The following is a 71,392-nucleotide window of genomic DNA, read 5'->3' as shown; positions in this document are numbered from 1 at the left end:
CAGATTCCATATAAGTCAGATGCACAAGGTGGTGCATGCCTCTGGAGTTCAAGTGCGGTAGCTGGAGGCCCTGGAGTGCCAATTCTCTCTCTCTCTCTTTCTCATAAAAAAAAAAAGTTAAAAAGGCATCTGCTGAAATTGAGATTTTGTTTTGTTTTGTTTTGTTTTGTTTTGTATTTTTCCAGATAGGGTCTCACTCTATCCCAGGCTGACCTAGGTATTCTCAGGGTGGCCTTGAACTCATGGCGATCCTCCAACCACTGACTGCCTCCCAATTGCTGGGATTAAAGGCTTGTGCCACCATGCCCATCTTGAAATTGAGATTTTTAAATCAGGTGTGTTAGCTTTTTGTTACTGTGACAAAATATCTGAGAAAATCAAGTTGAAAGGAGAAGAGACTTATTTTAGATCACGGTTTGGGAGGCTGCAGGTTGTGGATACATGATCCTGGTGTTCTGAGCCTGTAATGAAGCAGTGCCTCGTGGTGGGGACCCGTTCCCTTCACGGCAATGAAGCAGTGCCTCGTGGTGGGGACCCGTTCCCTTCACGGTAGCCAGGAAGCAGGACAGAGCTTGCTTTTGTAATAAATCCCTCCCATAGAACCCATTAAGTTATGAATCAATACATGGACTAATCCATTCATAAGGGCAGACACTGCATGATCCGATCACCTCCCAGAGGCCCTACCACTGGACACTGTTGCTTTGGATCTTGGGGCGCTATTTAAGACCCGACCCACGCCATCAGGTTTACACCTTGTGGAATAGGGTTGAGGTGAAAACATCACACGATCGTGACATAAATGAGTCTGGAAAGGTGTGTTATCAAGGCTTTGATGGAAACTGCCAGTGAAATTGAGCAGTGTAAACCATGAATTCCAATAATTGGATGCCATTGGCTTGCTGAAGTAAAGTTGCTCCTTTTGAAGTCCCAGTGGCTCTCTCTGGCTCTGCACATGCCTCATGAGTGGAGCTCGGTAGTTTTGTCTTCCAAGTATAGGGACATGGGAAGGACAGTAGATTATTTTACCTATTTCAGGTTCTGAGCAACTTTGTCTCCCAGTAGAAACTCAGTTTTCTCCAGATTTTGTATTTCTATGTCAAATCTTGAGAAAACAAATGAAGCAACACTACACACACACACACGCACGCACGCACGCACACACACACACACGTGCACCCCCACCCCCACACACATATACATGCATGTGCACATGCGCATACACACCAGGGACTTTCTGAGTACTGAGGCCAGAAGAGTTCCTCTTAACAGACAAACACTCCCCCCCCCACACACACAGGACACCCGAAGACTAGAAAAGAGAGTCACCTGTCAGAAGCTCTGAAAACTCACAGGTGACATTGATAAGCGGTTCAATTCATGGAATCCAAATACCTAGTTCATCAGTCATGGCCAGTGGAGGTGGAAACAATACTTTGAATTAATGGTGGCTTTTTTTTTTTTTTTTTCTTGTCTGAGAACTTGGAAACGTTTTGGTCGAGCAGCCTCATTTTTTTTTTTCCTTGTCCACTGTGAGCTATTGTTTCTTATTTGATAGAAAAAGAAAAGACTGAACTCCATTAACTACAGGTGAATTCATCTGTGGAAGAGAAAGGACAAATTCTGGGGAGGCTGATTGTTTTTCTCTGGGAGTTGTTGTTGACAGGGTCCCGTGTTCTCCAGGCTGGCCTTGAACTCTCAGATCGCTGAGGATCAGCCTGCTCCTTCTGCCCCTCCTCCCGAGTGCTGGGATGACAGTTTGGTGCCACAATACCCAGCTTAGAAAGGACCCATTTCTAATTGTCTTGCCTGTCTTTTTTTGAAAAGTCTCTCTCATCACGACTTCCATTTCCCCACACCGTTGGCAGCTCTGCCTAGTTCTCCCGACGTCAGAATGCCTCATTTTCTGCTGTGCTCTTTGCTGGCGGTGGGGTGGATGGTATTTATCCAGCTCCCACCCTGTAGCCAAGTGCGCGTGAAGCTCCGTCAAGGTGGGGGAACCAGACCAGAGTGCTTGCAGCTGCCGCTAAGCACCAAAGCTGGGGAGACGAGTGTGCACACCCAGGGCGGAGAGGATGCCCTGGAGGTATGAAGTGGGAAGGGCCCCTAAAAGACAATGACATTTGTGTGGAGACCCGAGACAAGTCAAAGATGTTACTGCCCACGGAGCTGGAGCTGAGGAGAAGTGGGTTTGGGGTTCTGCGGATGATGTAGAACCCAGTGTTCGGTTTGGGGTTCTGGCAATTGGAAGGTACGTGGAAATACTGGATGTGCGTTGAATAAACACCCCATTGGGGAGGTTATGCTCTAAAGTGCAGCTGAAAATATAAGCGGGAAGTGGAAGAAGCTGGGGACTAGTCAGGTTTCTAAACAAGAGTGTACTATTCCTTTAGGACGGATTTAGATGCCCGCAAACTTGAGCAAAGTGTGAAGGTTTCGCATATATCTCCTGGCGATATCGCTCCTCCGTGAGTGGCACATTTATTGCCACCGAGTAGCCTACATTGCCATGTCATTGTGTTTCTGTTTGATTTTCTTACTGCAGAACTCATTGGGAGGTAAAGTTTATGGTGACAGTGAACTTTGCCACATACTGGAGGAGTGTTATAGCCACATGCCAGTGTTTTGTAGTCTTGGGTGACTGTTAGAAATCCCTGGGGAATCTCAGCATCTTTTTACATAAATTCTAGACCTGTAATTTCACACTCAATCTATATGGATTGGGGCTAGGGCATCAACAAGTTCTTCATTTTAAAGTGTATTATCTGTTAAAAAGCATGGCTTAGGGCTTGAGAGATGGCTTAGTGGTTAAGCGCTTGCCTGTGAAGCCTAAGAGTCCCAGTTTGAGGCTCAATTCCCCAGGACCCACGTTAGCCAGATGCACAAGGGGCGCATGCATCTGGACATGGTTTGCAGGGGCTGGAGGCCCTGGTGTGCCCATTCTCTGCTCTCGCTCTCTCTCTCTCTCTCTCTCTCTCTCTCTCTCTCTCTGCCTCTTTCTCTGTCTATTGGTCTCAAATAAATAAATAAATAAATAAATAAATAAAAAATAGCATGACAGAGGCTGGAGAGATAGCTGTATTTAACCACTTGCCTGCAAAACCTAACAGCCCTAGTTTAATTCCCAGTACCCATGTCAGGCAGATGCGCAAAGTGGCACATGCATCGGGAGTCCATTTGCAGTGGCTGAAGGCCCTGGAGTGCCCATTGTCTCTGTAGCTGGGTGTGGTGGCACATGCTGTAACAGCATGCAGGACGCAGAGGTAGGAGGATTACTGTGAGTTCGAGGCCGCCTAAGACTGCATAATGTATTGGGTCAGCTGGGGCTAGAGTGAGACCCTACCTTTAAAAACCAAAATAAATAAATATATAAACAAGCAAATAAATAAGTAAATAAAAGAAAGAGAAAGAAAAGCATGGCTTAAATAAATTTTCTACTCTATTAAAACTGAGACTTGAGATCAGAGGTATGACAGTCATACATCTTCATTTTCCAGAGGGTAGTGGCTACTGGATAAACCCTCTCAAAGATAGTGTTTTTCACAATCCCCATGGGGTTGACCTGCATCCCCAATGAGGAGGGCCTCTCCAGAAAAGGGGCAGGGAGGAGGGAGAGGATGGTACCAACATGTGCTGTTTACAAACTAAGTATGTCCATATCTAATAAAAGTAAATTTAAAAGAAAAGATTGTGTTTTTTAAAAACTTTATTGATAACGTCCATAAATACAGACAATATGCCAAGATCATAATTCCCTTGCAACACCCCCCTTTCCCCTCCCAAACCCTCCACCGAATCCTTCTTCTTTCCAACTAGTCTTTCTTCTATTTTGATGCCATCATTTCCCTCCTATTATGCAGGTGTAGGTGGTATTGGCCACCGTGAGGTCATGAATATCACAGCCAGTTTGCTCTGGATAACAGTATTGCAAGCACTCCTCTTCTTCTTATCTCCTCTTCTGCAAAACAAAATTTTGGGCTGGAGAGATGGCTTAGCGGTTAAGCACTTGCCTGTGAAGCCTAAGGACCCCAGTTCGAGGCTCGATTCCCCAGGACCCACGTTAGCCAGATGAACAACGGGGCGCACACGTCTGGAGTTCGTTTGCAGTGGCTGGAGGCCTTGGTGTGCCCATTCTCCTCTCTCTCTCTCTCTCCCTCTTTCTCTCTGTATCTGTCACTCTCAAATAAATAAATAAAAATAAAACAAAAAAGATTGACAGTCTGGCTTAGGCATTAGTCACCTAACCACGTTTTAAAGGTCCCACTTCCAGCTCCACTACCACAAGGCAACCACATTCTAACACGAGTTTTGGAAGGAGCAAACCAAGTTAAACCACAGCAAGGCCTGAAATCCCAGCACTGCGGGATACAAGCGAAGATCCAAGCATGACGACGGCAGGGTCTATGGGTCCTCGTGCCGCGGGGTTATCTGACCGGGTCTGCTTCGCTCCCCACCCCCCTTCATTTCAGGAGCACAGCAGCATGGAGGCAAGTCACGTCATGGGTTCTTTTTGTTTACTTACCTCCTCACTGGCTGAAAGGGAGATAGAGACAGAGAAAGCGTAGGCACACAGGGCCTCTTGCCATTGCACATGGACACTACACACACACCATTTGGCGCATCTGGCTTTACTTGGGTACTGGAGAATTGAACCTGGGCCAGCAGGCTTTGCAAGCAAGTGCCTTTCAGTGCTGAGCCATCTCCCTAGCCACCCCCCCATGCTATGGTTTCTGAATGCCCTAATCAGGGGCTTAAAAAGGTATTTTAGCCGGGTGTGGTGGCGCATAGCTTTAATCCCAGCACTCGGGAGGCAGAAGTAAAAGGATCACTGTGAGTTTGAGGCTACCCTAAGACTACATAGTAAATTCCAGGTCAGCCTGAGTTAGAGTGAGACCTTACCTCGACCAAAAACAAACAAACAAAAAAGGTATTTTTATTATGTATTAATTTATTTGTTTTTTCGAGGCAGGGTCTTGCTCTAGCTCAGGCTGATCTGGAATTCACTATGGAGTCTCAGGGTGACCTCAAACTCATGGCAATCATCCTACCTCTGCCTACCAAGTGCTGCGATTAAAGGCGTGCGCCACCATGCCCAGCTTTTTTTTTTTTTTTTTCTGGAATGATGTTCAGGTTGAGATAAAATTAATTTCTTGCCAAGTGGTGGTGGCAAGACCTTGCCTTGAAACACCAAATAATAATAATTAATTAATTAATGTCTTGGAATCAGGGAAAACCAACAACCCCCAAAGAGGCAAACACCTTAAATTCTGATTTTCAACTTTGTACTACAAAGCAATGATGCTTATCTTTGCTTAAAACAGAGATCTTAGATAAAAATGAAACCAGAGAAAAGATGAAGGAAGGGGAAAGAAATGAACTGTCATGGGGAAATGTCCCAAAGCTCACCAGCATTTGCTGTGCTTCACTGAAGGTCACCATGGCAGATGTCTTGATAAGGTCATCGTCTCTGGGGCATGAGGTCTTTTTACAAAACAGTAGGGAGCTGCTGTCAGTCACTGCCTTTTTACCCCATTTGAACACAGCCCTGCGAGGTGGGGGCAGAAGAAAACAAAGACAAGACTTTTGATTTTTCCATGAGGTCAACATCATCACTTTCCTAATCACGCATGTATCTGTGCCTCACACTCTTCATCTTGAGCCTCGTGCTCTGTTTTGAAACAATCCTCTGGGTTAAGACAGTGTTCTGAAATGAGGGTGGGCTGTAAGGAATGGTTATTTGGAATTGCTAGACTAGAAAACAGCTAAGATTGCATCCTGCATTCTAGTGGGATTGTAAAAATATCATTCAATAACCATTAATCCACAATTTAATTTATATTGAATAAAAGAAATAGAAAATTTTATGAACTCTTTTGTGCATGTTTATATGAGATTCTAAATGTTGTGCATGTGTCTAGCACACAAAATGATAAACCTTGGAAATAAACTACTTCTGCAATAAAAATTAACAGTGGATGTGAGCACCCAAAAAAACCAAGTTAGACATTATTGGCATCAGTGTCTAGGGAAACTTGAGAGCACATGTCCAGTGAAGATAGCATGTGCAGAAGACCACAGAGATCTGTTGGTGGTTAACGGTGCTTGCTTACAAAGCCTGCCTGCCCAGATCTGATGCCCTGGCACCCATATAAAGCCAAGTACAAAAAGTGGTGCAGCCACCTGGAGTTCATTTACAGCCAGACAGCCCAGCTCTCTCATGCACATGCATACACACACACACACAAATAAATAAGTCAGTCAGTAATAAGAATGGGGAGAGCTGTAATATGTACATGTGTGTGCGGTGTGCATGCGTGAGCACATGTTTGTGGGTGGACATGCATGTGGAGGCCAGAAGTTGATTTTGAGCATCTTCCTCAATAACTTTCCACCTTATTTACTGAAGCAAGATCTTATATTTAAGTCCAGACCCTACAGATTCAGCTTCTCTAGCTAACCAGCCTGCCCCAGAGCCCCTGTTTCTGCCTCCTGAGTGCTGGGATTATAGGGTGCTGCCATGCACGCTGGGCATTTACATGGGTGCTGGAGAGCCAAATTGTAGTTCTCATGCTTGCTTGCCAAGTTTTATCCACTGAGCCATTTCCTCACCCCTCATCTCCTTTTTTGTTTGTTTGTTTGGTTGGTTGGTTGGTTGTTTGTTTTTCGAGGTAAGGTCTCACTCTAGCCCAGGCTGACCTGGAATTCACTATGAATCTCAGGATGGCCTCAAACCCACGGCGATCCTCTTACCTCTGCCTCCCGAGTGCTGGGATTAAAGGCGTGTGCCACCATGCCCAGCTTCATCTCCTTTTTTACTGGTGTCTGGACACAGAGGCCCAGTGCTTGTTATACAATAGAAAATTGGGATCAAGACCTCCAGATTGGCAGAACCTAGGCAACAGCAATAGAGAGCACAAAGTTCCCCTTCAATATTTGGGAGACTTGATAGGTTCATTTCTTGTGGTTCTCAGACCCATGTGTTCTTCCCATGGGAGCTAGTCTGGCATAAAGGTTTTTGATTTAAAGTATATCCTGGGGGCTGGAGAGATGCTCAGTAAGTAGTTAGTGGCACTTGCTTGCAAAGCCTGATGACCCAGGTTAAATCCCCAGCACCCAGCTAAAGCCAGGTTCATGAAGTCCATTTGGAGTGGCAGGAGGCCTGGATGTGCCCGAGTTTCTCTCTCCAGTGAATGACATAATTGAAAATAAGTAAACTGGGTGTGGTGGCTCATGTCTTTAATCCCAGCCCTTAGGAGGAAGAGGTAGAAGGATCACCATGAGTTCAAGGCCACCCTGAGACTGCAGAGTGAATTCCAGGTCAGCCTGGGCTAGAGTAAAACCCTACCTTGACAAACAAAAATAAATAAATAAATAAATAAATAAATAAATAAATAAATAAATATAAATAAAATATGCAGGTGGGTGAGCACTTTATAAAAATAGACGTATTGCATCTGGTTGGACTACTCATCAAAATATTATTAAAAAATAAAGTACATCCTGCATCCTGGAAAATGGTGCCAATACTACAGAGAATCAGCTCTGAGCTGGCATAACATCTTTGGCAAACTATTGCAATGCTCTTGGGCCAGCAGCTGCTGGGTGGATTAAACAAAAAAAAAGGAGAAATAACCAACCTAGGTCAGTGGGAGTCCATGTGCTGGACAGCCTCCATCTCTCTGACTCTCTCTGGCCATCTCATTTGCATACTATTGGCACAGTAGCACTTGGGAGATCCTTGACCATGGCTAACTGATGCCAACTGGTTATGTCATTTCCATCCCACTGGTTTAATTTTTTGAGGCAAGCCTAATAGGCTGCCTTTATTTTATGCAAGAGTGTGGGAGTGAGAAAGAGAGAGAGAGGGAGAGAGAATTGGTGTACCAGGGCCTTCAGCCACTGCAATCAAATTCCAGACGTGTGCGCCCCCTTGTGCACATACATGACCTTGTGCGCTTGCGGCATGTGCATCTGGTTTATCTGGAGTCCTCGGGCTGTGCAGGAAGTGCCGTCACTGACACGACAGTCATCTCTCCAGCCCTGTCTCATTGCTTCAGTGCCTCTTTCATGCTGGAAGCTTTCTTGAGGCAAAGACATGAGATACAAAGTTTTCCACGTTTCATATCCACTTTCATCTGTCCACCCTACTGCTTATACACAGATCTCCCCATCTATAGTCCTTCAATCTTTTTAACCAATCAGCCATGTCTTCCACTTCCAAGTAGGCAGAGGAGCCAATTCTAACCTCAGGCCATGTCTCCTTTCCACACAAAGTAGCTCCTGTTTCTTTAAAAAAAAATATATATATATATATATATATTTTTTTTTTTTGAGAGAAAAAAAGAGGGAGGGAGAGAGAGAGAGAGGGGCGGGGGGAGAAAGAGCGGGCACACCGGGGCATCCAGCCACTGCAAATGAACTTCAGATGCATGTGCCACCTTCTGCATCTGGCTTACGTGGGTCCTGGGGAATTGAACCTGGGTCCTTTGGCTTTGCAGGCAATTGTCTTAACTACTAAGCCATCACTCCAGCCCAAGGTGCCTCTTTCATAATCTGCCCATTGTCCTTCAAGCTTACTCCTGAGTGAACTTATATCTGCGTCTACTTTCAGCTTGCATAATAAACTTTATCTGAAGCAAGCTCAGGCCCTTTCCTCCTTTGAGCTAGATATTGGGGAAGCACTTATTTGGCCTGAAGGGATGGCGATGGTTGTGGTAGTTTGAATGGGTGTCCCGCAGTAGATTGAAGCTTGTAACTTGGCTCTCCAGCTACCTGGCAGGAGGAGGTGCCACTGTGGGAAGACCCCAAGGTCCAGCCCCAAGGTGTGGTTGGGGCCGATCTGTTTCTAGACAAAGACATGCAGCGTGCTGGGGTTCTGCCATGAGGGGCTTTGTGTGGCGAGCCGGCTCATGGTGTTGGGGAGTGGCTTTGCTCTCTCTGCATGGACCTGTGAAAGGGGACCCACTTCTTCCACCATTGTGGAACTTTCCCCAGATCTGTGAGCTCCAGTAAATCCCTTCCTCCCATGATATGTGCCTGGTTTGGAGGTTCATCCCAGCTACATGAGGCTGACTGCAACAATGGCTTTTGTTACTTTTCTCATTGTTCTGACAAAACACCTGACTTTGCAGAGCTGCTCCTTGGATGCCCGGTGTTCCATGCTAGGAGCTCACCTGGCCTCTTTCCCTTGCCGCCTTCCCATGTCTGCAATCGCAGATCTACTCTGGCCACAGCTAGCATTTACACGCTTTTTGTTTTGTTTTTTGAGGTAGGGTTTCACTCTAGCTCAGGCTGACCTGCAATTCACTTTTTTTTTCTTGAGGTAGTGTCTCACTCTAGCTCAGGATGACCTGGAATTCACTATGTAGTTTCAGGCTGGCTGCGAACTTATGGATCCTCCTTACCTTGGCCTCCCTCCCCTCCCAAGTGCTGGGATCAAAGGTGTGTGCCACCACACCCAGCTAGAATTTGCACTTCTGCCCTGTCTGTGGCTTCTAATGACATTTCAGAGATTCAGAGCAGTACCAACTCCACCTTTTCCTCTTATGATAGTTCTAAGCCAAATAATGTTCTTAACTTCTGAACTACAATACTGATCTGTGTTAGTTTCCAAGAAATTGGACTTGCAATTCTAAGAAATTCAGTAAAAATCTAAGGAATCTTCATCCTCAATTAAAAAACAATTTTTTTTTTATTTAAGAGAGAGAAAGAGGCAGACAGAGGGAGAGAGAGAATGGGCATGCCAGGGCATATAGCCACTGCAAACGAATTCCAGATGCATGGGCTACCTTGTGCATCTGGTTTACATGAGTCCTGGAGAATTGAACCTGGGTCCTTAGGCTTTGTAGGCAAGTGCCTTAACCGCTAAACTATCTCTCCAGCACCCCCAATTTTTAAGTCATGCTGAAATGTTGTCAGAAATAAAGAAATAGACGGGCACGTTGGCACACACCTTTAACCTCAGCAGTTGGGAGGCAGAGGTGGGAGAATTTCGGAGAGTTCGAGGCCACCCTGAGACCACATAGTAAATTCCAGGTCAGCCTGAGCAGGGGAATTCCCCAGGACCCACGTAAGCCAGATGCACAAGGTGGGGCATGCATCTGGAGTTTGCCGTGGCTGGAGACCCTGGTGCTCCCGTTGTCCCCTCACCTCTCTCTCTCTGGCCTCCTCTCTCTCAAATAAATAAATTTAAAAACAATAAAATATTTAAGAATAGTAAGAAAGAAAAGAAGAAACAGCTAATATCCTTCAAAGGCCCCTGTGTTAAAGGCATGATCCTCAATGTGGCACTTGGAAAATGGTGGAGTGTTTATGGATTGATGTTTAGTGGAGGATCATAGGTTCCTGGGGACCGGCTCTCTTTTCCTCGTGTAACCAGCAGAGGAACAGACCTCAGCCAGGTGCCGCCGCCATGATGCAGGTGCATCTCGTCCCCAGCCCCAGAGCTCAGGGCCAGCCAACCAGCCACTGATGCCTTCAGAACTGTGATCCGAAACAAGTGTTTTCTCTTTACAAGCTGAGTGTCTTTGGTATTTGTTACACTAACAGAAATCTGATGAACACTGCTATGTTTCTTTGGTGAAGAAGTGAGCAGAAACCAGGAACTCTGGTTTTGGAAATTTATGGCCTTTGTTGAAACCTTCTCTAAGTTGGGCTGGAGAGATGGTTTAGCAGTTAAGGCACTTACTTGCAAAGCCTGGTGGCCTGGGTTCAATTCCCCAGTACCCACATAAAGCTAGATGCACAAAGTAGCAAACACATCTGGAGTTCATTTGCAGTGGCAGGAAGTGCTGGTGTGCTCTTTCTCTCTCTCTCCTTGCAGATAAATAAATAAATAAAAATATTTAAAAAATATTTCTCTATGTTGCTAATTTTTCATTTGCAAATGAGAATGTAAAAGGTAGTGTGCAGCCCTAAAGAGGAATAAATGAGGTGAAATCTGTAACCCTTATTCCAGGATGTGAAGCATACAAAAGACTTGACTAGTGGCATTTTTTGTCAGAATTGGAGTAATGGGAGTGGTCCAGAGATACTCTGAAGTGGACCTTAAACTGCTTAGCATCAGAAATATGCCAAGCAGACATCTCTGTAGTACTCCTTTCTAAACATGAAACAGCTTAATATACTAAAAAAGAAAAAAAAAAAAAAAAGCACACCAACTTCCACCAAACAGACCTTGGTCATTTGCTAGTTAAGTAACTTCAGGAATTCTCTAAACTCTCTGAGCCTCATTTTCTGTTCTGAAAAATGGGTTATCAGACCTGATTACTGAGTAACTGAGCATAACTGAGATGATCTGCTAAGATCCCTAGCACGGTTGGCTGTAGTTCTCTCTCGCCCTCCTAACAAGGTTTTAGCGCCTGGGAGGAGGGAGCTGTGTCACTTTACACCATTTTTGCCCCACAGAGGGAGAGAACAGAACTTGAAAAGGTTACTAATCCCTCGAAACCCTCACAGATCACAGATAAACTCATTTCCCGATCCCACCACATCATTGGCTTACGTGGCTTTGATGACCTGATCACACGTTGGGGACCACATGAAGGTTACCACTCAGAGCTCTACCTCTGATCAAAGTACTGGAACAAGACTTGCTTCTGCTCACGTACTCTGGGGATGCACGAAAGGAAACCATAGAAGGATGACAGTCCCCAGAGAAGACAGCCACCCCTCGTAGAGCAAGTGTTTGCTCTCACTGCTTGTAGGCTGGGAGCCTCCCAGCTGAAAAGGATGAGGACACTTTATCCTTCTATTCATTGTTTCAGGTGCGTGCACACATAAACTTGAGATTTAAAATGTAGCCTCATAAAAGCCATCAAGCAGGCACAGGAATGACATTTTACAAGCAAGCACCTTGACCTCCAAGCCATCTCCCCAGTCCTCAGAAATGGCATTTTGTTTTGTAGAGTTGGCAATGGGGTCCAAGACCTGATGCAGGCTGGGAAAGTGCTCCACCACTGAGCACTCTATCCATTACACGATTCCTGGGCATCCTCCAGGCCCTGGTTGGTCCCAGCCCCAAACCCACAAGAGAAAAATGCACTTGGAAGAGAAATAAAAATCTTATTGAAAAGATAAGTTTTCAACCAACCAGTATATTGAAACATTTATGAAAATCTTACTAAGCCAGCAAAATAGACAGACATTAGGGCTAAGGAGATAGCTCAGTGGCTAAAGACGCTTGTTTGGAATGCCGCTGGCCTGTTTTTGATTCTCCAGTATTCAGGTAAGGCCAGACTCAAATGCAGTGCAACCAACCATCTGGAGTTTATTTTCAGTGGCAAGAGGCCCTGACACATCCATAGTCTTTCCCTCCCTCTCTTCCTCCCTCCCTATGTCTATTTCTGTTTTTAATTTTTAAAAATTTATTTTGAGAGAGGCAAAGACAGTGAATGGGGGCAGACAAAGAAAGAATGGGCACATCAAGACCTCTAGCTGCTGCAAACAAACTCCAGACACATGTGCCACCTTGTGCAGCTGGCTCTGTTGCTATTTAGTTTGTTTCTGAAAATTTGCTATTATAAACTCACGGAGTAGTAGTAGATGTAGGGAATCACTTGGAAATAATATGCTTTAAGACACTTGAAAATTTCTGAAAATTAGCAAGGCCTCATTTTGTTTGTCTGTTTCTTCCTTACAGGATGGTTCAGCCCTGTAATCCCAAGTATGCACGAGGCTGAGGCAGGAAGATTGCAAGTTCAAATCTTGTGTGGACTATGGAATGCATTCAAAGCTGACCTGGGGAACTCAGTGAGAGCTTTCTCAAAATAAAAAGAGGGGGCTGGAAGAATGGCTTAGCAGTTAAGGTGCTTGCCTGCAAAGCCAAAGGACCCTAGTTCGATTTCCCAGGACCCACATAAACCAGATGCACAAAGGGATGCATGTGTCTGGAGTTTGTTTGCAGGGGCTGGAGGCCCTGGCATGCCCATTTTTTCTCTCGTTCACTCCCCCCTTCACACTCTCTCAAATAAATAAAATAAATAAAATAAATCTTAAAAACATTTTCTCACGAATATGAAACTAGAAAGCTTGACCCCCCCCCAAAAGGGTGCAATTTTGTCTATATAGTGTCTAAACCAAATATATTTGACTGATTTGGGATTAAATGCATAAAAGTCCAACCAAAAAGGGAGTAAGGAAAAAAAATTAAGGGAAAGCCGGCTGTGGTGACGTGGGCCTTTAATCCCACCACTCGGGTGGCAGAGGTAGGAGGATCACTGTGAGTTCAAGGCCACTCTGAGACTACATAGTGAATTCCAGGTCTGGGCTAGAGTGAGACCCTACCTTGGGGGGGGGGGGATGAGTAAGGTTGTGGTAAGCAAACCATAGAATGGATATGTCCAGGAGTAAGGAGGGTTAGCACATGGCTTAGAGGGCGTGCCTAAGGCCTTTGTTCTGCTCAGGGTGTGGGGACAGACCCAAACCAGACACCTTTTGCCTCTGGTCCTTATCTTTATTCTCTTAAATTATTATTTTCTCCTTTTTTTCTTTACTAGTGACTTCCTTCTGTTTTTCATATTTTTTTAAAATTTTGGTCCTATTTCTGGCTTCTAGCACAAGGTGGCAAATGCATCTGGAGTTTGCAATGGTGTACACATTCTCTCTGCCTCTTTTTTTTTTTTAAAACTTTTATTTTATAGTGATAGAATGGATGCCCCACGGCCTCCAGCCATTGCACAGGAACTCCAAACACCTGTGGTACCTTATGGTTTATGTGGGTCAAGCATGGGGAATTGAACCTCGGTTCTCTGGCTTTGCAGGTAGGCGCCTTAACCGCTAAGCCGTCTCTTCGGCCCCTCTGGCTCTTCGTCTCTGGCGCTCGCTGTCGCCTTGAACCTGGCGCGATGGCGACACCTCTAGGTGAGGCAGTGGCAGGCCAGGGGCGTGTGTGCGGCGGTCCTCCCACCAGCAGGCGGCACTGCGGCCCCGGGCGTGAGGCTCGGTGTCCGCGCTCCACGCGCAGGCGCAGGCGCGGGTGCAGGCGCGCGCAGGCGTAGGCGCAGGCGCAGACGCGCGCTCCCTCCCGGCAGCCTCCGCTCCCCGTCGGCGGAGCGCCGTGTGGACTCGGCGGAGGGTCGGCGCCGCCGCGGCGGGTTCCGGCAGGCAGTGGGCGGGCTTCCGCGCGGTGCGGCCGGGCTCCGCGCTGCCGCCGCCGCCGTGGCCCATGGGCAGAGTGGGCTCGGGAGGCCCGGTGAGTCGCTCTCCGTTGGCCCTGGGTGGGAGGCCCGACCGCGAGCGGGGACCCGGGAGAGCGCGCCTCCTCCCGGGACGCGCTGCCCGCGAGGCGGCGGTGTTAGGCCGCGAGGGCGTCCCGGCCCAGGACCGAGCACGCAGTAGGCCGCGGTGCAGGGGCCGGCCGGGCCCCACGGTGGCTTCTCTCAACAGCCAGGCTCAGCTGCGCGGCTCGAGGCGGCCGTGACCTCGGTGGTGCCCATCGCCTCCTCCACTTCGCGAGTCTAGAGCGGAAACGGCGGCGTGTGCTCTCCTAGAGAGCGGGCCTGGGTTCATGCGCGGGGCGTCCGGCTGGGTCTCGGTCCTCGGGGCGGTTGTGCTGGAAGCGCAGCCCGGCAGAAAGCGCCCCACGAGCAAGGGGGTGGCTGCGGCCTGCGGGGGAGGCGCGGGGGACGGGCCTGCGGAGGGTGGCGGGGCCGAAAGGGCTGAATTCCCACTGCTGAGCCTGGCGTATGCACGGGAAAAGGCTGCGGGGAGAGAGCAAGCACCGTTTCCCTGGCACAAGTGGCGTATTTTTTCTTTTTAAAGCTAACTCTGTGCTTACATTTTTATTGGCTAAGAGCTGTAGGCGTTTTGAAACGAGCCTTAGGGGTTGTGAAACAACGAATTAGTATCGTAGCTAAGCGTGCGAGCCTGTGACCCCAATATTTGGGAAGTGGAGGCGGGAGGGTCGGCTTTATTTTTAGAACTTGTTCTTCGGTGTACAGCACGCTTTAGATAGAGAATGTTTGTGAGATGAACAGAAGGTACAAAGTGTGAGAGCAGAGTGAAGCGGAGAGCCCAAAAATGGGCTGGTGGAGTGTGGCTTCATGTCTGGAGCCTTTGGTACGGTTTGGCTGGTGCAGTCACAGATGTAATAGAAACTAGGCCGCACATGCGCACATGACAGGTGTGCGCTTACTAGTGTGATCAGTCCCGCCCCGAACTTCGTTGCAGTGAAAACGAGAAAGTGAAACGACAAAATTGCAGCATCTGAGATCTTTTCTGTTGTCCTTTTTGCTATAGGTATGTTTAATTTTTTTTTTTTTTTGAGGTAGGGTCTTGTGTAGGCAAAGACTACCTTGAATTTTTTGTTTGTTTGTTTGGTTTTTCTAGGTATGGTCTCACTCTAGCTCAGGCTGACCTGGAATTCATCTGTAGTCTCAGGGTGGCCTTGAACTCACGGTGATCCTCCTCCTACCTCTGCCTCCCGAGTGGATTAAAGGTGTGCGCCACCACGCCCTGCGACCTTGGATTTTTAATCTTTTTGCCTCCACCCCGTAATTGTCATTGCGATTGCGATTGCAGGGATACACCACTATGCTCTTCTTATGCCACTGCTTTTTGTCATTGAGATGAGTGAAATTTTTAAGTTGAAAAAATGTAATTCGGAATGCCTCAAATCTAGAACTTTTGCCTTTATTATATGCTTTAGAACAGAGAGATTTAACTCATGAATCACATGGACACATGCTCTTATAGCTAAGCTGAGCATAATCGCATTTGGGAGGTGGAGGCAGGAGAATAAAGAGTTCAAGGCCAGCTTGGGCTACATAAGACCCTGTCACTTAAAAATAGAAAAGGAAAATTCATAGAGGATTACTTTAAACAATAATGCATGGGTATAGTTTTGTGTATTAGAAAGAACCCTGCATTAGTGCCATCAGGGGTCCTGGCCCCTGTTATGAAAAGTCTTGGATCTCTTACCTTTAAAGTTCTATGATGATGTTTTAACATGTAGAGGTTACAAACTTAACTGTTTGGCAGTCTTTATTATTTTTATTATTGTTTGTTAGAATAGGCATGACAGGGCCTATAGGCGCTGCAGGCAAACTCCAGACACATGTAACACCTTGTGCATCTGGCTTACGTGGGTTCTGGGGAGTTAAACTTGGGTCCTTAGGCTTCTTAAGCAAGTGCCTTAACTGCTAAGCCATCTCCAGCCCCTCCTGTGCATCCTTTAACCTTTGCCCTGCTTCCTTTCAGAATTAAGCGGAAGAGGAACATGTCCCTGTACGATGACCTGGGCGTGGAGACCAGCGACTCCAAGACGGAAGGCTGGTCGAAGAACTTCAAGCTCCTGCAGTCCCAGCTGCAGGTGAAGAAGGCAGCTCTCACCCAGGCCAAGGTAAAGCCAGGCGCAGCTCGCAGAGGTCTGGGCCTGTCTTCCCGGGCTACACACAGCTGTTTAGTGTGCGTCTTTGCCTCTTGTTCTGTCTCATAGTTGGGACCAAATCCCCAACCAGAAGCAAACTATGGAAGGAAAGGGTTGATTTCACCTTACAGAGCCAAGGGGATGTCAGTCATGTAGGGAAGGGTGGCAGGGGAAGTGGAGAAGGAGAACCAAAAGCGAGTCCTGGTTGTGACATCTCAAGGCCTGCCCCTGTTAACACTTTCCAGCAGGGTACCACCTCCTTCCAAAACAGTGCTATCATGAAACATTTATGGAGCCGGGCGTGGCCTTTAATCCCAGCACTTGGGAGCAGAGGTGGGAGGATTGCAATGTGTTCAAGGCCACCCTGAGACTATGTAGTGAATTCCAGGTCAGCCTGGGCTAGAGCGAGACCCTACCTCGCAAAACCAAAAAGAAAAGTGAGTTTCAGGAACTTTGACAGGACCCTTGTTCCAAAAAAATCAGCCATTAGACTACAGAGGGCAGCTCGGAAATCTGAGTATTAGCTGGGTAGGAAATGCTACAGTGCGATTGATGGTGGTAATTGTATGGTGTGTCAGGTAGAATGGCTACTGTTTAGGGCTCATGGACAAGAGTGTCATGATGTCTCTAACTTTACTTTCAAATGGTACAGCCAAAAAATACAGGTGTGAGAGAGAGAAAATGCTGCAAAATGTGAACTGAGGTTGGATGCTTATGAGTGGAGGTTGTTTTCTTTACTAAATTGTTTCGTGTAAGTTCCTAGTGAAAGGCAGGGAAGAATTTTAGATCAGTGGGAAGGGTAAAAGCCCTAGTTCATTCTCCAGGTATCTCTCTCCTTAGGACACCAAAGTGTGCCAGTTCTCTGAAGGAGCCACACGAGTATGGCTGCAGGGAAACCCTGCCGCCTGTGGGTACGGGATTGCTAAAGCAGAGCTTTCCTGTAGATACTGTCCACGTGTAAGTTCAGATAGCAGTTGACCGCGTTTACTATAAGCTTTTCAGAAAAGTGGAGGAATGGGTTTTGAAGACTGAAGAAAATAGGATTGATTGTAGCAGTGTTGTAATAAAAAGGCTGTTGTTTTAAGGTGTAGTATAATCTCAAAGGTTGGTTATAGAGACAGAAAAAACCCTCTGGTGTGCTTTCTTGTTTCTGATACTAGAGCCAAAGGACAAAACAAAGTACAGTCCTTGCCCCAGTCATTGACCTAAAGCGAGGTGGCTCCTCAGATGACCGGCAGATTGTGGACACCCCCCCACACGTAGCAGCCGGGCTGAAGGTAAGCCTGCGCGTACTCATGACCTGGATACGTTTGCCTGCGTTCTTGACAGTTCATTTTGTGGGCATGTTACTCTTAACAGATTGTGCAGTAGGCCTCTGAAAGCTAGTTTATTATAGGCACACCAGAGAAGAAAAATGTGCAGAAAAGGAAACAACTTTAATCTTACCCTCCAACAATTAAAACCTGTATATTTTGGAATATTCTTGTTGTATACCTTCTGTTTTCCAACCTTTTTTTTAATACCTCACCAAGTGTCCATCTTGGTCAAAAAATGCGGAATGAGCCAGGCGTGGTGGTGCACACCTTTAATCCCAGCACTCGGGAAGCAGAGGTAGGATCAATGTGAGTTCGAGGCCAGCCTGCAACTATATAGCGAATTCCAGGTCAGCCTGGGCTAGAGTGAGACCCTCCCTAGGAAAACCACACCCAAAAAAATGCAGAATGGTGTGGTCATTTTAATGAGTTAAGTGTATTGTCTTGTATGACCCTACCATGTATTTAATTCCTTTAAATATAGGCTATAGAAGTTAGCTTTAGTCTTGCTGTCTATAAAACGGTATTGGTGCTTGCTTATTTTATAGTAGGTTAAAATAGAGAAAGACATTTTAAAAACCAGAGAGTGAGCTAGGCATGGTGAGTGCACCTGTCACACTAGTGCTGATGAGACTCAAGTGGGAGAAGCAAGGACCAAGGCCTTCCTCGACTAAATACTGAGTGTGGGGCTCTGCGAGACCCTCTCCTGAAAAGCCACAAGGAGCTGGGCATGGTGGCATGCTCCTTTAATCCCAGAACATGGGAGGCAGTGGTAGGAGGATTGCTGTGAGTTCAAAGCCACCCTGAGACTATGCAGTGAATTCCAGGTCAGCCTAGACCGGAATGACTCTCTACCTTGGGAAAAAAAAAACCAGAAGGGAGTAGGGTGGAAGGTAAAAGCAAACAAATAGAAATGGTTAGCTTTCTGTAACCTCTGAGTTCTTGAGAATGAAGAAAATCTGAAAAATGACACTTCAAACTCATAGCTGAAACTTGACAATAAGAGACAAATAATATGTAATGTAAGCTGTAGTTAAAATTATGTGTACTTGGGGCTGGGGCTTTAGCTCAGAAGGTAAAGTGCTTGCTTTGCAGGCATGAGGACCTGAGTTCAATCCCCAGAACTCACATTAAAAAGAAAACTGAACACACAGAGACAGGTATGAGGGTGGCTGCTGTAATTCCATTCCCGTGCACCCGGAGTTGGAGTTGTCTCCGGGGCTCACTGACCAACCAGTCTAGCATCTATACTTTAAGTAATAACCTAGTGAGTATCCCTACAGAGAGCTCTTTGTGCATTTGGTTATTTTCTTGGATGGATTTCCTGAGGGGGTATAAAGCAACCAGTCATTTTTATGGCCAGTGCTTTTTAGTGTCAACTTGTTTTGAACTGTCAACAGTACCACCTGTAATATATATCAGCTTTTAGTTTTATCCCACTCTTCCCTCCCCAGTGTTAAGGATATTAGCATTTTATTTTAATGTTCTAAATTTATTCTCTATAGTCTTACAAATGGGAGGATTCCTTGTTAAGCTTAGCAGGGTTTGCACAGTGTAAGTTGTTTCCTTTTGAATTTTTTACTTTTTTTATTTTTTCCCCCTTTTTGGTGCTGAGGACTGAACCCGGGCCTTGGTACAACACTAGTATCATCAAAATTATATAGCTCACTACTGATTTCTCTCCAGTCTTAGTAATTGACAAGAAATCTCTTTCGTGTGCTGCTGTGTTTTAAAACTGTCTTCTATTTGAACACATGCATAGTTACCGTTTGTGAGCCACACTTCAAGTAAATTTTCCAGTGATTGGGCATAGAAAATGACTGTAACTTACTCTGCTTTCGTAGATCAAAGCAGTTCCTGATTTTTTTTTTGTCGTCATAAAGAAACAATGAAGCATTTGTTTTATACTATAAATGTCAAATTGAGCAAGGCTATAGGAATAGTTGCATTTCAGTCCATTGATAGTAACATAGCTTTCTTTTGCCTGTGGTATAGTACTGTAGGGCACTTACTGAAGGAGCTCTACAGACTAATCACTCAAGGACACGAGGCCTGACCTTCCTTACAGGTGTCTGAAAGCATCTTAGGTTGGTAGATAAAAAGGAAGACATGCTAAGAAAAGTAACAGAAGGACGTTTGGAGGCTTAAGTAAAGTTGGAGTAAAAGTAGTTTCAAATCACCATTTTTTATTTGGTTGTGCTCTGCCTCCCTTTTGTTTTTCCAATTTTGTTTTAAAACTGCCTCATTTTCTCACCAAGAAAAATAGGAGCTTTCAGAGAAAATGTAAAATGTTATCACCTTGAAGGATTGTGCTGGAGCTGGGCTTGGTGGTGCATGCGTGGGAGGAGGTAGGGTTACGGGCTCAAGGCCGGACTGGGGCTAGAGTTCCAGGTCCGTCTGGGTGAGAGTGAGACCCTGCCTTAGAGCAATCAAACAAACATTTATGCTACCTTTTTTTTTTCCTTCCCGAGGTAGGGTCTCATTCTGGCCCAGGCTGACCTGGAATTAACTATGTAGTCTCAGGGTGGCCTTGAACTCACGGTGATTCTCCTGCCTCTGTCTCCCAAATGCTGGGATTAAAGGCGTGCACCACCACGCCTGGCTATGCTACCTTTTTAATCCCAACACTTGGGAGGCACAGGTAGGAGGATCACTGAGTTTGAGGCCACCCTGAGACTACATGGTGAATTCCAGGTCAGCCTGGGCTACTACCTCAAACCAAAAAACAAACAAAATTATGCTGGGAAGGAAATTATGTTCTCCTGTGATGTACTCTGAAATGCATGCAGCCTGCCTGGAGAGAATGTGTGTTCTAGAGGATTTAAAGAGACAAGGGGTTGTTTTCATAACATTTCATGTGATCAGAATTTATTTTGAATGGTGATTGTGCTCATGGATTGTGTGTCTTTTTAAGTTGTTCAGTGCTATTCTATAAATAATGAACTTTTTTGCTTTGCCAGGGTTCTGCTATCCGGGGAGGTGTGGCCTTCTTTCCTCATCTAGAAAACAGAAGGATTGGATGGTTTTGAAGGCATCTTTTCATCTCATTTCTTGACCTTATTCTCGAGTAAACTTATAAGCTAGAAAGTTGATATTTACTGGCTGTTTTCACTTCCTCAGGACCCCGTTCCCAGCGGGTTTTCTGCAGGGGAAGTTCTGATTCCCTTAGCTGATGAGTATGATCCTATGTTTCCTAATGATTATGAGAAAGTAGTGAAGCGCCAACGAGAAGAGCGACAGAGGCAGCGGGAGCTGGAAAGGCAGAAGGAAATAGAAGAAAGGGAAAAGTAAGGCTTCGTTTGGATTTGGGGATACTTTCCAGTTGATGAGAATATTAATGAGTGGATTTTAGTGCAGTCTGTAAGGCTGAAGTTAGTTACCTTGGCCAATCTGAGCAGTCAGTGGAAAGAATCAAATTGCTCTTAAGAATTTGTAATTGTTCCATCCTTCCATGACAGCAAGCTTGAGCAAATTTCCTTGTAGATTAAAATTTTGGGTAAGTTAAATTAAACCCAGTGTTGAGTCAGGTGTGGTGGCACACATCTGCTCCCAGCACCTGGGAGGTGACACCTAGAGGGTCAGGAGTTTGAGCTCAGCTTGAGCTGCACGAGATTAAAAAAGAAATGTCAAGTGTGGTAGCTCATGCCTGTAATCCTAGCATTTAGATACTGAGATAGTAGGATCACTGTGAGTTCAAGAGCAGCTTGTGCTACAGAGTGAGTTCCAGGTCAGTCTTGGCTAGAGGGAGACCCTACCTCAAAATCCAAAACAAAACAAAAATCAGATGAAGGTTTTTTTCAAGGTAGGGTCTCGCTCTAGCCCACGCTGTCCTGGAATTCATGATGTAGTCTCAGGGCGCCTCGAAACCCTCCTGCCTGTGCTCCCAAGTGCTGGGATTAAAGGTGTGCACCACCCCGACTCTTTGCTATTCTTGATCCAGATGGAATTTTTATGACTTACCTGTATCTTTTAAAGTGTAGGTAATAGGGTTTTTTTTGTATTCTTAAATTTTTTAAAAAATGTATTTAAGAGAGAATGGGGGGCTGGAGAGATGGCTTAGCGGTTAAGGGCTTGCCTGTGAAGCCTAAGGATCCCAGTTCGAGGCTCGGTTCCCCAGGTCCCACGTTAGCCAGATGCACAGGGGGCACACGCGTCTGGAGTTCGTTTACAGAGGCTGGAAGCCCTGGCGCTCCCGTTCTCTCTCTCTCCCTCTATCTGTCTTTCTCTCTGTGTCTGTCGCTCTCAAATAAATAAATAAAAAAATTTAAAAAAAAAGAGAGAGAATGGGCGTGCTAAGGCTGCTAGCCACTGTAAATGAACACCAGACACATGTGCCACCGTGTGCATCTGGCTTTACATGGGCACTGAGAATTGAACCCAGGTCCTTAGGCTTTGCAGGCAAGCTCCTTAACTGCTGAGCCATCTCTCCATCCCTCCATCTGCTGCGAATGAACTCCAGGTACATGCGCTAGTTGGTGAACCTGGCTTTATGTGGGCACTGGGGATTCAAACTCAGGTCTTTGCTAGCCTTAGCCACTCAACCATCTTTCTACACCTGCCCTCTTAAATTTTTTAATTCTTAAATTAAAGTTTAAGCTGGGTATGGTGGCACATGTCTTTAATCCCAGCACTTGGGAGGCAAAGGTAGGATCGCTATGAGTTTGAGGCCACCCTGAGACTACATCATGAGTTCCAGGTCAGCCTTGGCTACAGTGAAACCCTACCTCAAAAAAAAAAAATCTGTTAAATAGTTAATAAGTATTAGATATTAATGTACTGTTTTCTATTTGTTGTATCTTTTCAAGTGAGCAAGTTGCCTAGCAAATTGAAATCATTAAACTGCAACTACATGACTGTTTTGAAATCAAATTAAAAAGTCAAAAAACTTTCTGTGTGTTATAATCCATTAAGTTTGTTTGTTGTATCTTTTGAATTTTTCTTTTCAAACTTTGCATCCTAAAACTGATTCTTCTATGATGAACTTCCATTTCTTTGTTGTACAGGAGGCGTAAAGACAGGCATGAAGCTAGCGGATTTTCAAGGCGACCAGACCCAGATTCTGATGAAGATGAAGATTATGAGAGAGAGAGAAGGAAAAGAAGTAAGACATGAGTGGGAACAATCATGCTTTTGACATTTGACATGGCACTGCCTCAGTGTTTGCTCTTCATAGGCATTTTGATACATAGCTCATTTACTGTTGATGTGGGTCATCGGGAACCCCACCTGTCCATATTTGCACACAAAGCTTCAGTTTGTATTATATTTTCACATACATTTACCTTTAGCTTCCTAAACACTGCTAAACATGTAACATGTGCTTTGAAAGAAGCATAAAATCTATTCCTGTGTGGGTTTTTTTGTTGTTTATTTGTATTTTATTAGAGAGAGAGAATGGGCATGCCAGGGCCTCCAGTCACTGTAAACAAACTCTAGGTGCGTGTGCCCCCTTGTGCATCTGGCTTATGTTGGTCCTGGGGAATGGATCATCAAACCGGGGTCCTTGGGCTTCACGGGCAAGCACTTAACCTCTAAGCCATCTCTCCAGCCCCTTCCTGTGTGGTCGTATTTGCATCTTCCCTACGTGCAGCTGCATTTCTGGTCCATACTGGTTAGAGTCACACCTCCAGAGCATGTTTGTGTCTTTGCTTCTCTGCATGTTGGACCTGCTGCATAGGCGAGCAGGGAGACAGGACTTTGCACAAGGAGTGTCATGAGAAATCTGAATCTTTTAGCATCTTTAACCTTTACAACAGAGGGCCCAAGTATTTTGTGTATAATACAGGTCATTTTTTTTTCTTTTATCCATGATCTTTATTTGCTTAAAACCCTCATTATTTTAAAAAAAAAAAAAAAAAAGCAACTCATTATAATATGTGTCCTTAACACAAGACCCAAGAGCAATGTCGTAAGACTTGCCATGTTTCAGTGTTTGTAATTCTGACCTACAAACATGACCTACCCAGGTGTACATTAAAGACCACTGCAGAAGACTATTGCACGAAATGCTAAAAATACATATGGAGTAGGAAAGAACAAGTTTATATTTATAATTCTTTTTTGTTTTTTTGAGGTAGGGTTTCACTCTAGCTCAGGTTGACCTGGAATTCACCTGAAAAAAACAAGGAAGGGGGGAGGGGCGCTTAAGAGATGTCTCAGCAGTTAAGGTGCCTGCTTGCCTGCAAAGATTTAATGACCCAGGTTCCATTATCCAGCACCCACCTAAAGCCAGATGCACAAAGTAACCCATGTATTTGGAGTTTGTTTGCAGTGGGTGAAGGCCTTTGCACACCCATTCTCTCTGTATGTTTCCTCTCTTCTCTCCTTGCAAATAAGTAAATTCAAACAGACAAACACAAAAATCCGTGGAAGAGGTGGCAGAAAGAATGTAAGAACCAAAGGGAGGTAGGACTCCTTACAACGTGCTCCTCCAGATACAAAGTGGCCTGGACATCCATGACCTCACAGTGCCTGACACCACCTACACAAGACCCTCATAAGAGGAGGAAAAGATCATGACACCAAAATAAAAGAGAGGGCTGGAGAGATGGTCCAGCTTTTAAGGCACTTGCCTGCAAAGCCAAAGGACCGAGGTTCAATTCCCCAGGACCCACATAAGCCACATGCACAAGGGGGCACATGCATCTGTAGTTTGTTTGCAGTGGCTGGATTCATTGGCATACCCATTCTCTCTCTCTCCCTTTCTCTGTCAAATAAATTAAGACTGACTGAGAGGGGGAGGGGATATGGAGACTAGAGTTTCAAAGGGAAAGCGGGGGCGGTGGGGGTAAATTACCATGGGTTGTTATCTACAATTATGGAAATTGTCAATAAAAATAAATTTTAAAAAAGAAAATCTTAAAAACAAACAAAAAGACAGGTGTAGGTCTGGAGAGATGGCTTAGTGGTTAAGATGCTTGCCTGCAAAGCCTAATGACCCATGTTCAATTTCCCAGAACCCATGTAAGCCAGATGCACATGTGGTGCATGCATCTGGAGTTTGTTTGCAGTGGTCAGACACCCTAGTACCTATTCTCATTCTCATTCTCTCTCTCGAGTAAAAATAAAATACTTTTTTTTTTTTTTAAGCCAGGGATAGTATCACACTCCTGTAATCCAGAGCTGGGGTAGTGGGCAGAGACAAGCTGATCCCTGGGCTCACTGGCCAGCCAGTGTGTCCTCATTGGAGAGCTCCAGGCCAGTGAGAGATGTGTCTCATAAAAGGTGGTTTGTTGGGAGAAAGCGAGCTCAGTTGCCCAAGTGCTTTCCGTGTAACCATGAAGACCAAAGCCTGGACCCTCTGCACTCATTGAATACAGTGGTGTCCCTTCTCTTTCCCTTCGTGTTACTTTGGCAAATTACTGAAAGATAGTGGTTCTGGCCAAAGACCTTAATTTGGTTTTGTAATCAGTTTTAATTTATATTTCATTTTTTTAATTTTGTGGTCTGACTATGTTGGCATGGGACTCAAAATCTACCTTCCTCCACATCCCACAATGCTAGGATTACAGGAACGTGCCACCGCACCAGGCACACTATGTATTTTAAGACTCATACCTCGTGAAAATTTCCTTACAGTCTACTCATGTTCTCCTTCTGGTTGACAGATTACAAGTGGGAAGAGACCTCTTTTCTTTGGGTCTGTTATGTCCATGTTCTCTGTTGAGCAGGCATGAACAGGGAGATTGACACCTCTTAATAGGTTCTTCAGAAGCCAGGACTCTCACGTCCATGTTGGGGCTCAGTTTCATTGGTTTGCAACCTGGCAAAGGAGCTTGCTGGGTGGTAGAGTGGCTTTGGCATCACAGGGAGCTGGACTTATTCCCTTTCTGCTGATTCATTCACTGATTATTTTCTCAATTGGAAATGGGAAGTGAATAGCTTTCAAAAGTAGATGAAGCCTAGATGAGTACATGACTGTGCATGCAAAGTGCTAAGTAGATACACTTGTGTTCTGGATTTCGTACTTTTGCCTTAAAAATTCACTTGATAACTGCATTATGGGGCTCTTGAATTCCTTTTATGAATAAACTTTGTTTGGGTTCCACTTTTCTACAATAAAAAATATTTGTTTAGTTATTAATTAGACAGAATATGGGCATGCCAGGGCCTCTAGCCACTGCAAACAAACTCCATGTGCATGTGCCACCACATGCATTTGGCTTACGTGGGTTCTAGGGACTCTAACCAGGGTCCTTAGGTTTCACAGGCAAGCGCCTTAACTGCTGAGCCATCTCTCCAGCCTAATACATATATTTTTGTTTGTTTGCTTGCTTTCCTTTTTGTTTTTCAAGGTAGAGTCTCACTCTAGCCAAGGCTAACCTGGAATAAATTATGTAGTCTCAGGGTGATTTAGAATTTACAGCGATCCACCTACCTCTGCCTCCCAAGTGCTGGGATTAAAGGTGTGTGTTACCACACCTGGATGGCCTAATGTATTTTTATTTATCGATTAGAGAGAGAAAGAGAATGGGCACATCAGGGCCTCTAGCCGCTGCAAATGAACTCCAGACACATGTGCCATCATTTGCATCTGGCTTACTTGGGTTCTGGGGAGTCAAACCTGGGTCTTCAGGCTTTGCAGGCAAGTACTTTAAGCACTAAGCCATCTCTCCGGCTCCTTTTTTACTTTTTGGTTTTTTGATGTAGGGTTTCACTGCAGTTCAGGCTGACCTGGAATTCACTGTATGGTTTCAGGGTGGCCTGGAACTCAGGGTGATTCTCCTACCTCTGCCTCCCAAGTGTTGGGATTAAAGGTGCGTACCACTACACCCGGCCTTTCATTTTTAATCCTAACTTTAGATTCTTGATATGTTGAGATAGTGACAGGAGAATTGAAGTAAATCTGATTTTCCTTTTTTCTTGGAGAGGGAGGGCAATGGGTGACACCACAAATGGACAAGTCTGTGTGCCCTAGTCTGGCATGTATAAGATTTTCCTCCTGTAATCATGGTGTTTGTTTTTGCAGGTATGGGAGGAGCTGCCATTGCCCCACCTACGTCTCTTGTAGAGAAAGACAAGGAGCGTATGTATATCTCTTTCTTCACTCCCTTATTCTGTACACAGTTTTAGCCCTATTGTGTGGGAATGTAAGCTTGGATCCCTAGGGTTCCTGAGTTGAGAGCAAAACAGCTTGGAACCGGGTCTCCTGGCTCTTGTCCCCCAAGGTCATACTGGCTGCTGCTCTTTGCTACCCTACTGTTCTCAGTCCTCCTGAGGCATAGAGTTTTAAAGCTTTAGTTTTGTTTTGTTTAGTTTAAGACTTGGTGCTGTTAGGTTCATTTGGAATTGTTGAAGGCAGGGGTAAAACCAGTTGGGGTGTCTGAAGTCCCAGCAGAGGAGGAGCATGAGTTGGGAGCAGTCTATACTACAGTAAAGTTTCCAGTGCAGTCTGTGTTATAGAGAGTCTGTCTCATCGTAAATACACAGTCGTTTTGTTTCTTAAACTCAGAGGTTGAGAGAGTGCTGTGTTCATGACCTCTCAAGGAAACAGTGTGTTTCTATTTCAGAACAGTGCCTTCTTAAGTATGTTAGCCAAGCACCCCCACTTCCTGCATGTGACTGGGCTTTGATACAGCATCTGGGTCATCATTGGATTGATGGATTGAGTCATACCTACCCTAACAAAAACAGCCGCCCTAGTCTTTTTTCAGATGTGTTACATGTCATCTTTTAAAAGAAGTTAACTTAAAAAACTGCTAATTGAGGCTGGTGAGATGGCTTAGCAGTTAAAGGCACTTGCTTGTAAAGCCTGCCGGCCTGGGTTTAATTTCCCAGCATTCACATAGGGTTTAAATTAAAAAAAAAAAAAAAGTAAGCTGGTGTGGTGGCTCGCACCTTTAATCCCAGCACTTGGGAGGCAGAGGTAGGAGGATCGCTGTGAGTTCAAGGTCAGCCTGGGTAGAGCGAGACCCTACCTTGAAAAATATATATGTGTGTGTGTGTGTGTGTGTGTTTATACATACATACACCTAAGTATCTGTTGAGTAAAAAACAACTGATGAACAATAAGCCTGAGTTGTAACCAGTTTCTGAGAGTGAGGCCCATACATTTAATAAATAAATAAATTCTATGCATGTATCTTTTATTTTTTTTCCTAGTCAGGATCTCACCCTAGCCAGGAACTCACTCTATAGCCCTAGGCTATCCTTAAACTCACAGTGATTGTCCAGCCTTAGCCTGCTGAGTGCTGGGATTAAAAGTTGTGTGCTCTGGTTGGTTGATGGGGTTGTGCCACGCTCTCTTCCGGCCCGGCCCAAACTGCGCCACCTGTTGGTGGTGTGTGGAAGGCAGGGGTGCGGTATCCGGCCGACTTCGCCTAACCTCCCCGCCACTCTGTGGCTGGTGGTCCGCGGTTGCGAGCAGCAGGCCCCGATCTCGCCTGCCGTTTTGTCTCCGTGCCCGTGCCCGTGCCCGTGTGTGGTTGGCTGCTCCTCTCCCCACCGGAAGGGGCTGTCCCACTGCCGCCACTTGCCCTCCCTAGCGTGTGTGTACCGCGCCTCTGCCTTGGCCCTTTGTGGTGCTCCTGGAGCGCTCCAGGTGAAAAGAAGAGAGAAAGTTGTGTGCTACTATACCTGTCCCCATCTGATTATTTCAGAGATTCCTGTTTCTCATGTGTAGCTGGGTTGAAAAGCCCTGCATATGGTCCTAACCTCTGACTATTACGGTCTTTGGGGTGAGATGCTATTAGGGACTCAAGGTGAAAGCTACATTACATCTCTTTGTAATATAGAAAATCTTAATGGCTTCAGGCAAGAATTGTCATTTAGATGAGAGCTTAAAGGGAGCACAGTATTCCGGTGAGATATAGAAAGGACATTTAGGAGAACGGTCAAAGAAGCAAAATTTGAGTCCAAGTGCTTTTCTAAGATCTCCAGTTGGAAAGTTCTTTAGAAGTTGTAAACTTTTTTTTTTGGGGGGGAGGGGGGTTTTCGAGGTAGGGACTCACTCTAGTCCAGGCTGACCTGGGATTCACTATGGAGTCTCAAGGTGGCCTCGAACTCACAGCAATCCTCCTACCTCTGCCACCCGAGTGCTGGAATTAAAGGAGTGCACCACCACGCCTGGCTGTAAACAATGTTAGTAAACCAAAAATGTGCATTAGAGGGACCCGTAGTAATAAGAGTGAACTACAAGAACATTGCATATGTGTATGTGTGTATGTGTACACACAAATGTTATAAACCTTTTCCTTTAAAAAGTATCTTATGTACTTACTTGAGAGAGTAGGAGAAAGAGGCACACCAGGGCCTCCAGCCATTGCAAATAAACCTATTCTTTTGAATGTGAAGTACTAAGGGCTTTGTAAGTGTGCAGAGGCCCTCCTGAGGCTTCTCCTTGCATCAGTGCTGCGAAAGCAGAGTCAGCTGAGGCAGCAAGAGTCGCGGCAGGACAAGCATTTAGAAAGCGTCTTCCTGTTGACAGCGTTGTTGAAAGGCAGGTACAGCTCAGACTGATCAAAGGTGGCATTTGCTTCCAGAAAAATTTCAATGAAAAGTATTGCAAGCAACAGTAGTAGCTGGGGAATCAGGCTGTAAAGGAAAGGATGAGAGTTTAGCCAGTTAGTGTGAAGGCTGGAAAGAGTATCCTCTCCCAGAATGAGGAGGCACCAAGCTAGTTCTAGATGGCAAGGAAAGGAATATTTTTTACTCAGAGATGGGGATTCTCAGAAACTGTGTAGACAAATCATCATTGTTGGACTTGGAGTCCACTGATGTTCTGAGAGTTTCATCATGGAAGTAATTCCCATTCTGCCCGTTTATAATAAACTGGTGATACTAAAAAACTATTAGGGGTTGGGCATGGTGGCACACACCTTTAATCCCAGCACTCGGGAGGCAGAGGTAGGAGGATCGCCGTGAGTTCAAGGCCACCCTGAGACTCCATAGTGAGTTCCAGGTCAGCCTGGGCTAGAGTGAGACCCTACCTCGAAAAACAAAACAAACAAACAAAAAACCACTATTAGGGGGTGGAGAGATGTTACAGTGGTTAAGTCACTTGCCCGTAAAACCCAATGACCCAAGTTCTATTCCCTAGTGCCCACATAGAGCCAGACAAAGTGGCACGTGTGTCTGGAGCTTGTTTGCAGTGGCTGGAGGCCCTGGCGCCCGCTCTGTGTCGGGCGTGCTGCCACACGCACTTTGGAGACAGAGTCAGGAGAATCACCATGAGCTTAAGGCCAGTCTGAGACTGAATAATGAATTCCAGGTCAGCCTGGACTAGAATGAGACCCTACCTGGGGGGTGCTGGGGGGGTCCCTGTTAAGGACACAATATACCAAAAATGTAGGTTGTCAGTTTAAGTTATGTAATAGATACAGGTAAAGTCTTGTGCTTTTTGTCTTGTTTTGGTGAATCTGCTTTATTTTTGTCCACTAGTGCCCCGTGATTTCCCCTATGAAGAAGACTCAAGACCTCGATCACAGTCTTCTAAAGCTGCTATTCCTCCGCCGGTATATGAGGAACCTGATAGACCACGATCTCCAACTGGGCCCAGCAACTCATTCCTGGCTAACATGGGGTAACAGTAAAATGTTCTGTCTAAGAAAATGTGAAGAAAAATGGCTTGAGGCACGCTGATGTAGTGGCACACACTGCTGTAATTTTAGAACTTAGGAGGTAAAAGCAGGAGGACTTGGAGTTTAAATCCAGCTAGGTGTCATACTAAGACCAATGAGCAGTGGAGGAAAATATGCCTCTTTAAATAGAATAAAAGTCACTGAAGGGCTGGAGAGATGGCCTATCAGTTAAACGCTTGCCTATGAAGCCTAAGGACCCTGGTTCAAGGCTCCATTCCCCAGGACCCCCGTTAGCCAGATGCCCAAGGGGGTGCACGTGTCTGGAGTTCATTTGCAGAGGCTGGAGATCCTGGTGTGACCATTCATCCTCCCTCCCTCTCTCCTACTTTCTTTCATAAGTAAATATTCATAAAAGAAAAGAGATTAGTGCTCAAGTTATCTCAGTTGTGTTCCCACACACTGGATTTTTTTTTTTTTTCCAAGGTAGGGTCTCACTCTGGCACAGGCTAACCTGGAATTCACTATGGAGTCTCAGGGTGGCCTTGAACTCATGGTGATCCTCCTACCTCTGCCTCCTGAGTGCTGGGATTAAAGACATGCTCCTCCATACCCGGTGTTTGCTGTGTTGTTGTTTTTTTTCACATTGGATTTTTTAAAGATTTTATTATTTATTTATTTGAGAGAGAGTGGGGGAGGGAGAGAGAATGGGCACACCAGGGCCTCTAGCCACTGCAAATGAACTCCAGATGCATGCATCCCCTTGTGTATCTGGTTTACGTGGGAGCTGGAGAATTGAATTGGGGTTCTTAGGCTTCACAGGCAAATGCCTTAACTGCTAAGCCATCTCTCCAGCCCCCACACACTGGTTTTATACAAAGCAGCCCTCTAGTGCAAGCCTTGGCTAATTCAGAAGACATTATTTCTCTAGATAGGAACAGTGTCTGAAGATTACTTACATTTTTTCCCCATAATGCTTGCAAATAATGTTGCTTACAGGAATTAGAGCTACTGTGGGTTACAGCCAGAGTGAAGAGATGTCTTTTTTCCTAATGAAATGGATCATTTGCCTTAAGGTTATAGTCAATACCTTTGGTTATAAATACCTCTGTAGGCTAAGTGCTGGGATTCCAAATGTGTGTGTGTCTCCACATCTGGCTTTGTCCCCCTCCCCTTTGACATGCTGTTTGGTTAAGCAGATCCTTTGCTGTTTATTCTGATGCTGCAAAGCTGGGGTGATTGGAAGAGGTGACTCACTGACTTCCTTGTTTTGTGTTGGTCAACAGGATGCTGCCTGGGGCAGAAAGCAATGCTGGTGAGGCAGCTCTACCTAGGACCACCAGCGCCTCTCCATGGGCAGCTGCTCAGGTTCTCTTCTGCAGGAAGTGGAGTCTCAGCTTCACTTCTTTAGTCACCTTAGTGCCGTTTCACGTGCTCAGTCACCTCCTGTAGTCAGTGGCGACTGTCGGACAGCGCGGGTGTTAGAGCACTCCTAACGCTGCTGTCCTGTTGGGTGGTGCTACCCTCCTAGAGTGCGCGCTGTAGCGTGGACGAAGCGCTTGCGATCTTTACCAACCTGACACTGATGACAGTTTGTTTGATTTTCTTATTTTTATTTATTTATTTATTTAGTTTTTTTGGGTAGGGTTTCACTCTGGCCCAGGCTGACCTGGAATTCACTATGTACTCTCAGGGTGGCCTTGACCTCATGGCAATCCTCCTACCTCTGCCTCCGAGTGCTGGGATTAAAGACGTGCGCAACCGGTGCCTGGCTTTGATTTTCCCTTTTCTTTTTTTTAAACAGGAATTAGTTTTTTTAGATATCTTACTTTTTTTGTTGTTTATTTATTTGAGAGAGAGAAAGAGGCAGAGAGAGAGAGAATGGTTGCACCAGGGCTTCCAGCCACTGCAAACGAACTCCATATGCATGTGCCACCTTGTACATATGGCTTACGTGGGTCCTGGGGAATTAAGCCTTGAGCCGGGGTCCTTAGGTTTCACAGGCAAGTGCTTAACCCCTAATCCATCTCTCCAACCCAGGAATTAGATTATTATTTTTTTTTTTTTTTGGTTTTTCAAGGTAGGGTCTCACTCTGGTCCAGGCTGACCTGGAATTAACTCTGTAGTCTCAGGGTGGCCTTGAACTCATGGCAATCCTCCTACCTCTGCCTCCCAGGTGCTGGAATTAAAGGCGTGTGCCACCACACCCGGCTAGGAATTAGATTTTTAACTTAAGTAGAAGAAAGCTGTGATATAGTATAGTTTGTTTTGTTTGTTTGTTTAGTTTTGCCTTGGAATGACTAAAAAATGAACTAAGTAGATACAGTTCTAGTGGAGGCAGAGTTCTGTGGTTCCCAGCTGTGCGTCATCACTTGAGGGTGCCCTTGAGACCCACTGGGCACATAAAAGTGCAAAGAGAACTGTAGCCCTCTTAAGAGGAAGAGCAGTGGATGAGAGTCTGTTTCCAGTTCTAGCTTAACACCTGTAGAAATCATTTCACTGGCATTGTTTGTTCACTTTGACCTTAGGCTAGCTATCTGGTTGGTCTTGGCCTCACTTTTCATTTCCCATCCATTAAAGAGATGATATTTAGGGTTCCTTCATTAGAAATTTTCCGTGTTCTTTAGAAAAATGCAGTTGACTTTACTGTCTGAAATGTCACAGTGCTTTTTTTTTTTTTTAAAAAAAAGTATTTTCATTTATGTATTATTTATTTGAGAGAGAGAGAAAGGCAGAATGACCATGCCAGGGCTTCTAGCCACTGCAAACAAACTCTAGACACATGTGCAGCCTTGTGCATCTGGCTTTATGTGGGTACTGGGGACTCAAACCTGGGTCCTTTGGCTTGACCAGAACCATTACACACCATCTCTCCAGCCCCAGAAAAGTTAGTTTTTGACAGGCTACAGCTTTTAACTGGTCTGAATTCATAAAACATTAATAGTAGTGCAAATAGCGTACAACTGGTCCTGTGTTTTCTTACACTAGAAATATTTCGTCAAAGAAACTAGCATTACCCTCAGAGTTGAGCTAAGGAGATCTTGGCTTGCATTTTATGTCTTTCATTCTTTCCATCCTCTTGGCTTCCTGGCAGCCGTGCAGAATTGACACTTTCTTTTCAGAGAGATTGCTGAGTTCTGAAATGCAGCACATGTTGTGGTTAACAGTACCGACTGTAACATCAGGGTCCTTTTTCATTCTCCCTAGCGGCACAGTAGCGCACAAGATCATGCAGAAATACGGCTTCCGGGAAGGCCAGGGCCTGGGCAAGCACGAGCAAGGGTTGAGCACAGCTCTGTCGGTGGAGAAGACCAGCAAGCGGGGCGGCAAGATCATTGTGGGTGACGCCACAGAGAAGGGCGAGTCTCAGGGTGAGTAAACAGACAGTTGCTCCTTCAGTCCAGAGGGAGGCAAGGCTGAGCCCTCTGTTCTGGTGGAGGGTAATTATGATGTGCTTTTCTGCTTCTGTTTTACTGAACCAAGAAACCTGCGGCTCACCTGAACTTTTCCAGAACTGAAGTGGAGAGATGAAGTGCCTATGGGGGGGAACAAGACTGAAAGGCTGTAGAGGATAACCAGTCCTGAGGAAAGCAGTTTTGTAGCTACTGGGACTAGGCGCAGGGGTCTTAGGAGCTGGATGTTTATGTTCTTCAGCATGGAGCATGGGGCAGAGCTGTGTGCAGTGTAGATCAGTGATCACTCTGTCCGCATTTGCAGCAGGTCTTGTCTGATTTTTCCTGCCCTTTTTTGTTAGGTCTCACTCTAGTCCAGGCTGACCTGGAATTCACTATGGAGTCTCAGGTTGACCTCGAGCTTACGGCAATCCCCCTATCTCTGCCTCCCAAGTCTGGGATTAAAGGCGTGTGCCACCACGCCCGGCTCTGCCCTTTTATTATAGATGTGGCTTTCATGTTATTTACATGTATTCATTTGGTAAGATTCAGTGTTGCTTTGATGTCAAGTTGGCATTTTATTTTAATTTGGTTTTCATAATCTGTTCTCTACTACGAGCATGTAGGAATGAGAAAAATGTATCAGCATTTTAAATGGATATGTTGAATTTCATATCAGCTTATTGAATTTCCCTTCCTAAAATAAGAAAAAAACCTGTGGCAGCCTAGTCCTAATGCACAGCTTTGGAAGTAGCTAGTTGGCCTGAATGCCAGTGCCAAAAACATGAGTTACTCTAATTTGTGATGATATCTATAGTCAGTCAGTGGCCAGATAATTAACTGCTCATCATTCTGGGCCAGTGACCTTGATTGAGAACTGCTAAGGTAAGTAAGCTAACTGTTGGGTTTTTAGGAAGTGGAATGAGCAAAAGTTAGAAGCTTCCTGAAAATACCATGAAAACACTTATCAAAGCAAAGAGATGCTTTTATTTTAAGGACTGATAGCATGCACGCTACTAGATGGCTCTGAGACGTGATGGTGGGATTGCTACTACAACTAAATTAGTCAGTGTAATAGGACTCAGTTTGTTCTATAACCTGTGTAATGGTGTTTTCGATACAGATGCATCCAAGAAGTCGGATTCAAATCCATTAACTGAAATACTGAAGTGTCCTACGAAAGTGGTCCTGCTAAGGGTAAGAAGCAAAGGAGCGAAACCTGACTGCCTGCTGGATTTTTGGGTCCTTCCATCCTACTCTCCCTGCATCCCACATGCTTTCACCTCTGCTGATAACCATTCTTGGTTTTTGAAGTAGAGTCTCACTCAGCCCAGGCTGGTCTTGAATTCACAGAATAACCTTTGACTCTCAGTGCTGGGATTAAAGGTATGCACCACCACACTGGGCCTTCCTAGTGATATCCTAATAACCCTAATATTTGGTTAAGGAAACCAAAAACAACACTTAGAAAGCAAAATGCCTTTGGTAGGTCCCTTGGTCTTTTCACTAATGTGTGTGTTTCTTTTGCATCGACATTGCAGTGGGTAATTAGTTTAAACCATCCATTTGATAAAGAACCCGTGTCATTATGAAAAAAAAAATGTTACTAACCAGGCCTGGTCTACAGTGAGACCTTACCTGAAAAACAAAAAACAAGTTGTTATTTATAAAGTCCTATTACATGTCTGTAAAGGTGCTTGACACTTAATCTTTTGTTTTTTTATAGAACATGGTTGGTGCTGGAGAGGTAGATGAAGACTTGGAAGTTGAAACAAAGGAGGAATGTGAAAAATATGGCAAAGTTGGAAAATGTGTGATATTTGAAGTAAGGATTTTCTTTTGCTAATGTTGTAGTTTGCATTTTCTACAAGTGGGAGCAGTACAGTCAGCTTCAGGTGCTAGGGTGAACTTCCACACCAGGCCCAGTTACAGGAGGAGGGGATTTAGCACAGCTTGCAGATTCAGAGGAAGGTCCATAATGGCAGAAGAAGCTGGCCAACTTTCACAGGTCCAAGCAAAGACAAAAAACCACTAACACAAGCAAGCACACTCCAGGAGCTCCAGGCAGAACTCAGCATTTGGCATGACTTTAGCAGGAAATTCCAGATCCATCCCCATACATGTAAGGGCCGGACCTAGGATCCACCCACAGTGATACCAAGTTACAAGCATGAATAAACTCTTGAATCATTAGGGGACATCCATTCAAACTACCTCATAGGGTATGGCTCTGGGTAACATTGTCTAACTGCGAGAGGTGACCAATACCAGTTATACTTTTCATATACTAGTTTTAAACATAGAAGTAAGAATGACCAGCATTTATTTGGTAAGGCAGTGGAAATGTATGGGTGAATGATTATCAGCCAACTGGTTACATACCCTTTGATTAAGTGTGTTTAGTAATGAGGGCTGAAGAGATTAAGTGCACTTCACATGCAAGTATGAGGGCTGAGAGAGCCTGAGACCCTCAGAGTTTGAACTAGATTCCACATAAACAGTGGGGTGTGGCCGTGTGTACCTATAACCCCAGTCCCACAGGAGAGCAGACATCCAAGAATCTTTGGAGCCCTGCAAGCTCTGGAATCAGTAATGAGACTGGTTCAAAACAAGACAGATTGAAGAATGATCAAGGAGGACACCTGACATTCCACTCTAGCCACCTAGGCAAACCTGTAGGGTGTTATACCACACCATTACACAGAAGCATAGGTAGGTAGGTAAGTAGATAGAACTTTTTTTTTTTTTTAGAGAGGGAGGCAGATAGGAGAAGAAAAAGAATGGGCGCACTAGGGCCTCCAAGCTGTTGGAAACAAACTCCAACATATACACCACCTTGTGTATCTGGCTTACATGGGTACTGGGGAATTAAACCTGGGTTCTTAGGCTTCACAGGCAAGCACCTTAACTGCCAAGCCATCCTTCTAGCCCTAGGTAGATAATGTTTTTAAGAATAGTTTCAGTGTATTCCTTCAGACACAGAATGGCCTGGATATCCATGACCTCATAGTGCCTGACATTACCTACACAAGACCGTCATAATAGGAAGAAAAAATGATGACATCAAAATAAAAGGCTGAAGGAGGAGGGTATATCATGGAGAGTGGAGTTTCAAAGGGGAAAGTGAGGGACAGAGGGAGGGAATTACCATGGGATATTGTTTACCATTATGGAAGTTGTCAATAAAAAAATATTAAATAAAAAAAGAATAGTTTAGTTAGGATTGGAGAGGTGGCTTAGTGGTTAAGGCATTTGCATGAGAAGCTAAAGGATCCAGGTTCAGTTCCCCAGGAGCCATGTAATCCAGGTGCACAAAGTAGCATATGCATCTGGAGTTTACAGCAACTGAAGGCCCTGGTTTGCCTACTCCCTTCCTCCTCCTCTCTATCTCTGTCTCTCACACACACATACACATAAATAAATTAAATAAATTTAAAAAAAAGAATAGTTAGATATGCCTTTAGTGTGTATCTTGTTGCAAATGTCTGTGTCTCTTGCATACCTCATTTTGTATTGAGAGTGTTTAGTTGGAGAAAAACATGTAAAATAACTAGAGAGTGCTCAGTAACACCTGTAATACTAGCTGTTAAGTATGGCAGGTGAGAAATGAGGAGCACTTGGTGAACGCTACCAGATGTGAGCTGAGCTTTGGAATGAATAGGAGGTGTGGGGAGAAATAGAGGAAGGATATGTAGACTGGGCTGACAGTGACGGGGTGCGGGGGAGTTGTGGGGTTGAGCTGTGGAAAGCTTGCAGAGCTAGGCAGATGCGGGCCGGCATGAAAAGTAGCTGGAGTACCAGTCTTTTAATCTGAACTTCCGGCTTCCATTTCTGCTGCTGTTTGCGGACTACATTATTATGTGTTTGCATGTCAGCTTCCTCCAGGAAGTCAGAGACTGCCTTCCTGTGTATTCCTAGTCCTTAAAACAGTGCTTATCATGGAGCACTCAGTACTTTTCTTACATAGACAAATTATAGTTATTTCCTTGGCAGTTAACTACTGGTCCATATGGTGATAACTAGGGTACTCATTTTGGCATGGGTGAGATCTCACATGATAACTCTCTTCATCGCTCCTTCGTCCTTTACTAGATTCCTGGCGCTCCTGATGATGAAGCAGTGCGGATATTTTTAGAATTCGAGAGAGTTGAGTCAGCAATTAAAGGCGAGTTGAGCTTCTAAATATTTAAGAACTTTAAAAATACTTAACTAATCATTAAGTTAATGTTGCACTGCCTTACAAGATGCCTGTATTAACTAATTGTCTTTTTGTTTGCCTTTTAGCTGTTGTTGATCTGAACGGGAGGTATTTTGGTGGACGGGTGGTAAAAGCATGTTTCTACAATTTGGATAAATTCAGGGTCTTGGATTTGGCAGAGCAAGTTTGATTTTAAGAACTAGAGCCATCTCCGATTCTCCTTAATGAACTGCACACTGAGCAATGACAGAGGCATCAGCCTTCCTGGCTGTTGGATACTGAGAGACTCTTGGATGGACTTTAAGATATATGTTGATTGATCCCTTTTTTATTTTGTGGTTTTTTAAATATAGTATAAAAATCCTTTAAAAAATTTGTGTGCCTCTGGTGGTTTTTCTTAGTACTCCTTCTGAGTTGGTTATATTTTTTGTTAGAATTTCATGATAAATCTCAAAGGCTTTAGTAATGAAGCAAATATTGCACCAAAAAACGTTAGGGCTAGGTGTGGTGGCATGCGCCTTTAATCCCAGCACTTGGGAGACAGAGGAAGGAGGATCACCGTGAGTTTGAGGCCACCCTGAGATGACATAATGAATTCTAGGTCAGCCTGGGCTAGAATGAAAACCTACCTCGAAATACCAAAAAAGGAGAAACAAAATTAGAAAGTTTTGGGACTTGGAGTTTCTATTAAATTATCCTTTCCCTCTCTTCCCTTTGATAAAACATGCAAGTTAAGTGATATGTGGCCTCATAAATCCTGGAATGAAATACCATCTTGGGGCTGGAGAGATGGCTTAGCGGTTAAGCGCTCGCCTGTGAAGCGTAAGGACCCCGGTTCGAGGCTCGGTTCCCCAGGTACCACGTTAGCCAGATGCACAAGGGGGTGCACACGTCTGGAGTTCGTTTGCAGAGGCTGGAAGCCCTGGAGCGCCCATTCTCTCTCTCTCCCTCTATCTGTCCTTCTCTCTGTGTCTGTCGCTCTCAAATAAATAAATAAATATTTGAAAAAAAAAAAAAAAAGAAATACCATCTTGGCCCTGGTATGGTGACATGAATCCTAGGTTGAGGTAGGAAGATCACTGTGAGTTCAAGGCCAGCTTGGGGCTACAGAGTGAGTTTTAGATTAGCCTGGGTTAACTAGGGCTGGAATGAGACCCTGCATTGAAAAACACCACAAAGAAAAAATCATCTTGGCAATTTGCCAAAAGTTACCAAAAAAAAAAAAAAAAGTGCCTAACAGAGACGTTCTTAGTGGCTCTGGTCATGGGGAGAAAAAACTTTTTAACAACCCAAATTAAGATTGTAAAGTTGAGCTGTGCACGGTAGCACGTGCCTTCTGTAGTCCCAGCAATTGAGAGCCTGAGGCAGGAGTATCACCATGAGCCCGAGGCCAGCCTGCAGCCACAGTGAGTTCCAAGGCGCCAGGGAGGCTGCCTCAGAGAAAAATGATGGAAAAATCGTGAGCCCACCTTAACTGTTTGAATGAGTTATTTAAACATATTTTATTATTTATTTGAGAGAAAGAGAGAAAGAGGCAGAGTGAGAGAAAATGGGTGCACCAGGGCCTCCAGCCACTGCAAACAGTCTCCAGATGCATGTGCCCCTTTTGCATCTGGCTAATGTGGGTCCTTTGGCTTTGAAGTCAAACACCTTAACCGCTAAGCCAACTCTCCAGCCTGAATGAGTTATTTTTAAGCTAGGTTAGACTAAGACTTGGGTTGGATTAATGGAAACTGTGCTTAATAATAACTTTAGAGTAGATCAGAAATGACAAACTAGCTGGTACATTCTAAATGAAAGTTCTTTGAAGTCATGCTTATACTGGCACAATTTGCAATTGTATTAGTTCATTTGTGTCTTAAGTTTTATATTAGCCATGCTAGTTATTTGAAGTATATTGCCAATTGATGTAATTCTGGAATCGTGAAAACTTGTGCCTCTAAAGCACAGTGGTACAGATGGGCTCAAAAAGTTAACGGGACTACAGAACTCCAGTAGCAACAAACACAGTCAGGGCTGAGAGCAAGCAAGAGGTTCTTCAGTACTTGTGTCTCTGTTCTGTTTCTTGCTCTCCCAAGCAGCACTTGTGGCTTTCCTGAGGTGACAACTAAAGGATATTATGACTTGAAAGTAAAGCGTTATTATTTTTTTCTTGTGGGGAAAAGTACTCCATATTTCTTTGCATCCACAGACTTGGTTTGAATATGTAAGGGATTTTCTTGTGTTTTTATTTAACAAATAAAATAACATTTTATCTTTTGCAATTTTTTACTGAATAAAATTTACTTGAGTTTTGTGATAATAGTGTATACTATGTAAAACAAGTTTGGATTAAGGAATAAAGGAAAAGAATTCCATAATTAAGTATTTTGTAGGACACTAGGTATTGAAAGCAAGCCAGACATGATAGCATGTGCCTTAATCCCAGCACTCAGCAGACTGGTTGTAGGAAGATTATTGTGAGTTCAAGGGTAGTCTGGGCTAGAGTGAGACCTGCTTCAAAAACATCAAAAGCAGCCGTGAGATTTACACAACCTTCCCTATGAAGTTAGGGATGTGAATGTTAAGTGAACACCATGAGCTCACCTGTTTCTGCTGCCTGTTAGGATAGTGTACTTAAGGTACAAGTTCCAGACTGTTTCCACAGCTCTTCTTGATATGCCTCACCTAACATCTGTATTAAGTGGCTGTTCCTGGCATACTTACGATCTACATCTAGAGAAATGCAAGAGATTGGTGGTACTAGTAATTTTTATTAGCATGACATCTTAGTGATCTTTCCCCCAGTTTCTGTTTTATATATGCTTAGATATATGTATCTATGTTTATAAATCATCCTAGACTGCACTAATTATTGCTTGGGTTTTCTTTGGAGGTAATAGTTTGTTTCTTTTTGGTCTCAAGTTATGTAGCTGAGAGTAACCTCAAATTGTCTCCACCAGCCATGTGCTGGGATTACAGGTGTATTATTTGTGATGAGTTCCTAATGGAATTATTTCTTGAGTATTTAGATAATGCTTAAGAATATTGAACTTCGTTTTTATTATTGCAATAACTAAAACAAATTGGATTCAATAGAAATTAAAAGTTGCACTGCAATATAAATATCAAGGTTCAGTGTAACAGACATTTGTCATTTTGGGTGGCCCATCTTTGTTCTTTTAAAGCCTTTCCTGTGTTTGTACAATTGTTTTCTTTCACTTGAGACCAAAACTCATGCATGAACTTGAAATCTTCCCATCATCTTTGAACTTCAGCTGGAGGGGCTGGTCTCTGTGAAGAACCCACCTCCCTTTGAGATGCAGTTACGGGGGCGGGTGTGGTCTGGGCGGAGTGTGTGGTGCAGCCTGTGCACGGTAGGCCAGAGGAGACTGTCGGCGGTCTCCTGTCACTTACTGCCTGCTTCATTGAGTTGCGTTTCTCACTTGACCTGGAGCTGCCATTTCTTTCAGTCAGACTGGCCGACCAGCAAGTTCCAGAGTTTTTCTGGTCTCTGCTCCCCATAGAATTGGGTTCTGGAGTGTATGACCCTGGCTGGCTGTCTGCATGGGGCTGAGGAGTCAGGCCCTCATGCTTCACTCAGCTGCCGAGCCGCCTCCCCAGCCCAGTCCCTAGAATTTCAAATGGCAAATCCTGAAAGATCCAAGAGATAGGACCTGATGAGCAAGCATTTATCTTGCCTAAGCTGAAAACTTGATGAATCCAGCTATTTGGTTAAAAAAAAAAGAAGCCAAACTGTTTAGTGCTTTGAAATACAGAGCAGACTGGTGCTCTGCTGAATGTTGGCATGTGTAAGTCACTTCTTGGGCAACTTGTGCTGCAGAACTCAAAAGAAGATTCACACCAGTTCATTGTGTGAAAATTTAAATGTTATTTCTACTTGTTGAGTAAAACATACATTGGCATAGTCTGTTGTGAATGAGAATGCTGTAGCAAAATAGCCATGAATGGGGGAGTTCATAAACCTCTTTGCAATTCTGGTGGTTGAACATCCATATCACAGCACCAGCAGATGTAGTATCTGGTGGACCCATGTTCTGGTTCTTTCATGGCTGGCCATCTCCCCACATGTGTAATTTTTTTTATTAGATATGGACATATTTATATGTAAACATCACATGTTGGTACCATCCTTTCCCTCCTCCTTACCCCTTTTCTGAAGAGGCCTTCCTCGTTGGGGATGCAGGTCAACCCCATGGGGATTGTGGGTCATGTATTATGGGGGCAACAGTCAGTTAAGAGAGGAAGGCAATGTCTCTGCATAATGTCCCACCTTGTGGCTCTAACAATCTTTCTGCCCCCTCTTCTCCAAAATTCCCTGAGCCATGCTGAGAGCATTTTAAGTCTACTTCAGTGGTGGGCACTTAGGAGCCTCTGGATCTCTGGTTTGGTAGGTGTTGAGTGTCCTCAGAATCTTTCTCCATTACCCTTAATGCTGATACAGGTTAACTAAGAGAGCAGCATTCTTGCTCATTTCCCCAATTCCTCTGTGGTTTCAGCTGGGGCCAGGTGGAGTGCACTGGGTCTTTATCTCCTCAGACCTAGCTCCCTGTCTGAAAAAGAGAAGCAGATTCTCCAATAGAGTGAAGTCAGGACCAGTTAAATGGGATAACCATTATTAATTTAGAGAGAATTAAAAGGGTTTAGACAATTTTATAGTCTAAGGTTAGTGGGAGCTTGACAATGGAAAGCAGAATCATTATCTGAACATGATTCTGGCTTGCTTCCCAGTTCCAGATATGGTTTCCTTTTCACTGAGTGGATCTGTTAACCAATCCAAGAGCAGTTGGTTACCCACCATGGCTGTGTGCCACTCTTGCACTTGTGTGAACATCATGTCAGGTGGTTTGCTTCTGATTGCTTAGACTTTGAGTTGCTTGGACAGGTATGGCCACTTACCCCAGGTAGCTCATGTAGTGCCTTCCAGCACTAGATGGGCTAATTATCTGAGGACTAGCTCTTCTCTGGATTCCAACCAGGTTTCTCCATGGTCCAATGCTGACAGTGTTTGTTGTCTTCAGCAGTAGGGTTTACCATTAACCTCTGGTGGGTAATCAAGTGTTCTGACAGAAGTCTGTCTTGTTTGTTTTGGGAGATCTACTAGGTCTCTGATCAACAGCTCAGTGTGGATGTAGACCACATCCTGGTACAGGGAATTACAGGCCAGCACCAAAGAAAAAGCCAGAGAAGAAAGAGAACAGGAGACATTTGAGGTTAGGTTTTGTCTCATTCTCTCCAGGGCCCTTTGATTCACGTACTCTCTCTAAGGTCTGCTTGAGGATTCCACTTTTAGTCTGATTTCCAAGATACAGAATTTTGTGGTACCAGTTCAATTTGGGTTCAGATTTTGTGTCCCCCCTTCCCCTCCCTTTCCCTTCCCCCAGCCCTACCCTGTCATTCTCAGAGGAAGAGTGGCTAATTAAGAAAATGTTCGACATCCCTAACCATTAAGGAAATGCAAATTAAAACAACTCCAAGATTCCACCTTACCCCAGTAAGGATAGCAGACATTAAAAATCAAATGAAGAGCCGGACAGAGTGGTGCACGCCTTTAATCCCAGCACTCGGGAGGCAAAGGTAGGAGGATCACCATGAGTTCGAGGCCACCCTGAGACTACATAGTTAATTCCAGGTCAGCCTGGGCCAGAATGAGACTCTACCTTAAACCATGCCCCCCAAAAAGTACAATAAAATAAAAACAAATGTTAGCAAGGCTGTGGAGAAATAGGAACCCTCATACACTGTTGCAGGGAATGTAAGTGGGTACAACCACTGTGGAAATCAATATGGAGACCCCCTGAAAAGGATGAATACATGGTTACCAGCAGACTCAGTATTCCCTTACTGGGCATTTACCTAAAAGTTCCACATCTCAGTTCAGAGGTATTTGCTCAACCATGTTTATAGCTGCTCAATTCATAATAGCTAAGAACTGGAATCAACCCAGGTGCCCATCATTGCATGGATGGATAACCAAGATGTGATTTATCTGTACGATGGAATTCTACTCAGCAGTAAGAAAAGATGACACAATGAATTTTGTAGAAAAGTAGTAGGACTTGGAACAAATGATTCAAAGTGAACTCACACAACCACAGAAAGACAGTCGTCCCACGATCTCACTCATCTGCGGTTCCTGACCTGGATAAGCCCGAGTTGCACACACGTGTAATTTACTCACATTTACTTGTGTCAGTCTTCATTTCCTCCTACGATTTCCCCAATCTCCCAAATTATTTTTTAATTTAAAGTTCATCTAGTGTCCTGTGAAGTTGTAGTAGGTTTTAACACGTTTACTTTGTGTATTCATCATGATATCATACAAAATACTTTCACTGCCTTAAAAATGTCTCTTTCAAAAAAAAAAGTCTCTTTCAACTGAAAAAATTAAATAATAAGAAATCAAACAACCCAAGTTAAAAAAAAATGGGCTATGGAACTAAATAGAGACTTCTCAAAAGAAGAAATATGGATGGCATATAAGCATCTAAAAAAATGTTCTAGGGCTGGAGAGATGGCTTAGCGGCTAAGCACTTGCCTGTGAAGTCTAAGGACCCCAGTTTGAGGCTCGGTTCCCCAGGTCCCACGTTAGCCAGATGCACAAGAGGGCGCACGCATCTGGAGTTCGTTTGCAGAGGCTGGAAGCCCTGGCGCGCCCATTCTCTCTCTCTCCCTCTATCTGTCTTTCTCTCTGTGTCTGTCGCTCTCAAATTAAAAAAAAAAAATGTTTTACATCCCTAGTCATCAGGGAAATGCAGGTTAAAACTACATTGAGATTCCATTTCACTCCTGTCAGATTGGCTACCATCTTGAAAACAAATGACCATAAGTGCTGGTGAGGATGTGGAAAAAGAGAAACTCTTCTACACTGTTGATGGGAGTGCAATCTTGTCCAGCCATTGTGGAAATCAGTGTGTAGGTTCCTAAGACAGCTAAAAATAGATCTACCATATGACCCAGCTATAGCACTCCTAAGCATATATCCTAAGGACTCATCCCATTTCCTTAGAAGTACATGCTCTACCATGTTTATTGCTGCTCAATTCACAATAGCTGGGAAATGGAACCAGCCTGGATGTTCCTCAACTGATGAGTTGATAATGAAGATGTGGCACTTTTATACAATGGAGTTCTACTCAGTGGTAAAGAAAAATTAAGTTATGAAATTTGCAGGGAAATGGATGGATCTGGAAAGGATTATAACACAGGCCCAGAAAGCCAAACGTCACATGTTCTCTCTCATATGTGGATCCTAGCTACAGATGATTGGCCTTCTGTGTGAGTTGGAAGAAAACTCAGTAGCAAAGACCAGTAAGCTAGAAAAGAGATATAGAGGGAATAGAAAGGGAGGGAGGGGGATACTTAATAGGATGGTACTGTACATATGTAAGTCGAAGAATAGATTAATGGGAGTGAAAAGGCCTAAGTGAGATCAGGGGAAGAGATTGAGTAAGGGAAAGGTGGAAGGAGGGCTAATCAGAATCTAGGAGGATATAAATAAATCATGGAAACCTACTGTTTTGGACAATGGAATACTCAAGAGCCATAGGTTGTTACTAGAAAATTTTCAGTGCTAGGGATGGGATATCTTCCAGAGAGCTGTTGGCCAGGGAGGTCCCTGATGCCCCCAAAACATTATAGGCCATTGCCAAGGCCCTTGGTTTCCCACCAGGAATAGATGGTAAGATCCTATTGCTGAAGACATACTTGGGCTGCAAGGTCCCTGAGACATCCTGCTGGAACTGAGCTGATAACCTCCATGTAGACCAGCTGACTGAAAGCTGGAAGAAGCTATTCTGCATGTAGTTCAATGGGAGTGAGAGAAGTCAGCAATGAAGATACTCAACAGTGGACACTGCAAGCCTTATATTTGGCCAGCCAGGCCAAATGAGCTAACGGGTGCAATAATGGCACATCTGTCATGGTGGAAACCAACTGCCCTCTAATTGACTGGAGGCCCGCTCCATGGGAGGGAATGCATCCCTGATACTGAAAACCTAAAATGGGTAGTCATGAGCCCTAGGGGTGTAACGTCTGCTGCTGTCTGGCTAAATGTGTATACTATGCTCATCAAACTGCCCAGTAAGCACTTCTCTCATACCCATATATTAATGCTACTCTCACTTTTGGTAGAGAATCTTCTCTTTTCAGATGGCAGTGATCTTGGGGTGACTCACAAGGTACCATGGTGCTGAGAAGTGACAGAGGAGTGCTCAGCACTGAAATATCTTAATCACACCTTCCAAGGCTTAGGGTCCATTGCAGAAGAGGTGGCAGAAAGAATGTAAGAGCCAAAGGAAGGGTAGGACTCCTTACAACGTGCTCCTCCAGACACAGAATGGCCTGGATATCCATGACCTCATAGTGCCTGACACTATATACATAAGACCATCATAATAGGAAGAAAAGATGATGACATCAAAATAAAAGACTGATTTAGAGGGGGAGAGGATATGATGGAGAATGGAGTTTCAAAGGGGCAAGTGGTGGAGGGAGGGTATTACCATGGGATCTTGTTTATAATCAAGGAAATTGTTAATGATTAAAAAGTCTCTTTCTGGCTGGGCATGGTGGCACACACCTTTAATCCCAGCACTTGGGATGCAGAGGTAGGATCACCATGAGTTTGACAACTAAGTGAAGTCCAGCTCAGCCTGGGCTACAGCCTACCTCACAACAACCAACCAACCAAGATAAAATCTCAGTTTCACTTTTTTTTCAAAGTCCACCTCCATCCTTGGTTTTAGTGTAGCTAATTTCCTCCGTACTGAAATACTCTCTCCTGAAGGGAGGAGGGAGGCTCGGGAGATGAAGTCGAGAAACACTCCTCAAGGCAATAGGAGTGCTAAACAACTTTCGGGGCATGCTCTGACCAGTGTTGTGTAGTGGTTTTTCTTTATTTGTACTTATTTATTTGAGAGAGAGAGTGACATCGAGAGTGGCACACCAGGGCCTCCAGCCACTGCCAACCAACTCCAGGCACATGTGCCACCTTGTGCATCTGGCTTACATGGGTCCTGGGGAATCCAGCCTGGGTCCTTAGGCTTCATAGGCAAGTGCCTAAATTGCTAAGCCATCTCTCCAGCCCTTGTTTTTTCAATTTTTACTCATTCACAAGCAGATAAATAGGGAGAGAGAACGCATGCACCAGGCTGCCCTCCAGCATCCACAAACGAACTCCAGATGCACGCACCACTTTGTGCATTTGGCTTTACATGGGTACCAGGAAATTGCACTCAGGTCGTTGGGTTTTGCAGGCAAGTGCCTTAACCGCTGAGCCATCTCTCCAGCCTGTGTAGCATTTTTCTAAACACAAAAGGTTGCAAGACACTTCCCTGAGAATGCTGTGAAAGTTAACTGCTGCTGGAGCCAGGGAGGGTTCTGTCAGATGAGCTGCCTGCAGGTCGCGCAGTGTACCCTGAGATGCAGCACCCCGAGTCACCACCCGTGCTGGGGAGGGCTTTGAGTCAGCCACTGCCCCTCCAAGCAGCCCATCCCACTGCTCTGTACGCAACCAACCCCAGTAAAACCAAGGGCTCCGGTTTTGGTACAGTTGTATTTTGGTCTGTCATCTGAGCCCTGACTGGGGTGAATAGACGTGCGTTCGTGTCTCCCCAGGGAGGTAGTTTCACGAACACCTGGCAATTATTGATATGTTTGCCATCAGCAGTTCTGCTTTTCACAGTGTCATATAATTGGAATGACATAATATACTTTTTTTTTTAAATTTTTTATTTATGTATTTGAGAGCGACAGACACAGAGAGAAAGACAGATAGAGGAAGAGAGAGAGAATGGGCGCGCCAGGGCCTCCAGCCTCTGCAAACGAACTCCAGACGCGTGTGCCCCCTTGTGCATCTGGCTAATGTGGGACCTGGGGAACCGAGCCTCGAACCGGGGTCCTTAGGCTTCACAGGCAAGCGCTTAACCACTAAGCCATCTCTCCAGCCCACGTTTTTTTTTTAGACTAGAAAAGACAGTATCCCCTTGTCTTTTCACCTCCTTGCCTCTCCTTCCTTATTTCTGATTGCCTCTTCTGTTATGTTTGATTATAATTCATGTGTGCTTGATTCGTTCCCACTGCAGGGCATTGCCATACGTTCTCCTTTCAGTTTGGGAACAACCCTGAATGATGTAACAAGTGTGAGGCCGTTCTAAGCCAAATAACACTTATACCAAGACCCTGCTTTAAAACAAAACAATTCATATCTTTATTTTGGGATTTTTTTTGAGACAGTCATTTTTTTTGTTATTTATTTATTTTTGCTTTATTTTTATTTATTTCTGCCTCCCTGCTTCCCAAGTGCTGGGATTAAAGACACGTGCCACTATGTCTGGCTCTTTGTTTGTTTTAAATTTATTTGCAAGCTGAGAGGAAGAGTGAGAGGTCACGCCAGGGCCTTTTCCCACAGCAAATGAACTCCACGTGCATCCACCACTTTGTGCAGCTGGCTTTATGTGGATACTGGTGAGTCAAACCCAGGCCAGCAGGTTTTGCCAAAACGTCTTTAACTTCTGAGCTATTATCTCTTCAGCCCTGAGACAGTCTAATGTACATGGTTGGCTTTGAACTCCTGATCTTTCTGCCTCAACCTCCCAAATGCTAAGAAAACAGGAATGCACCACCATATCCAGCATTCATTTATTAATAATATTCCCTTGTGTGCATAGACCAGAATATATCTTCATTCCCCTGTTGGAGGACATATTGATTACTTCTAGTTCTTGGTAGAAATAAAGCTGCCATATATATTCACGCGAGGGTTTGCTTGTTTTCAGAGGCTGGCCTCAGCTGCCTTGTACAGCTGGCAGGGTCCTTGAATTTCTGATTCTCCTGCCTCTACCTCTTGTCCAGTTTCTGTGGTGCTGGGGATGGAACTGAGGGCCTCGAGCATGCCAGGCAAGCACTTCACCAACCGAGCACCTTCCCCAGCTTTTGTGCAGCGGTTTTCGGCACTACAAACCTTACAGTGGAAAAAGCACTCCAATCTATCTGCACACCCCCTCCATGGTAACACCTAGCTCTTTTCTTTTACTGAATTGCTTCTGATCTGCCTTCATGTTTCTAAATCCATCCTCGGAGGCTCCTTCCGCCTCTCCTAAGCAGATGTCTGGGAAGAATCGCCGCCTCAGCTCCGCTGCGCTCTCCATTCACACTCTGCCCGCTACAGCTGCCAGGGCGAACCCAGAAAACGGCGCCTGGGCTTGAGAAACGGGGAGCACCCAGTGCAGGAGAGAAGGAAAGTAAGGCCCAGGACTGGGCCACAGGAAGGCTAGAGCGAGACCCTGCCTTGAAAGACCAAACACTGATATCAACTGCCCGCTGAGGAGGAATTCCTGCCCTAGGGAGGGAGGAGCAACTATCGTCTGTCTCAATGGATAGAGAATGTCCGCCAAAATGCCCTCTAAATATGTTTATGCCCAGATATTAACGCTCCCCTCACGTTTCGGTAGAGATGTTTCTCTTTTCAGATGGTGGTGACCATTCAGTGATGCAGCCCTCACCACAGTGCTGAGAAGTGACAGAGGAGTGCCCAGCACTGAGGCATCTCCATCACAAGGCTCACGGACCACCGTTGCGGAAGAGATGGCAGAAAGAATGTAAGAGCCACAGGAAGAGAAGGAGTGCTTACAATACTGTCTTCCAGAAGCAAAGTGGCCTTGATATTCATGACCGCACCATGGCTGACGCCGCCTACACAAGACCTAAATGATAGGAGGAAAAGATGCTGGCATCCAAGTAGAGACGGAGGGAAAGAAGAACGGAGTCCTTGGAGGCGGGGTTTAGGATGGGGAAAAGGAGGCGGTGGGAGGGGACTAGGATCATGTTGTATGGTTTATATTTGTGGACGGTGTCAATGAAAAATTACATTAAAATAAGTCAGGCCAGGCATGATGGTGCACGCCTTTAATCCCAGCACCCCAGATACTAAAGTGGGAGTATCACTGTAAATTCAAGGCCAGTCTATGCCTCAGAGTGACTTCCAAGTCAGCCTGGGCCACAGTGAAAATGAAGTCTTATATATATTTTTTTGTTTGGTTGGTTTTTGGTTTTTCGAGGTAGGGTCTCACTGTAGCCCAGGCTGACCGGGAATTCACTATGGAGTCTCAGGGTGGCCTCAAAATTAGAGCAATCCTCCTACCTCTGCCTCTGGGTGCTGGGATTAAGGGCGTGCGCCACCACACCCTGCTATAAATGCTTTTTTTTTAAAAAAAAAAAATTAAAGCTATGGTTGCTGCGTATAGCTTTTTGTTATGTGACAGAATAGTGTGACAAACAATGGGAGGGAGGAAAGATTTATCCAGCTCATGGTTTCAGAGCTCTCAGTCTGCTGGCTTCTTGCTTTGTGTTTGTGGCAGGGCAGAAGCATCCTGGAGGAAAAGGGCGTAGCAAGTTGCTCTCCTTATGGCCTCCAGAAAGCAGAAAGACCAGCAGGGCCTGGGGCAAGAGCCACTCTTCAAAGGGACACCCCAGTGACCTACTTCCTACAAGTTCGCCCTGTCTCCTGATAGCCATTCAGCTTGAATCCATTAATGGATTAAAATCTATTGGGACTGGGGGGTTGCTCAGTGGTTAAAGGTGCTGCCTTGCAAAGCCTGCTGGCCTGGGTGTGGTTTCCTGATACCTACGACACCTACCTAAGGCCAGATGCACAAAGTGCCACATTTGCCTAGATTTCATTTACACCAGCAAGAGGCCCTAGTGCACCCATACTTTCTCTCTCTGTGTGCCATATATATGTATGTGTGTGTGTGTGTGTGTGTGTGTGTGTGTGTATATATATATATATATATATATTTTTTTTTTTTTTTTTTTTTTTTTTTAGATAAGTTCTCACTCTAGTCTGAGTTGCCATGGCACTCATGCTTTAGTCGCCGGCTGAACTTGAACTCACAGCTATCCTCCTGTCTCTGCCTCTTGAGTGCTTGGATTAAAGGCATGTGCTACTATGCTCAGTTTAAAACTACTTTTTAACAAAATTATATTTTATTTATATGAGAGAGAGAGGCAGATAGAAAATGGGTGCACCAGGGCATCTAAGTGCCGCAAACAAACTCCAGATGCATGTGCCATTTTGAGCATCTGGCTTTACATGGGTACTGGGGAATTGAACCTGGGTCCTTTGGCTTTGCAGGCAAGTGCCTTAACCACTAAACCATCTCTCCAACCCCCCAAATTATACATATATGTATATTTGGTTTTTTGAGGTAGGGTCTCACTCTAGCTCAGGTTGACCTGGAATTCACTGTGTAGCCTCAGGGTGGCCTCAAACTCATGAGGATCCTCCTACCTCTGCCTCCCGAGTGCTGGAATTAAAGGCATGCACCACTACACCCGACTCCAGAAATTTTTAAAAAAATAAAATCTGGGCTTCAGGGACCCAGGTTCGATTCCCAGGACCCACTTAAGCCACATGCACAAGGTGACACACATGTCTGGAGTTCATTTGCAGTGGCTGGAGGCCCTGACATGCCCATTCTCTCTCTCTCTCTCTTCCTCCCTCAAATAAATAAATAAAAATAAAATATTTAATAAAATAAAATCTACTGGGCATGGTGGTGCACACCTTCAATCCCAGCACTCAGAAAGGCAGAGGTAGGAGGATGTGGTGGTTTGATTCAGGTGTTCCCCATAAACTTAGGTGTTCTGAATGCTAGGTTCCCAGCTGATGGATATTTGGGAATTAATGCCTTCTAGAGGGATTGTATTGTTGGGGGCAGTATGCCAGTGTTTGGCACACTCTCCTGTTGCTATGGTCCATCTTATGTTGGCCAGAGGGTGATGTCTACCTTCTGCTCATGCCATCAATTTCCTTTGCCATCATGGAGTTTCCCCTTGAGCCTGTAAGCCAAAATAAACCTCTTTTTCCCAGAAGCTGCTCTTGGTTGGGTGATTTCTACCAGCAATGTGAACCGGACTGCAACAGAGGATCACCATGAGTTTGAGGCCACCCTGAGACTACATAATGAAGTCCAGGTCAGCCTGGGCTAGAGCGAGACCCTGTCTCAAAAACCCACAAAAAATAAATAAAATCTATTGATACAGTTAGTGATATGATCCAGTCACCTTTCAATAGTGCCATCAGCTGGGGCCCAAGTCTCAACACATGAGCCTTTATATCCAAATCATAATACAATTAGCTATTACATGAATATTATTCACTTCTGATCTGGGTAGCATATTTATTTGCAAGAAGTAAGTCAGAGAGTGGGTGCCCCAAAGCCTCTTACCACTGCAAATGAACTCCAAATGAATGTGTCACTTTGCACATCTTGATTTACATGGGCACTAAGGACTTGAACCTGGGTGGGCAGGCTTTACAAACAAGCCCCTTCCTTTAATTGCTGAGCCATCTTCCCAGATCCCAAGTAATTTATTTTATTTATTTATTTATTTGAGAGCGACAGACACAGAGAGAAAGAGGGGGAGAGAGAGAATGGGTGCACCAGGGCTTCCAGCCTCTGCAAAGGAACTCCAGACGTGTGCGCTCCCTTGTGCATCTGGCTAACGTGGGACCTGGGGAATTGAGCCTCAAACCAGGGTCCTTAGGCTTCATAGGCAAGCACTTAACCGCTAAGCCATCTCTCCAGTCCCCAAGTAATTTATTTAATCACTTCTCAGCCTTTTGGCTAAGATCAGATGTATTTAATTATTTTGAGAGAGAGAGAATGGGTGTGCCAGGGCCTCTAGTCACTGCAAACAAATTCCAGATGCATGCATCACCTTGTGCATCTGGCTTTACATGGGTCCTGGGGAACTGAACCTGGGTCCTTTGGCTCGCAGGCAAATGTCGTAACCACTATTGTAGTCAGCTGCACATTGCTGGGAAGAACTTTCAAACCACTGAACTGCATGCAGCGTGGCTTTTCCCTGCTTTCTGTCAGCTGGTCTACGTGGAGGAGGTTTCCGCTCAGCTCCAGCAGGGTTTCTCAGTGAGCCTGTGGCCTAAGCGTGTGGAGTGTGCAGCAGTTAGGTCTTACCGTCTACTCCTGCATCCAGCATTCCTATGTGGGTGCTGGAGATCAAAGTCAGGGCCTGATGATTGCAGAGCAAGCACATTTACCTAAAGAAACAAGATGAATGATTTTATTTTTATTTTATTTATTTTTATTTATGGGGGGGGGGGAGATGGGCGTGCCAGGCCTATAGCCACTGCAAATGCACTCCAGACATGTGTGCCACCTTGTCCATCTGGCTTCTGTGTGTCCTTTGGCTTTGCAGGCAAGCGCCTTAGCTACTAAGCCAGCCCAATGATTTTTATTTTAACAGAGTTTCAAATTGTGACATACCTATAACACCATCATTTTGGAAACAGAGGAGAATCATGAGTTTAAGGCTAGCCTGGGCTACATAGTGAGCCTTTGTTGAAACCTCTCCCACCTAAAACAGCGCCAGGTTCCCTGAGGACCTTGCCATGGACAGGTATAATACTCGTGAGTGCACTCACCTGGCAGAAAGGGTGACGTAGAATTTCCACAGTTTGCTACATCTCACCAACCACACTATTTTTATAACAATGACTGAGCAGGAATGTGGCAACAGTTTTTTCCTCCAAGCATTTGGACAAAACATTTTTTTTTTAACTGAAATAAGTCTTCCTCCTCATGTCCTTTCAAGCTTCCCACCAGTCACCCACACAGCCTGTTTTGTGCATGACAAGTTCCCTCTTGCTAATGACAACTTTTGGGATAGCCCAAAGTCATTTCCAAAGACGAAAATAGCGTTTCCAATTGAGAATTGCACTAAATTTGCTGTGCTACTGAACAGCCCATAGCTGGCTCATTTACACTGAAATATTTCATTTTGGGCTGGAGAGATGGCTGAGTGGTTAAGGTGCTTGCCTGAAAAGCCAAAGGACCTAGGTTCAATTCTCCAGAATCCACATAAGCCAGATGAACAAGGTGGCACATGCATCTGGAGTTCATTTGCAGAGGCTGGAGGCCGTAGTGTGCCCATTCTGTCTCTTGCCTGCCTATTTCTCTCTCTCTCTAATAAATAAAGAAAAATAATTCTTCTGATTCATTCTATTTATTAAAAACATTAACAATGGAATACTCTTTGAGTCAGCAATTCCACTTCCAGGAATATACAGAAGAAATAATTATAGGCATAGAAAGAATTATCAAAATGTTCATCATGGTATTTTTTTTCCTTTTCAAGTTTTTTTATTAGCAACTTCCATGATTATAAAAAATATCCCATGGTAATGCCCTCCCTCACCCCATTTTCCCCTTTGAAACTCCACTCTCCATCACATCCTCTCCCCCTCTCAATCAGTCTCTCTTTTATTTTGATGTCATCATCTTTTCCTCCTCTTATGATGGTCTTGTGTAGGTAGTGTCAGCCACTGTGATAACCAGGATAACCAGGTCATTTTGTGTCTCAGGGGAGCATGTTGTAAGGAGTCCTACCCTTCCTTTGGCTCTTACATTCTTTCTGCCACATCTTCTGCAGTAGACCCTGAGTCTTGGAAGGTGTGATAGAGATATTACAGTACTGAGCACTCCGGCCACTTCTTTCCAGCATAAAATATTTTCTAAAGAAAGAAATAATTCATTTTCCCAGGGGGCAAAGGAGAAGAGAGCTAAGGTATGATGTTTAACTTCTTTCGGAAATTAATTTGCAATGTTAAATGAGGGGGTAGTGATGGAACTTGCTGTTTCCAGTGTTAAAAGACACCATCAAGCCGGGCGTGGTGGCGCAGGCTTTTAATCCCAGCACTTGGGAGGCAGAGGTAGGAGCATTGCTGAGTTTGAGGCCTCCCTGAGACTACATAGTGAATTCCAGGTCAGCCTGGGCTAGAGCAAGACCGTAACTCAAAAAACCAAAAACAAATCAAATAAAAAATGAAAGATGCCATCTCCGAACCTATCTACAGAGAGTGGGAACGTGAAGGGAGCTCAGTGTGCTGGTGCACACGTTGACAGATAGAGGACTGCTGAACTGTGCGTGGGTGCGCACACGCGAGCCTGGGAGCGCTGGGACGGGGGTCTCGTCCTCATGACTGCTACGCATCTCCTTGAGACAGGGTCTCCATTGCACTGGAGGTCACCAACTACGCCAGACTGCTTGGCCCCTGAGCCCCAAGGGTGCTCTGGTCTCTGCTCCTCAGCACTGGGACACAGACACGCCAGCACAGCGAGCATCTTACGAGCGCACTGGGGATTGAACCCGGGCCACCATGCCTGTCAGGCCAGCACTGACTGCAGAGCCGCATCCTCAGCCAGACAGCAGGAGCTTGACTTCGAGCTTAGCCTGGGTAACACAGTGACACCCCACCTCAAAAAGAGAGAAAGAAAGAAAGAAAATAAAAACCGCCAGGCTTGGTGGCGCACGCCTTTAATCCCAGCACTGGGGTGGTAGAGGTAGGAGGATCACCGCGAGTTTGAAGCCAGCCTGGCACTGCAGAGTGGTTTCCAGGGCAGCCAGGTTAGAGTGAGCCCCCCCTTCAGAAAAAAAAAAACAAAAATGAAAAAAAGGGGGCCAAAGAGATGGCATAGTGGTTAACTGTGCAAAGCCTGGCATGTTAGCCCGAATTTCATACCCCAGCGCCCATGGAAAGCTAGATGCACAAAGTGGCACATGGGCCTGATGTTCCTTTGCAGTCACAGGAGACCCTGGGGCACCCATACTTTCTTTTTGTCTGCCTTTCCCTCTCTCAAATAAATAAAATTGAAATTAAAAAAAATAGAGTCGGGAGTGATAATGCACGCCTTTAATCCCAGCACTAGTGAGGCAGAGGAAGGAGGATCACCATGTGTTGCAGTCAGGTTTGCATTGCTGGCAGAAATCACCCGACCAAGAGCAGCTTTTGGGGGAAAAGGGGTTCATTTTGGCTTACAGACTTGAGGGGAAGCTCCACGACGGCCGATAAAAATGATAGCATGCACCATCTGTGCATGCTGTCACCTCCTGGCCAACATCAGGTGGACAACAGGAACAGGAGAGTGTGCCAAACACTGGCAAGAGGAAGCTGGCTATAACACCCGTAAGCCCGCCCCCAACAATCCACTGCCTCCAATAGGATTCAATTCCCAAATCACCATCAGCTGGGAACCTAGCATTCAGAACACCTAAGTTTATGGGCGACACCTGAATCAAACCACCACACCATGTGTTTGAGGCCACCCTGAGGCTACATAGTGAATTCTAGGTCACCCTGGACTAGAATAAAACTCTACCTCGAAAAAACAAAAACAGCAACAAAAAAGGAGAAGAAAATTTAAAGGTCTATAAACATTGCTCCCTGGTTAAAAGTGCTTGCTTGCCATCAGGACCCACGTTAGTCACATGCACAAGGGGATGCACGCTTCTGGAATTTGTTTGCAGTGGCTGGAGGCCCTGGCGTGCCCATTCTCTCTGCCTCTTTCTACCTTTCAAATAAATAAATAAATTTATTTATTGAATTTCTTTAAATATTTAATTAGTAAAAGCTAAAAATATTTAGCATATTTAAGTGCTTATTCTTAGGCACTATAGTAATTTAAAAATATACACACTAGATATTCCAGAATCATGTTTAAATGGGCACAAATACGGTTTTACACTATGTCAACATGATACTACTAAATAGATAAAGTTATAATCATTGACCTAGAAAACATTTAGAGCTTAGAGAAAATGTACTGTTTTCCTTTTTTATTTTAAGTTTAGAGAGACTTTATTAGATTACAAGGAGGAAAGAGGAGAGATTATAAAGAACTCCTGCCCATGAGAAGGCAGAGGGGGTAAAGCATCTGTTTTCCTTCATTAAAAAAAAATTGTCAGGCTGGAGAGATAGCTTAGCGGTTAAGGCATTTGCTTGTAAAGCCAAAGGACCCTTGTTCAAGTCCCCAGGACCCCCGTTAGCCAGATTCACAAGGGGGCACATGCATCTGGAGTCCATTTTCAGTGCCTGGAGGCCCCAGCATGCCAATTCTCTCTCTCTCCCTCTTTCTCTGTCAAATAAATAAATAAATAAAAGTAAAATAAATAAAAATTGTTGGGTGTGGTGATGCATGCCTTTAATCCCAGCACTCAGAAGGCAGAGGTAGGAGGATTGCTCTGAGTTCAAGGCCACCCTGGGACTGCAGAGTGAATTCCAGGTCAGCCTGAGCTAGAGTGAGATCCTACCTTGAAAAACCAAAATAAATAAATAAAATTATAAATAAATAAATAAATAAAAATTCATTTATTATTTGCAAGGAGAGAGAGAGAAAGAGAGAATGCATGTGCCACTTTATGCATCTGGCTTTACCTGGGTACTGGGGAATCAAACCCAGGTCATTAGGCTTTCCAGTTGTGGTGGTCTGATTTAGGCATCCCCTATAAACTCAGGTGTTCTGAATGCTAGGTCCCCAGCTGGTGGCAATTAGGGAATTGAAGCCTCCTGGAGGCAGTGTATTATTGGGTGTGTCAGGACATCCTTCTACTGCAAATGAACTCAGATGCAAGCTCCACTTTGTGTATCTGGTTTTGTGTGGGTGCTGGGGAATCAAACCAGGCAGTTAGGCTTTGGAACACATGCCTTTAACTGCTGAGCCATCTCTCCAGTTCCTGTTTTTCTTCATGTGGTGGTTTGATTCAGGTGTCCCCCATAAACTTAGGTATCCTGAATACTACTCTCCCCAGCTGATGGCAATTGGAAATTAAAGCCTCCTTGGAGGCGATGTGTTATTGGGGGCAGGCTTAAGGGCATTATGCCAGTTTCCTTTGCCAGCTTTTGGCACACTCTTCTGTTGCTATGGTTCACCTTATGTTAGCCAGGGGGTGATGTCCACCCTCTGCTCATGCCATCGTTTTCCCTACCATCATGGAACTTTCCCCCTGGAGCCTATAAGCCAATATGAACCTCTTTTATTTCCCACAAGCTGCTCTTGGTTGGGCAATTTATGCCAGCAACATGAACTTGACTACAACACTTTGTATTGTTTTTATAGCAATAAAAATTTCAAATCAGGGTTGGAGAGATGGCTTAGCAGTTAAGGCACTTACCTGCAAAGCCAAAAGACCCAGGTTTGATTCCCAAGACCCACATAAGCCAGAGGCACAAGGGATTGTACACGTCTGCAGTTTGTTTGCAGCAGCAGAAGGCCCTGGCACACATATTCTCTCTCTCTCTCTCTCTCTCTCTCTCTCTCTGTCTCTTTTTGTCTCAAATAATTTTTTTTATAGACACAAAATAATTTTTTTAACAACTTCCCTGATTATAAAAAATATCCCATGGTAATTCCCTCCCTACCCCCCACTTTCCCCTTTGAAACTCCTTTCTCCATCATATCCCTCCCCCTCTCAATCAGTCTCTCTTTTATTTAGATGTCATCATCTTTTCCTCCTATTATGATGGTCTTGTGTAGATAATGCCAGGCACTATAAAGTCATGGATATCCAGGTCATTTTGTGTCTGAGGGAAGCACATTGTAAGGAGTCCTACCCTCCCTTTGGCTCTTACATTCTTTCCGCCACCTCTATCGTAATGGACCCTGAGCCTTGGAAGGCGTGATCGAGATATTGCAGTGCTGAACACTCCCGTCAATTCTTTCAAGCACCATAATGCCTTCTGAGTCATCCCAAGATCACTGCCATCTGAAAAGAGAAGGTTCTCTAACCAAAAGTGAGAGTAGCATTAATATAAGGGTATGAACATTAAGAGAAGTGCTTACTGGGCAGCTTGATAAGCATAGTATATACATTTAGCCAGACAGCAGCAGACGTTACACCCCTAGGGCTCATGACTACCCTGTTTTAAGTTTTCAGTATCAGGGATGCATTCCCTCCCATGGAGCGGGCCTCCAGTCCAATTGGAGGACAGTTGGTTTCCACCATGACAGACGTGCCACTGTTGCACCCGTTGGCTCATTTGGGCTGGCTGGCCAATTATAAGGCTTGCAGTGTCCACTGTTGAGTATCTTCACTGGGGGTGTATCTTTCTCCCATTGAACTACATGTAGAATGGCTTCTTCCAGCTTTCTGTCAGCTGGTCTACATGGAGGAGGTTTTAAGCTCAGTTCCAGCAGGATTTCTCAGTGGCCTTGCAGCCCAAGTATGTGGAGTCTTCAGCAATAGGATCTTGCTATATCAAATAAATTTTTAAAAAAATATTAAAAAATATTCAAGCCAAAATGCATTGAGGCTTCTGAACACTCGGCGTCACACCAAAGCTTGGTCTGTAGCTGAGCACCGTTGCCCTGGCCCTTGAAAGGTAAAGACACCCCCTGCAGCCAGACTGCTGCCAGTCTGGGTTCCAAGTCCCTGCAGACAGGGCTGGGTTCTGTCATGTAGCGCTGCCCCCTCTCCAGTTAGCACAGCTGGGGGTGCCCATCTGAGACCCTCACAGCTGGGGGTGCCCATCTGAGACCCTCACAGCTGGGGGTGCCCATCTGAGACCCTCACAGGTGAGGTCCGGAACACAAACCCTGGTCCTCACGAGGCCCTCCCTGAAGTTATATAGGGGATCAACAACTGACTGGGGGCAGGGAACATCTCTGCCCTGGCTAGTCACCCATAGGCTAGAAAGCCCAGATTGCCCAGGGAATTCTCAAGAGCCGTCGGTGGTGCGTCCAGCCAGCTAGAGGCTGCAAGACACGTGGCCGGGTGGGTTCTTCCCAGCCTCAGACCCACTGAGGGCGAACAAAGGTCAGGGATTCTGGAAGCGCCTGGCACAGCGGCCCCTAGCAGGCTTTGGTATTTCCTATCTGTTTTAGAAGAAAAGAACTAAATTCTGGGTCCTGATTAAGGGTCGTTCTAGCCTATATGTAACAGATTTGCTGATAATGGCATAATTCCTCCTAGTCCGGCCTCCTCCTCTCTTGTTTTTTTTTTTTTTTTTTGTGGTTTTTGAGGTAAGGTCTCACTGTAACCCAGGCTGACCTGAAACTCGCTCTGTAGTCGTACATTGGCCTCAAACTCACAGCAATCCTCCTACCTCTGCCTCCTGAGTGCTGAGATTAAAGATGTTCATCACCATACCTTTTTCTTTTTTCTCTTTGGGTATTTTGACAAGGCCTTGCATAGTCTGGCTGGCCAGGAGCTCTCTGGAGTCAGGAATGCCCTGGGACTGCTCTGCTTGACTCCACTTCCCCAGGGCTGGCTTAGAGACCCGTGTCCATGTAGCCGGCTCTCCAGCTCATGTTGTGTGCTGGGTCAGATAAAGCTTTGGGCCCTGGAGAAGTCTCCTTTTAATGTGAAATAAGCTCATGCTGTTGATTTCAGGGGTTAAATTTAGATCCTATGTACATACTTGGCATTTTAAGACCTTGTGGTTGTAGCCAGGCACCATGGTTTACACCTAATCTCAGTGCTGGAGCGCCTGTGCGCGCTGGAGACTAAGGCAAGGGACTGAGGCCAGTTTAGGCCACAGAGTTAAGACCTAGAGTTTGTAATCTCTTTTTTAATTTTTTTATAAGACAGAGTCTCATGTAGCAGAGGGTGACCTTAAACTCCCTTCTGCCCATGGCTCCCAAATTCTGGAATTATAGGCACATGTCACTACACAGGGATAGATAACTTAATTTCTGAATAGAATTATTGTTTCCCCTTAACGATGACTGTTAATTTGGGAATGGGGTGCTGGGTGTTGGACCTAAAGCCTCACATATGCCGGGCAAGCATTCTACCACTAAGCTATCTACCCAGCTCTACAATTTTCCTGTTTTATAAACCAAGCCATAAATAGAATCATGGTATTTAAAGCAAAGCCTAATGGATTAAAAAAGCATCAAACAGGGCTGGAGAGATGGCTTAGTGGTTAACCGCTTGCCTGTGAAGCCTAAGGACCCCGGTTAGAAGCTTGGTTCCCCAGGTCCCACGTTAGCCAGATGCACAAGGGGGCGCACGCGTCTGGAGTTCGTTTGCAGAGGCTGGAAGCCCTGGTGCGCCCATTCTCTCTCTCTCCCTCTATCTGTCTTTCTCTCTGTGTCTGTCGCTCTCAAATAAATAAATAAATAAATAAATAATTTTTAAAAAAAGCATCAAACAGCTGGACGTGGTGGCACACACCTTTAATCCCAGCATTTGGGAGGCAGAGGTAGGAGGATCACCATAAGTTCAAGGCCCCCCTTGAGCTAGAGTGAGACCCTTCCTCAAAACAACAAACAAACAAACAAAAAGCATCAAACATGGGCTGGAGAGATGGCGCAGTGTTTAAGGGGCACAGCCAAAAGACCAGGTCCAATTCTCCAGGATCCATGTAAGCCAGATGTGCAAGGCTGCACACGCATCTGAAGTTTGTTTGCAGTGGCTGGAGGCCCTGGTGCACCCATTCTTTCTCTCTCTATCTCTGTCTTATAAATAAATAAAGATCAAATATTAAATTTTAAAAAGACCTACATGCTCTGGAGAGAAACCATATCATAAACATTAAATTTAAGTAAATATCAGAGATGACAGTAATTTCAAGCAGTCTTGTGTGTGTATGACATCCTAATTATCATGAAAATTTTAATTTGTCTTTTTTTTTTTTTACAATGTTTTGAAATCATTTGCAGGAGTTGGAGAGATTGCTCAGTGGTTAAAGCGTTTGCCTGCAAAGCCCAATGACTCAGGTTCTATTCTCCAGTACCCACCTAAAGCCAGATGCACAAAGTGACAAAGTGGTGTATGCATTTGGAGTTCATCTGTAGTGGCTAAAGGCTCTGGTATTCCTATTTCTTTCTGCTTGCAAATAAATAAATGAATACTTAAAAGTCATTTGCTGGTTATATGTGGCCAATGAAAAATGTTCTTGGGCTGGCAAGATGGCTTAGACATTAAGGCACTTGCCTGCAAAACCATAGGACCCAGGTTCAATTCCCTAGGACCCATGTAAGCCAGATGCATAAGGTGACATCTGGAGTTTGCAGTGGCTGGAGGCCCTGGTATGCCCATTCTCTCTCTCTCCATAAATAAAATATTTTAAAAAGGAAGAAAGAAAAATTTTCTTTGCATTTTATGGGACAAACAGGTAAAAGTGACACAGGGTGGTGCCAGCCAGCCTAAGTGAAGGCGCACATGGGACTGGTCACCATTCTGAATTTGGCCACATCACGTTTCCTTCCCTCTTTACCCCCATCTGACTTTTTCTTTTTTAATTTTTTTTGTTTATTTATTTGAGAGGAACAGAAAGAGAAAGAGCAGACAGACAGACAGAGAGAGAGAGAGAGAGAGAGACAGAGGGAGAATGGGCATGCCAGGGCCTCCAGCTACTGCGAATGAACTCCAGACGCGTGCGCCCCCTTGTGCATCTGGCTAACGTGGGACCTGGGGAACCGAGCCTCGAACCGGGGTCCTTAGGTTTCACAGGCAAGCGCTTAACCACTAAGCCATCTCTCCAGCCCTGACTTTTTCTTTTTATCTCTTCTTTCCTTCCTTTTCTCCCTTTTGTTTTATTGTTTGTGACAGGGTCACAGGGGCTGGAGAGATGGCTTAGTGGCTAAGGTGCTTCCCTACAAAGCCTAAGGACCCAGGTTTGATTCTCTAGTACCCATGTAATGCAGACGCACAAGGTGGCACATGCATCTGGAGTTTGTTTGCAGTGGCTGAAGGCCCTGGTGTGCCCATTCTTTTAAAAAAAAAAAGCCTCGCATGTAACCTTGGCTGGTCTTGAACTAACTCAATATGCTACCAAGCCCCATCCACTGCGTGCTGGGGTTACAGACATGTGCCCCCATGCCCCCAAAGGCCTGGTTCTTAGCCACAGTTCACTTCGGGAACCTTCCTAACAAAGCCTTGTCTTTGACCTCTGGAAGTGACTAGCTAACTGTGCAGCCGCAGAGTGCCTTCCCCACCCCCAAGGCAGCATCACCTTCCAGGAAGCCTTGGCAGAGAGGAGCCGCTCTGCCCCAGACACAGGAAGCCTGATTGCTGGGAAAGGACAGTGTGCTCCTCAGCTGTAAATGGGTCATTAAGTGTCCATCAGTGACCAGCGAAGACTCTGTGTTCCCACCTAAGCTAACCTTGAGTGACTGAGGTGCCTTAACCCCATGTTGTGTGGCTGGAGGAAAGTGTCCCAGATAAAGGGCTCCCAGGTGAGAAACAGCAACTCAAGGGGCTGAGATCTGGGCCTTTGCGTGTGTCTTGTTCCTTGTGTGGCTGACTATCCAGGTCAAGTCCCTCCCCGGCTGAGGCCTGCTCCACTGTCAGTGAAATGGGGTCACTTCTCGTCTCTGAATGAGAAGTGTGTCAGGGTCAAGGCTGGTGGACAGGGTTGCAATGCCGGCTGCTCAGGAAGCTGAGGCCGACGACCGATCCTAAACTCAGGATTCCCTGAATAACACACCCAGACCTCGTCTGGAAGTTTAGAAGGAGTGGGGTGGGTGGTCTGGGGCAGTGGCTCGCTGGGGGAGTGCTTGCCCAAAGTGCACAAGGCCCTGGGATCCTCAACACCACTTAAAAAAATTGTCAGACCCAGGTGTGGTGGCTCACACCTAGAATCCAGCACTCAGGAGACGGAGGTAGGGTCTCAGGGCTGGCTGTGAGTTTCAGAACAGCTTGGGATGATACAGAATGAGTTCCAGGTCAGCCTGGGCTAGAGTGAGATCTTACCTTGAAAACCACGCTTTTAATCCCAACACTGGAGCACTTGGGAGGCAAAGAAAGGAGATCAGTGTGAGTTCAAGGTCAGACTGAGACTGCATAGTGAATTCCAGGTTAGCCTGGGCTACAGAGAGACTCTACTGTTTTGTTTTGTTTTTTTTTTTAAAGAGGGCTGGAGAGATGGCTCAACAATTAAGGCACTTGCCTGCAATGCCTAAGAACCCAGTTTGATTCTCCAGTACCCACTTAAAGCCAGTTGCACAAGGTGGCACATGAATCTGGAGTTCATTTGCAGCAGCTGGAAGCACACTCATTCTCTCTGCCTCTTCTCTCTGTCTCTCTCTCCTGCAGAGCAATAAATAAATAAAATACATATTTAAAATAACAAGAAAAATGTGTTAGGATGTATAGAATAAAAAATATGAAATCTGTTTGTAACAATAAAAGGAAAAACTACAACCCAGGCATGGTGGCGCATGCCTTTAATCTCAGCACTTGGGAGGCAGAGGTAGGAGGATTGCTGTGAGTTCAAGACCACCCTGAGACTACAGAGTGAATTCCAGGTCAGCCTGGGCTACAGCAAGACCCTGCCTTGAAAACCATAAAAAAAAAAAAAGAAAGAAAGAAAAAGAAAAACTACACAGCAAAGGACACAATTCACAGAGCCATGACATAGCTGACAAAATGAAAGCATTTGTAAACTATATATTATCAGAAAGTTGGTTTCCAGGATATATAAATAACTGAAAATTAGACAGCAAAAATAATGAACCAACGAAACAAACAAAAAAAAAAGCTGTAAAATGGGGAACAGTGCTAGATAAGCATTTATTGGAAGAGAAATGCCCCCATCACCTTAGGGAAATTAAAATCAAGTTAGAAGTGGTACTCCTAAAACATCCCTCCAGCCCTTGTTTTGATTTTTAAAAAAAAATTATGTATTTGGGCTGGAGGGATGTTTTAGCGGTTAAGGTGCTTGCCTGTGAAGCCTAAGGACCCATGTTCAACTCTCCAAATTCCACATAAACCAGATGCACAAAGGTGAGGCAAGTGCATGGTCATGCATGCCCACGTGGTGGCACAAGCATCTGGAGTTTGATTGTGGTGGCTGAGGCCCTGGTGTACCATCCCCTCCCTCTCTCTAAATAAAATAATAAAATAAAATAAAAATAAAAATTTACTTATTTATTTAGGGTGTGCTGTAGTTACCTTCTGGTTGCTGGGACAAAGCACCTGACCAAAAGCAGCTGGAGGGAGGAAAGTTGTTTTTTTTTTTTTTTGGTTTTTCGAGGTAGGGTCTCACTCTGGCTCAGGCTGACCTGGAATTCACTATGTAGTCTCAGGGTGGCCTCGAACTCTCAGAGATCCTCCTACCTCTGCCTCCCAAGTGCTGGGATTAAAGGCATGCGCCACCACGCCCGACTACGGAAAGTTGTTTCTTTTGGCTTACTGTCTTGAGGGGAAGTGCCAGGACGGCAGAGGAAAGATGGCAGCGTAGAGGGTGGACAGCATGTCCTTAACAACATCAGGTGGACAACAGCAGTAGCAGCGTGAGCCAAACTCTGGCAAGGGGAGCTGGCTGTAACACTGCATCCCCCACAACACACCTCCGGCCTCCCTCTCCCGAACTGTCATCAGCTAGGAATGAAGCACTCGAGAGGCGGGGGACACTTGGGGTCTAGCTGTGTGTCTCCATGGTCACTCTCGTGATAGCTTCATCCTGTCTCATGCACAGCTCCTGGATTTGTTTTCCTGCATGTGTGTGTGGTGTGTATACGTGCTTGTGTGCGTGCGGGTGCATGTGCCGTGTGTGTGCAGAGCAGAGGACAGTCTTGGGTCACCTTCAGGTATGTCATTCACCTCTTTGAGACAGGGTCTGTCATTGGCCCAGGGCTCATTAATTAGGCTACACTGAGTAGCCAGCAGCTCCACCGTCTCCACCTCCCCTCCGCCTAACCCGCGTTTCCCTGAGCTCTGGGGACCACACCCAGGTCATCGTATTGCAAGGCAAGCATTCTACTGGCTGAGCTATCTCTCCTGTCCTCTGGTTGTTGACTTTGAACTGCGATTTTATATTGGCTTTCTTCCTTCCTTCTTTTCTTTTCTTTTCTTTTCTTTTCTTTTCTTTTCTTTTCTTTTCTTTTCTTTTCTTTTCTTTCCTTCCTTCCTTCCTTCCTTCCTTCCTTCCTTTCTCTCTCTCTCTCTCTCTCTCTCTCTCTTTCTTTCTTTCTTTTTTATATGAGAGTGGCAGAGAGGGAGGGAGAGAGAGAAATGGGCGCACCAGGCCCTCCAGCCACTGCAAACGAACTCCAGCTGCATGCGCCACCTTGTGCATCTGGCTTACGTGGGTGCTGGGGGATGGAGCCTCGAACTGGGGTCCTTAGGCATCACAGGCAAGTGCTTAACCACTAAGCAGTCTCTCCAGCCCTACACTGGGTTTCTGATCTAATCTCTCTCTCTCCCCCTGTGATGGATGCGGAAGGACACCAGCTTTTCTAACGATGTCCTGGAAGAAAGTCATCAATGCAATTGCATGTGAAGGGACGCCAGAGTGCAACTTATCAGTCCCTTCATTTCACATACTAGAGAGGAAAAGTGACAACGACTCACTTTGTCAGTGGTAAACCCAGTCCGAGAAGCCCAGTTTCCCGCCGCACGAGGCACCCACAGGGCTCCCAGGTGGAGAAGGGAGCTCACCAGACGAGCCCCGCTGGGTGCTTGGTGGAGAAAATGGACTTCGGACTCAGGCCTGCACTAAGCTGTGGCAGGTAAAATCTACCTTTTACAAACTCGGTTATGTCTTAAAAGACTGTTTTGTGTGTGTGTGGGTGGGGGAGAGAGAGAGAGAGAGAGAGAGAGAGAGGGAGAGAAAGAGGATGTATGCATGTGTGCATGCATGTGAACACGTGCTGCGGACAGAACCCAGAGCTTTGTACATGCTGTGAAATGCTGTCCGATTGAACCACAGCCCAGCCTCAATTATGTCTTGAATGTACTCAGAAAAACAGGCTGTCTTCAGAGTTTCCATTTTGTCACTGAAAATCATCTCTAATCTGCATGTTATTTAGGGGGATAGGGGAAATAAATTCAGACGTTCACCTTGGGGATTCCTTCCGGCTGCCCGCCCCTGCTGGATGCCAACCTCAGCTGCCACTAGCCTCGTACTCTGCTCCACCCACCGGCTTTCTCTGCCACTCAGACCCCTAGAGTTTACATGGCAGAGGCACTTGTCACCCCGGGCTAGAATGTGACTGACCTTGCCTCAAAAATCGAACAAACAAGAAAAATAGCCAGTCTAACTGAAACTAGAGTAAGGCCCGGCTGGCTATTAAGCCAGTCCTCTAGGTGGTTACACTGTCCAATCAGATTAAGACGCTCTGTCCTTAGGACCTCAGGGAAGGGGGGGATGGTGGCTCACACCTATAATCCCAGCCCTTGGGAGGCTGAGGCAAGAGGATTTCAAACCATCTCAGGCTGCGCAACAAGACTCTGTGACAATAAAATGAACACAACCCAAGGACCTCAGGATACCAGCTTCTGCCGCTGACTGTTGCCCTAATGATAATTGGAGGAAGGCTGAGTCTGGCCATGTTTTCTCCTGACTCCTACAATTAGGCTAGCGTTTTCCAATACCCCTGGTGTGCCAAGAGCTCCCTAGGGGCAGAGCAGTTCTCCAATCGGTGTGCATTAGACTGAGAACAGAAGTGTCCTGAGCCACAGTTGAAAGTTTGGTAATGGTGAAATTACATGGTTCTCTGACTCCTACCATAGCGTCAATCCTCCTGGGACTATATTCTCAATTAAAAATGGCTTGAGGGAGGAGGTTGTGGCCTTGGCAGTTTCAAGGAGATTCGAGCTCCAGTCAGAATGACTGAGGTTGTTTGCAACGCCCGTCTGGAGAAGAGAAGTCCACGTGAAGTGCAACCCCGATGACAACCATTGGGTCCTTAAGAAACTGGTCGTAGCTCAAAGTGGCACCCGTTGGAACAAGATGGTTCAGAAGTGGTACACGATTTTTAAGGACCACGTGTCTCTTTACGAGATCCATGGTGGAATGAACCTGGAGCTTTGTTACCAATGGAGCAGAATTCTTTCCCCAGCCTGGCTGCCCTGGTGTGGATGCTTTTAACAATTCACACAAATAAAAACTTAGATGCTGATGGCTTAGTGCTTAAGGCGCTGGCCTGCAAAGCCAAAGGACCCAGGTTCCTGGTTCAACTTCCCAGGACCCACGTAAGCCAAATGGGCAAGGTGGCACATGTGTCTGGAGTTCATTTGCAGTGGCTGGAGGCCCTGGTGCCCCCATTTTCTCTCTCTCTCTCTGCTTCTTTCTCAAATAAAAATAAATAAAAATTTAAAAATGGCTTGAAATCCTTTGTTCAGGACTGGAAACCAGAGAGACAGTGCCACTCCCTCTGCCCACCTCCCTCGAGCACTGGCTGGGCTGAGTTTATTTAGCTCTGGATGGCCCAATAGACGCTTCTCCTCAGCTCGTCCCCTCACAGGGAATTCTCTAGGCCAGCTTCTCCAGTCTATTATTCTGTATCAGGAGTCTTGAGGCTCCTTGCCAAAATACCAATATATGCCAATGCAGCAATAAATTTTTGAGATATTCCTGAGTTCTTGACTTACACATTTAAATAATTGAAATCCACAGACCAGAGTCTGAGACTTACAGAGGCGTTATTAAGAGCAGGAAGCCAGTGTGGCGGCAATCTCGGTATTCCCAGAGGCAGAGGTGGGAGGACCGCTGTGAGTTCAAAGCTATCCTGAGACCACATAGTGAATTCCAGGGCAGCCTGGGCTAGAGACCCTACCTCGAAAAACAAACAAAAAATCCCTGAGAGGGAAGGAAGTGCAGAGAGCTCATGCGTGTGGAAGGTAAGGAGAGGGGGAGGAGAGGACCCCTCCCCCCCATGGGCTCTCTTCCGCCTCATCCCAGCCCAGCCAGGCTGAGACAAAGTGGGCTTTCCAGCGTGGGGACCTGGAGGCTCAGGCGTCAGGAAAGACGAGCAGCCAAGATCTGTGCCCACCTGGTAGCATCTATAATCTATCGCGGTGGGCTCAGGTGAGTTCTGACAGAGAACTGACTGGTGTGAACTGGCTTGGGAAGAGGCCAGCCATGATGCCAAGTTTGGGGGCTGAAATTAACCAACCACAATGCCAGGATCAGATTTAAACCTTAATTCTAGGAAAGAGGAGCTCCCTCCCAGGATGGTCTCAGTTTGCTTATGGAAAAACAGATCTAGGGAACCCTTTACTTAAGAGATAAGGAGAGGAGAGAGCCTTCTCTGATCTCTAGTAAAGTGGAGATGGCAAAGGCAGATTTAAGGATCTTTCTCCTTTTTACTTTCTGGGCCTGGTTATGCTAACCTGCCTTAACTGTGTCTTCTGTGAGGGATATGGTGGAAACACTGTGAGTTATTAAACACTGACATCAGCCCTTGGGTGATTTTGATTAATGCCAAGAGAACAAATGGGCCCAGTGTGGTGGCACATGTCGTTAATCCCAGCAGAGGTAGGAGGGAGTATCACTGTGAATTCAAGGCCAGCCTGGGAATACAGAGTGACAGAGGTTTAGTTTAGCCTGGGTTATAGTGAGATTCTACCTCAAAAAAAAAAAAAAAAAAAAAAAAGGCTAGACAGATGGCTTAGCAGTTAAGGCATATGCCTGCAAAGCCTAAGGACCCAGGTTCAATTCTCCAGGTCCCATGTAAGCCAGACACACATGGTAGTGCATGCATCTGGAGTTCATTTGCAGTGGCTAGAGGCCCTGGCGCGCCCATTCTCTCTCTCCCTCTTTCCTATCTCTATCTCTCCCCACCCCTTGTCTCTAATAAATAAATAAAAATAAATCTTAAAAAATTGGGGGAAGCAGTGCTGGGGAGATGGCTGAGGGCTCAAGAGGTTAAAGGTGCTTGTTTGCAATGCATACCGGCAGGGGCTCAATTCAGCACCTCTGTAAAGCTGCTCACAGGCCAGACTCAAAGAAAGTGGGGCACAGGTAGCACCCCGACCTCTGCACATGCTCCGCACTGCACTCAGGTGCCCACACACATGTGCACACATACACATATATACATACATGAAAACTTATTGACCGCTTCCATAATTGTAGACAGTAGGCCATGATAATTCTCTCCCCTTCTCCATTATTCCCCCTCACAAATCCACTCTCCATCATATCCTCTCCCCTGATCAATTAGTCTCTCTTTAATTTTCATGTCATAGTGTTTGCCTCTTATTCTGAGCGTCCTGTGTAGGTAGTGTCAGGCACTGTGTGGTCATGGATATCCAGGCCATTTTGTGTCTGGAAGAGTGCATTGTAAGGAATCCTACCTTTCCTTTGGCCTTACATTCTTTCTGCCACCTCTTCTACAATGGACCCTGAGCCTTGGAGGGTGTGATGGAGATGTTTTAGCACAGAACACTCCTCTGTCACTTCTCAGCACTGTGGTTCCTTTTGAGTTATCCTAGAGGTCACTGCTGTCTGACTAACCAAAAGTGAGAGTAGCATTAATATATGGGCATGAACATTAAGAAAAGTGCTTATAGGGCATCTTAATGAGTGTAATATATGCATTTAACCAGACAACAGCCGGTGTTACTCCCCTAGGGCTCATAACCTTCCCTGCCCTAGGCTGTTGACTAGGTTTCAGAACCAGGCATGTACACATTGGCCTGGCTGGCCAATCTTCCAGCTTGCAATGTCCAGTGCTGTTTATCACTGCTGATGACCTCTTTTTCCCATAGGGCTGCATGCAAAGTAGCTTTTTCCAGCTTTCCGTCAGCTGATCTACAGGGAGGAAGTTTTCAGCTTAGCTCCAGCTTGATTTCTCAGTGACTTTGCAGCCCCAGCATGTGGAGTCTTTAGCAATAGGATCTTACCATCTAGTTTTAGCATGAAACCAAGAGCTGTGGCAACGGCCAGTATGTTTTGCAGGCATTGGGGACCTCTCTGACCAACAACTCACTGGAAGGTATCCCATCTCTGGCACTGAAATTTTTCTAATAACAACCTATGGCTTCTGGGTCTGCCATTATCCATAGAAGTAGGTTTCCAAATGGTTTATTCACAACATCTTAAATTTTGATTAACCTGCCTCCTACTCCTTTATACAGTCCTTTCCCCTGACCTCACTTAGGTCATAGGTCATTGCATCCACAGTAATCTGTTCACATATATTATATATATATATTATATTCATGTATTATATTAATATATTATATGTATATTATATATATATATATATATATATATATATATATATATATATATATATATATATATATATATATTACCCTCTCCTTAAGTCCTCCCCTCTCTTATAGACCCTTTATAGCTTACTGGTCTCTGCTCCCAAGTTTTACTCCAACTCATATACTAACCTAAACATTTGTAGCTAGGATCCACATGAGAGGGGAAGACTTAAGGGAGCAGTATTGTATATATCTAAATAGATGAAGAGATTCCTGGGAATGCAATGACCTAAGTGAGGTCAGGGGAAGAGACTGAGTAAAGGAAGGATGGGGGGAGGGTTATTCAAAATTTAAGAGGATAAGGGGCTGGAGAGATGACTTAGCAGTTAAGGTGCTTGCCTAAGAAGTCGAATGACCCAGGTTCAATTCCCCAGTACCCATGTAAGCCAGATGTACAAGGTGGTGCATATGGTTGGAGTTCATTTGCAATGGCTAGTGGACCTGGCACACCCATTCTTTCTCTATCTGCATTTCTGTCTCTCTCAAACAAATTAATTAATAAAAGAAAATTTAAAAAGAGTATATGAATAGTCCATACAGAAGCCTACATTTTTTGGACAATGGTACACCCAGAAGCCATAGATTGTTACTAGAAAAATTTCATTGTCAGGGATGGGATACCTTTCAGTGAATTGTTGGCAAGGGAGGTCCCTGATGTCCCCAAAACATTACAGGCCATTGCCAAGGCTCTTGGTTTCCCACCAGGAATAGATGGTAAAACCATATTGCTAAAGACTCCACATACTTGGGCTGCAAGGTTCCTGAGAAATCAAGCTGGAGGTGAGCTGAAAACCTCCTCCTTATAGACCAGCTGACAGAGCTGGAAGTAGTTTTGCTGTATGCAGTTCCATGGGAGA

At 45.2% G+C, this 71,392-nt stretch overlaps 1 protein-coding gene and 1 pseudogene across 1 annotated transcript; both read left to right on the top strand.

The window, feature by feature from the left end:
• The first annotated feature begins 14,101 nt into the window (after positions 1–14,101).
• Rbm17 (RNA binding motif protein 17) lies at positions 14,102–38,159 on the top strand. Its single transcript, XM_004662397.2, has 12 exons — positions 14,102–14,191; positions 16,198–16,339; positions 17,527–17,643; positions 20,800–20,966; positions 22,683–22,780; positions 26,648–26,704; positions 30,058–30,199; positions 33,402–33,565; positions 34,710–34,783; positions 35,313–35,411; positions 37,679–37,751; positions 37,871–38,159. The coding sequence occupies exons 2-12, from the start codon at positions 16,217–16,219 to the stop codon at positions 37,972–37,974; spliced, it is 1,218 nt and encodes a 405-aa protein (XP_004662454.1). The 5' UTR covers positions 14,102–14,191; positions 16,198–16,216; the 3' UTR covers positions 37,975–38,159.
• A 28,983-nt stretch (positions 38,160–67,142) lies between these two features.
• LOC101617715 lies at positions 67,143–67,404 on the top strand (annotated as a pseudogene).
• Positions 67,405–71,392: the final 3,988 nt, after the last annotated feature.

This window comes from Jaculus jaculus, chromosome 15, assembly GCF_020740685.1.
Source record: "Jaculus jaculus isolate mJacJac1 chromosome 15, mJacJac1.mat.Y.cur, whole genome shotgun sequence".
Lineage (NCBI taxonomy): Eukaryota > Metazoa > Chordata > Mammalia > Rodentia > Dipodidae > Jaculus > Jaculus jaculus.
Note: the sequence above shows the minus strand (reverse complement) of the source record. Positions and strands in the feature narration are given on the sequence as shown.

Bases quoted from the DNA above. Each gene is read 5' to 3' on its own strand.
- Rbm17 (XM_004662397.2), top strand. From the start codon at position 16,217: ATGTCCCTGTACGATGACCTGGGCGTGGAGACCAGCGACTCCAAGACG. The intron at 16,340-17,526 runs GTAAAGCCAGGC...TTCTGATACTAG, and splicing joins CAGCTCTCACCCAGGCCAAG to AGCCAAAGGACAAAACAAAG. The intron at 34,784-35,312 runs GTAAGAAGCAAA...GTTTTTTTATAG, and splicing joins CGAAAGTGGTCCTGCTAAGG to AACATGGTTGGTGCTGGAGA.